This window comes from Thalassophryne amazonica, chromosome 11 (assembly GCF_902500255.1).
Source record: "Thalassophryne amazonica chromosome 11, fThaAma1.1, whole genome shotgun sequence".
Taxonomy (NCBI): domain Eukaryota; kingdom Metazoa; phylum Chordata; class Actinopteri; order Batrachoidiformes; family Batrachoididae; genus Thalassophryne; species Thalassophryne amazonica.
In genome coordinates this window covers 91,390,055-91,462,143 of record NC_047113.1, presented here as the reverse complement: position 1 = coordinate 91,462,143, position 72,089 = coordinate 91,390,055, and the positions used below count along the sequence as shown (strand labels likewise).

The following is a 72,089-nucleotide window of genomic DNA, read 5'->3' as shown; positions in this document are numbered from 1 at the left end:
TGTAAACAGGGGATAAAGCGTGTCTCAGACCCCCTCTCCCTTATTTAGCAGGAGTAGGGGAAAAACTACAGAGGATCTTCAGACAGCACAAAATCCCAGTTTACTTTAAACCGGTTAACACCTTGAGACAGAAATTAGTTCACCCTAAGGACAGGATCCCTAGTTACAAACAGAGCAATGTAGTGTATTCTATCAGATGTCAGGAAAAGTAAGGAACACTACATAGGTGAGACTAAGCAACCTTTACACAAAAGGCTATACCAGCACCGCAGAGAGGGCGCCAGTTGACCTCAATCTGCAGGTCATCTCCACCTTAAAGACACTAACCACACGTTTGAGGACAAGGAAGTTAAAATATTAGCCAGAGAAAAGAAATGGTTTGAGAGAGGGGTCAAGGAGGCATTCTTTGTGAAATGTTTGAAACCCAGCCTTAACCGGGGGGTGGGTCTGAGACACACTTTATCCCCTGTTTACAATGGGGTACTCAGGTCAAAGCAGTTTCAGTCTTTTGTTCATGGTAATGAGTCATTCATTTCATCAGGAGAGTCATCAAGGGAGCCATCAGGAGAGGCGTCCATTCCATCATTAGGAGGGACAGCGGCCCTGTCATTAGGAGGGTGCTAATGAGAGCACAATAGGTGCTAATTAGAGCTATTGTTTAGTCACTAGCCTATAGCAGTCTGCCTCTCGGTAGGAGGGGTCTGGTTAGGTTTAAAACTCCAGCTTTTGTGACTTCTTGATTATTCTTCTCGACAAGAGTCAAGACAGAAGTCAGACCACCAGAGCAAGAATTTTAGCTGAGGAAGCTTCTGCGATTTGAAGCAAAACGTCCTCGCGTCAAGCAACCCAGTCCAGTTGGGTTACGTGATGGACTCGTGGAGGAGATGGCAGGTCATGTGCCTTTACATGCTTTCTGTGGAGGATGTTGAAGATGTGTGTATATATTTGGCTTGGTGGTGACCGGCTTTCTGCTGTGTGGAGCGGGCATGGCGCTGGTTTACCGGAAAATCAAGAAAGTGGAAGCAGCTTTGATTGGGCCTTCCAGGCTGCCCTACATGATTGATTCGATTGGGAAGGCAGTGGCTGCGCAGTCGGGGGTGTTAACCGCACGCTGGAAAACATCTCGGTAGTAGGATTGCAGCTCTGGAAACCCGCTTTGACCGTCTGTGAAGACCACATTCTGCATTGAGAGCCACTCTGTTCTCAGAACTGTGGAATCTTTCAGGCATCTGCTAATCTAGATATTCATTTGGCCTCCCCAACACAGCTGCACTTCAAGGCCGCTGTGATAAAAAACCTCAAGAAGCAACACTTAAGCCTCGCTCCCTGGTCATCCCCCCTCCCCTCAGCTTCTCCAGCTCTGACATTGACTGTGGCAGTGGACTGCTCAGGGCTGAGCCCCTCCCCCTCCAGGATTGTCGGACAAGGCCGTTGACAGCGCCAAATAGGCTGCCTCCGGAGTGTTCTGATAAACTGGACCTTCAAATCTCGGTTGTCGTCCTGTGTCCTTGTTTTGTCTGTATGATTATTGTTTTTCTGTGCTGATGGGGATTTTTTTTTCTCCTTTTCCCTCGTGTTTTGCTTTTCAATATGTTTATGTACCGGGCCGGCCTATGTGTGTTGTGTGTTATGTGTGTGTCGTTTGTTATTGGTCGGTCTTGGTTTGCTCAGCCCTGCTGTTGACCAAGGCAGGGATGTACATCTGGAGCTGGTCCCCAGGCCTAATGGCGGCTTCTGCTCCTACTGGCAATTAGGATGGGTTAAATGCAGTAGACACATTTCATTGTGCAGGGAACATGTTCTTCTGTGCATATGACAATAAAATTCCTTTGAATCCTTGAAGATTCAAGCTTTTCTACTATGGAAACCACCTGGACAACTGAGAGCCTACACAGAAATAAGACTCCACTGAATTTTGGTGGTGATCCGATACGGTTTCTGGATCAAGATTTCACTTTATAGGTTTTGAAGGATTTTGTCAAAACTACACGGATTATCACCACATTTGCAACACATACAGATATTATGGCATGGAAGACTCCACTGAATTTTGGAGGTGATCTGGTGTCACTGACTGAAAGGCCCCCTCTAAAAATTTGTTTGCTCTGACTTCCCTGCTTTTGCATCATTTCAGAGCGTCGGCAGCAATTCACTGATTATCACCTTGTTTCTACTTAAAACTGCACTCCAGTCATCATCTTTCTCAGCAATAGATATCTGAAGCATTTGTACAACAATTGTTTCTAAATAAATTCAACATTATTTCATAATGAAAGACAGGAGAATGATCATAACACCACAGGAGTGCGTCTGAGACTATCTAAATCTGACTCTCTATACCCAAAGCAATATAAGATAATATGATTATTAACAATCAGATGACAAAGTAAAACCTCTTAAATCATTCTAAAGTCAGTTTTAAGCAGAAACAAGGCTGTTTAAGCAGAAACGAGGTGATAATCGGTGAAATATTGCTGACGCTCCGAAATGAAAATCAGAGCGCCACAGAAGCACATTTGAGGCCGACGTGCTCTGATCAGTCACCTGTCTTTTTTTTTATGCTGAAATTATGTGGAAATGATTGTTTTACAAAAGCTTCATTTATCTGTCGCTGAGATAGATGATGACTGGAGTGCAGTTTGAAGCAGAAACGAGGTGATAATCTGAATTACTGCTGACGCTCCGAAATGACGCTGCTGACACTCCAAAATGACACATGCACAGTGAAGGCAGGATGGACCGATTTAAGGGGGGACCGTTCAGTCGGCGACACCAGATCCAGATTGGCGGACATCAGAAATCGTGGGTTGCTCTTGTTTATTTATTTATAGGTCTCTCTGTCTGTTAGCAGGATTATGTCAAAACCACTGCACAGATTTTGGCAATATTGGCCATCACCACAGATACGTTTTGGCCAAAGACCATTAAATTTGGAGGTGATCCAGAACCGTTTGTAGATAAAATTTTCACTTTATATAAGTTTTGAAGGATTACGTCATTACCACTTCATGGATTCTCACCAAATTTGCACCACAGATAGATATTTGGGCATGAAAGACTCCGCTCACTTTTGGAGGTGATCCTAATCCAGGTTCTGGACCAGATTTCACTTTATATAGGCTTTGAAGGATTATTTAAAAACTGCTCATGGTTTGTCACCAAATTTTCACACAGATAGATTTTAGGCCATGGAAGATCATCAAATTTTGGAGGCCATCTGGATTCTGGATCAAGATTTCACTTTTATATCGGCTTTTAAGGATTACGTAAAAAGAAACCTACTTCACAGATTCTTACCAAATTTGCACCACAAACAGATATTAGGGCATGGAAGACTCCACTGAATTTTGGAAGTGATCTGGATCCAGATTGGTGGACATCAGAAATCTCTGACTGTGCTTGTTCTCTTTAAATTCTAACGTCGTCCTTTCAATGTCTTATTTTTAACAGACTGTCTCGGTAATAAAACTATAAATCATTATTCATATTCTCAAAATGCCAGTCACCAATGTTTCTCTGTATATGGGTAAATAAATGTCTAAATATTACACCAATGGTTTTATTGTTTCAGTTCAAAGGTTTGATCAGTCATATCAGGAACTTATGACTTTCAAATCAGAGACTGATTAATATTAATATTGTTTAACCTGATGCCCAGCTCATCTGAAAATTAAGCAGGTGGTGCCCTTTTTCAAGGTTTAATTAAATCCCATATTGTCTTAACTATTATTAATATCTCAATTTGTTACAATATATATTAGTGCCTGTGTGGCCCAATAATTTAATTTTATTCATATTTATTACATATTCTGGTGCTTCCATGTGAGGCATATTCAAATTAAATGTGAATAAAATATTTAAATTCTTACATTATTTTGGTGCCCCGTGTGGTGCAATATTACTAATATTTAACTCTGTTACATTATTTTGGTGCTTCCATGTGAGATACATTTGATATTATGTAATAATTAAAATTTGTTACAAGGCAGGCATGAAACATTGAAGGATGCATCACCATGGTGGCCAGTTCACCAAAATTTATTTAATCACCTCTAGAAATGCTATGTGCCACAATAGGTGGTCATTCTGTATTGTCACATGGTGTGCTGTCTTCAACAGCTGCTGCTGGAGTGAGTGCAACATCATTCAACTTGGTGGGAGAATCAGTGGGTCTACGTTCATAGTCTTCACATGGTGCATTGGTTTCAAGGTCTGCTTCTGGTGTGGTGCATCATCACGTCAAGTGACCTGCTGACTCAGGGGTTGGTTGATCTGTATCTTCTTCTGTTATGAATACATCCTGTATTTGTGGTTGCGCGTTCAAGATCTTCCATTGCACTCCAAAGCTCCGCACAGGCTGTCTAGTTAATGTTGTCTGTTACAGTTTGCCCAGATGGAATCGAACCCAGAATGCAGGGAACAGAGATGACCCACAGGATTTATTACACAAATGAAGGACAAAATGCCACAAAATTAGAATACTGGTAGGTGGTCTGAGGAGAGGAGACACGGCCACACTGTCCAGGGCGAAGCGAAGTGCAGATTGATCCGTGATCGGGGCCAGGTGGTTGTCCACAGAGCCGACGGAAACTAGAAGGGAGATGACAGGTAAGTGATGAGCAGGTGGCACGTCAGCACAATAAGAGCAACAGAGCGCTCACAGCAATCAAATTAGCTAACAGAGAGCTACAGAAATGTTTTGACACCCAAGGTGAAAGGCAGACCAAACCTGCATAGGAACGCACAAAAAACTCTATACAAACTGATAGAGAGGCCGGGTTACCATGTCGAGGAAACTGAGCTTCTGGGTCAGGTGGATGTGTTGAACCGGGTTAAATATTCTGCACAGTGATGAGTGGCAGGTGTGACAATCCCCAGTCAGCTCCCTGTCCAACCACCTGGAGAGAGAGAGAGAGAGCAAAAACCACGCAGGACCCAAGGAGACGCACCACAGTTCTCTTTAAAATACTGAGAAAGGCAAGTGACAACATTCAGGTGTTACCAACGTGGATGATGTAATGTAGGTGTGCAGGAAAACTGTGACACACCTGTCAAAAAGATGAACATTTAAAATATTTGACTCCACCTATCAGAGACAGCAGCTGTCTCATCCTGGATAATGAGAGCAGCTCCACTTTAAGTATATTCCCATTACTTGTCTGTTCTCCCAAGAGCCTAGTTAAGAGTGCTTCGGTCACCATTAGCTGATGAGATCCAATATGAGTTGGAGTCAGAGAAAACCATATTGGCCACTACTTTTCAATCTAAAACTATTGGGAAATGATATGCTGAAATGGATTATTATGTGCCTGAAAGCGAAACTTGCAATCAGGATGAAATATGAGAGGATGGAGAACTAATGGTGCTCTTCTTATTTCAGTGGTATTTGGAAATCATGCTGGAAAGGAGGCGCTGAACACAGAAATGTCATCAATAGACCACTTACAAGGATCCTGTGTGTTTTCTTGGAGTTATGTGCATGCAGCCAGAAGACTAAAATGTGCACAGAGAAGATGGGAAGCTGCTGGTTAAACCATTTCAAAACTGTGGCTGTTCAACGGAACAATGGTGGGATATGAACCCACACTGCTGCAGAAACTGGAGTCTCATCCATCAGGAGAGAAATTATGACATCACGTGTTGTTCCATCATTCATCCTTCCAGCAGGGCTACAGGTGCAAAGCATTTCAAGACTTCTTCTTCAAAAGGTTATTCCTCATTAGAGTGTGTCAATTAATCCTCTGGGGCCGACGCCATCGTACATGATGGCTGAGACCAAGTTTTACTAAATTATAAATAACTTTTTAATGATATGAGATAGAAACTTACTTTTTTGCTGAAAAGTTAACTCCGTGGACTTTCGAGCCAGCCGTCCACCATCTTTGTACTCTTCATAGAAGCTGTGTGATGACGTGCACAATGTGAGTGTCCAATTGGAATTGGTTCACTGTCACATGGTTTTCCAAAATTCAATCGTAGGGCAGATTTGCCTCACGTGATAAAAAAGATTGTTTTAGCAGTGATGTGTTACAAGTTAGCCTGTTTGAATAGCCCCCTGGCTGAGGGCTCCAATGTGCCCTGTGCCATTACGCACGAGCGATCAGTGAAAGTCATTAGAGGGATCAGACAGAGGGGTCTCTCATACAATCTCACGTGCTCAAACACAGAGTGTGAGTTTCAGAGATGCTCTACCAGTCATTGCCTGTGAATGTTATGGAATAAGCCTGTGGCAAGCTCTCTCGCCGGCATAAAGCACCGTTTACACATCAATGGAGCGAGGGGGGAGAGGCTGCTCCTCAGAGTGTAAGGCGCCAAAGTGGGACAAAGTGTGAAAGCTGCTTTCAGAGCAGGACAGAACACTCCAAAACACAGTAAAAGTAGAAGTTTGTGATGTGACCTTTGTGTAATAGCAGACAGAAATTGCTTTGAGATGGAGAAACAAAACGCATAGACCATTTTGTATATATGTTCAAAATGTGCATTGTGTTTATTGTTAAAACCTTTTTGTTGTACAGTTTTACACAAGACCCCAAATTACCTTTATAAAGTGTCAAAACAGTTGTTTATTATAGTTTGCTGTGTGTTTTGAATAAATGTGTGTGGAAAATTATTTTCCCGCTTTACTTTTTCCTTTCTTATTTCTGATTGTAAACATTTATTACACTTATAAAACACCACTATAGCATATATATTCTGAAAGTGCAGGTGGTCCTGAAAAAACAGACATAAAAGTTGATTGTGGGATGCAGGGAGAGCTGTTAACAGAAGTAATAAAACATTTATGCCAGGCGAGTGAACTGTCCAAAAAATGTCCTCAGACCCAGAAGGTAAAAAAAAAATTGAAATGTAAAAGGCCTCAGCAATAAAATAGTGGATTTTGGGGTGCTGAGCTCAAATATGACATTTATTTTGAAATACAAATAAGTCGAACTTCCGACATGTTCAACTGAAAATTGGAAAAATTGGATTTTTAACGTGATTTTGTAGAAAAAGGCAAAATCAAAATTTAGCAAATTGAAAAAGCCTTATTGATGAAATAGTGTATTTTAAAGCCATAAATTAGAATATGGCACTGATTTTTAAGTATAGCTAGTGCTAGACAATAGCATTTTGCTTTGAAAAATCATAAAAAAATGTCCCTGGGCACCTCTCCCCGGGGCTCGGGTCATATGTGGCCCTCCGTGCCCCTGCTTCTCCCTCTGGGTTTGTGGGGCCCGCCTGTCTCCCTATGGCTCCTCAGCTGCCCCTGCCGCTCCAGGGTCTCATCTCGCGCCTTCCATGGTTTGGGGACCGCCAGCGGGTGGCCCATCCATCTCCAGTTCCCTGGCTCCCTGTTTCCCCTGTTGGTTTGTTCCTCCCCTGGGCTTCCGGTGCTCCTACAGGGCTGCCCACCTCTCTTCCATCTCGGGATTCCCTGACGCCTCCGGCGGGTCTGGGGTTGGGCTGCAAGGCCCGGTGTATATGGCTCGCACCGTGTCTCTCCTTACGCTGGCTGCTTGGGGTTGGGCCTCACATGTCACACCTTTTAATGGACTTCACCAGCTTAGTACATGCACACACATCATATTGGGTTTTAAGTAGCACATTATAGGGTTCAAATAGTTTTGCAGTCAAGTGTGGGGATGGGTTTGCAGGGCAGTCTGTGGCACAGCCGTCCACTGCAGCCTCCCACTGCAGCCTCCCACTGCGATCTCCGTAAGCCACTCCTGCCCTGCCATTTAATGCACACACTTTTTCTACACATTTAGTAAGCACATTCACTAATTTAGATTCAGGGTCACTAGGCAGTGGTGGGTTTGCAGGGCAGGCTGTGGAGCAGCGGTGTGCCGCGGCCTCCCACGGCAGTCTGCCAACTGCCATCTCCTGCCCTGCTTTTAATGCAACACGTTATCTTTGCTCACTTAGGGGGTCGCACACAGCAAGGGAGATTAACTATAACAACTATGGGGGGGTAGGTAGGGTGAGTGTGGCATGTGGGGTTGGCCCTGGGTGGCTGTGGATGTCTGGGGCTCTGGGGTGGAGGGGTCTGCCTCCCAGGTTCTGCTGTGGTCTCGGGGCCCTGCTCTGGGGCTGTGACACCCGGGGTCCCGCAGCCCATTGGGGGTTGTGGGTGGTGGAGGTGGTGTGCGGGTGTTGGCACTGGGGGGTGGATGGCAGCTGGGGGTTTGGGGGCTGTGGTCTCCGTGGGGTGTGGTGTTGCCCACTCTTGCTTGGGCGGTCTCGTGATCTTGGGCTTTGGTGTTTGGGGTGGGGTCTGGGGTGGGGGCTGGATTGGGACTGGGAGGGAGTTTGGAGGGGTCTTGCTGGCTGCGCCGGGGGGATCTTGGGTGTTGGGGGACCTCGTGTGGTTCCTGGCCCGGGGTATTGGGCCTCACCCTCGTACGGCTCGGTGGTCCCTGCCCGTGCTTTGGATTCGGTTGCGGTGGCTCCTTTGCCCCCTGTCCTTGCTGCTGCTCGCTCCTGCCTTTGGGGGCCATTGGCTCTGGCCCCCCCCCCATTGGTGGGCCCATGCCGGCGCCCTGCGTACTTCCCTTGGGTATGGGGCTGCTCCTGTGCCTCCGTGAGGGGGAGCAGTGTTGGGGGTGCGTTCCGGCACCGGGCCACTGTTGGTTCATCATGCTGCCCCAGGGCCTTGCCTCCTGGACCCATTTCCGTCATTGCTTGCGGTCGGCCGTATGGCTTTTGACGTGCCGGAGTGGTCCATGTCATATGGTAAGGTTCTGTACTCTTGTCTTGGCCCCACACCAGCCACAGTAGTGATCAGATATAATCCTACTGGAATGAATCTGAATAAGGAAAGTTGTTTTTTCTCACTAAATGGATGCTGCACTCACTGCAGTTTATTGTCTGGAATAGTCCCAGATTGCATTTCAGAGCTTCTAGAATTGAAACATTTTCGTGCAGGTGGTGTTGGGGTAATTTGGGGTTTTGGGTCTTGGGCCACAGTAGAATGAATCAGTTTTTAAATTAAGCTTTCAATTCATCTAGTGGCATCTACTTTTTTTTTTTTTTTAAGGTTACTTTATACTTTTATACTTTAAGTAGGTTTTGGAGCACATACTTTTTCACTTTTACTTGAGTAAAGAGGTCAAGTTGATACTTCAACTTTTACCAGAGTGTTTTTAAACTGCAGTATCTATACTTCTACTTAAGTAACAAATGTGTACTTTTGACAACACTGGTCCTGCACTACCCTAACATACTTCTCAGCCACTCCAGACTTCCTCATACAATACCACAGCTCTTCTCTTGGCACCCTATCATAAGCTTTTTCTAAGTCCACAAACACACAATGTAACTCTTTCTGGCCTTCTCTGTACTTCTCCAACAGTATTCTCAGAGCAAACATTGCATCTGTAGTGCTGTTTCTCGGCCTGAAACCATATTGCTGCTCACAGATCTTCACCTGTTTTCTAAGCCTAGCTTCTACTACTCTTTCCCATAACTTCATGCTGTGGCTGAACAACTTTATGCCTCTGTAGTTACTGCAGCTCTGCACAGCACCCTTCTTCTTGAAAATAGGAACCAGCACACTTTGTCTCCACTTCTCAGGCATCCTCTCATTTTCCAAGATTTTATTAAACATTCTGGTTAGAAACTCTACTGCCATCTCTCTTAGACATTTCCATGTCTCCACTGGAATGTCATCTGGACCAACTGCTTTTCCACTCTCCATCCTCTTCATAGCAGCCCTCACTTCTTCCTTACTAATCTCTTGTACTTCCTGATTTACTGTCACCACATCATCCAGCCTTTTCTCTCACTCTTTCTTCTTCATTCATCAGCTCTTTAAAATATTCCCTCCACCTTCTCAGCACACACTCCTTATTTGTCAGCCCATTACCATGTGCATCTTTTACCACGCTAACCTGTTGCACATTTCCAGCTCTGTCCCTTTGTCTGGCCAATCGGTACAAGTCCTTTTCTCCTTCCTTACTATTCAACTTCTTGCACAGCTCACGATATGCCTTTTCCTTCACTTTTGCCACTTCTCTTTTCACCTTATGCCACATCTCATTGTACTCTTGTCTACTTTTTTCATCTCTCCGAGTATCCCAAAACTTTTTTGCCAACCTCTTTCTCCTTATGCTTTCCTGGACCTCTTCATTCCACCACCAAGTCTCCTTGTCTTCTTCCACTGTCCAGATGTCATACCCAATACTGTCCTAGCTGTCTCCCTCACCACATTTGCAGTACTTTTCCAGTTGTCCAAAATTGCTTCCCCTCCAACCAGTGCTTCTCTCAAGTGCTCACGAAATTTCGCGGATGTTGTTAACTCGGGCCTCGACCGATCCGGTATGGAAATTTGATTCTTAGTCTGCATAGTTGGGTTGACTAACTAACTGACACTGCTAATTCTTGTAAGATATACACACACGCACACACAAAACAAATCCACTGCGCTGTCTGTTAGCAGGAAGAGAAAAAGAAAACCTGAACTCATTTCTGACGTGACTTTTTTTTTTCGCTGCACTGAGGAGGTACACAGCTTGACCAAGCCAGTTGCGTGTGCGCGCATGTGACAGCGACATGATGAGTTAACTGACACTGCCACACACACACACAAAATCCACTCCGCTGTAAGCCCTCTGGATGCATGAAGAGCTGCTAACATGAAACGCTGATGTGATTTTTGGCTGGACTGAGGAACTACACAAAGTCTTTTTTAATGGAAGTCCGAAGTCAGTGCACAGCATCACTGGACTACATGTCACAGTGGAACACCAAAATGTAAGTCCCTTTTCTGTTGTTTATAAATGAATAAAATATCAAATGACAAGGATCTATTTTATCTGTTATATAAAACAAATAATGAATGCTTTTACATTCTTTCAATGGTACGAATATTTCATGAGGTGAAAGCTGGAACATACCATTCATTATTTGTATACAAGTGCATGGATTGATATGACATATTGCACAGCTGTTGATTATCCTCACAGGATAAACCTTTTATTCATTTTTTTCAACCATTGACTGCATATATTATTTTAACTGTCTGGGATCCAAGGGCATTTTCTTGATTTTACCATTTCCCATTGTACCATTGTGTTAATTGCATATACAACCCCAGTTTCAATGAAGTTGGGACACAACACTCAATAAGCATTTGGACACTAATTGTTGAAGCTTTGTAGGTGGAATTCTTTCCCTCTTCTTGCTTGCTTGATGTACGACTTCAATTGTTCAGTCCGGGGTCTCCGTTGTTGTATTTTGTGCTTCATAATGAACCACACATTTTCAATGGGCGACAGGTCTGGACTGCAGGCAGGCCAGTCTAGTACCCGCACTCTTTTACTACGAAGCCACGCTGTTGTAACACATGCAGAATGTGGCTTGGCATTGTCTTGCTGAAATAAGCAGGGACGTCCCTGAAAAGATGTTGCTTGGATGGCAGCATGTGTTGCTCCAAAACCTGGATATACCTTTCAGCATTGATGGTGCCATCACAGATGTGTAAGTTGCCCATGCCGTGGGCACTAACACACTCCCATACCATCACAGATGCTGGCTTTTGAACTTAGCGCTGGTAACAATCTGGATGGTCTTTTACCTCTTTTGTCCAGAGGACACAATGCCCATGATTTCCAAAAACAATTTGAAATGTGTTCTCATCAGACCACAACACACTTTTCCACTTTGCATCTGTCCATTTCAAATGAGCTCAGGCCCAGAGAAGGTGGTGGTGTTTCTGGATGTTGTTGATGTATGGCTTTCACTTTGCATGGTAGAGTTTTAACTCCCACTTGTAGATGTAGTGACGAACTGTGTTAACTGTTAACTGGTTTTCTGAAGTGTTCCTGAGCCCACGCAGTAAGATCCTTTACACAATGATCTCGATTTTAATTTTAATGCAGTGCTGCCTGAGGGATCGAAGGTCACGGGCATTCAGTGTTTGTTTTTGGCCCTGCCGTTTACATGTAGAAAGTTCTCCAGATTCTCTGAATTTTCTGATTATATTATGGAATGTAGATGATGGAATCCCTAAATTCATTGCAATTGAACATTGAGAAACATTGTTCTTAAACTGTTTGACTATTTTTTTCATGCAGTTGTTCACAAAGTGGTGATCCTTGCCCCATCTTTGCTTGTGAATGGCTCAGATTTTTGGGGATGCTCCTTTTATACCCAATCATGAGCATCCTCAGTTTCCAAATGCTTATTGAGTGTTATTAGAAGGAACATATCTTCTTTGTGGTGTATTCAATTGAATATAGGTTGAAGAGGATTTGCAAATCATTGTATTCTGTTTTTATTTACATTTTACACAACATCCCAACTTCATTGGAATTGGGGTTGTACTTAATAATAATGTTCAAGTGTTGCATGTCATAATGTTCACAACAGTCTGTTTTGTGAATGTGAGACATATACAGTAATATCGCTCTAACGCTGCAAAAAACAATTCTGTTAATAGAAATGTTTCCAGTGCCCCACCCCCACCCCCAGATAAGCATTTTCTCACAAAAATGGGATTGTTGGAAGATGCATTGGTTCTTTGTGAATGTAATATTTAGAAGAAGAAGAAGAGCCTTTATTGTCATTGTACATACGTATATACAATGAAATTTGAACTCTGCATTTAGCACATCCTTATTACAGTTAGGCACAATCCAACCACTAGGAGCAGTAGGCTGCCACAGTCTCCAGATGTGGAGATGCTGCTTTGATCAGGCGCAGAGAAAGGAGCAGACCCGAAATAAGCATGTTTTTTGTTTGTGGGAGGAAACCAAAGTGCCTGGAGGAAACCTATGCAGACAGAGAGAGAACATGCACACTCCACACAGAAAGGGCAGGAAGGGATTCCACGACCTTCTTGCTATGAGTGCTAACCACTAAGCCACCATGCTACTGAAACTAAGCATGTCCCTGAAAATAAAGTTAGGAGGTGGTATGGTTTTCTTTGATCAGAAACTTAAAAAAAAAAAAGTTGTACAATACAAATATCCACTGTGGACATGTAAAGGTGATGCTGGGAACCGTTAACAGTGTGAAAACAAGAAATCATCAGAGTGATGTGCACATCAGCGACACACATGAACAATTAACATACCCACATGTTTGCAGTTATATTGGTGGATATAAAGCGTGCAAAGTGATGCAAAATGACACTAACAATGGCCGTGTTAGCGTTGTTAGAGGACCTTGCAAATAGTGCAATCTGACATGAGTGTTTATTCAGAGAACGCAAGGATTTTCTTGCAAGTGACGATAATTGGCTCACAAGCTGATGTCAATTACCAAGGCCACTGATACTGGGGTTGCGCACACAACTGCACCCAGCCCAGAGCACAATATGGCGAGGAGCCAGGAGCTGTCTGTGCCCACACATGTGCTGACCATGCTTCCTGGTAACAGGGGCATTTCAGTGTGAGCTGACCGATCAGTCAAAAGTCTGCCTGTTAACCTTGCTCCGAGCCATGCCAGCTGTGTGGAACGCAATCATCTGAATGTCATCCAGGTACATCACATTTAAACATTAAAGCGCCATTTGCAGAGAGAGACAGTTTCTCAATGTGTTTCACCCTGTTTGTAGTTCTGAGTTTTTCCCCCAGATGGCGCATTCAGAGCCGAATCATACCTGCTGCGCATCATCGCAATGCGCCTGCCATGCATGAGTGGCTGATGAGGAGCAGGCTATATAAATCCAGGCTTTCAACAACAACGTGTAGATAAACTTGAACAATTCACTAGAAAACATGATGTTATAATATCTGGACTAGAAACAAGGCATCGGACATATGCAAGGGTGGTGGATTCTGGTGGAACCAGTGGGGAGGATGCACCACCTGAAGAACGACAATCATTGGAACAGCAAGTTACAAACTTTTTATATCAAAATGGTGTAGACATCCATCAAGACACAATATCAGACTGCTATACTGTTCCAACTAAAGATAGAAAAATAAACTGTCTAACATTGTTATACGATTTACAAGCAGAAATATAAAAATGAAGTATTAAGACAGGAAAAGAATTTGAAAGGAACAAGTGTCTATATAAATGAGCATTTAACAAAAAAAATGCAGATATTGCTAGGGAAGCAAGACTATTAAAAAAAAACAGAAGCACATTGTTGCTACATGGGTCTGGAATTGTAGAGTGTGGATTAGAGTAAAAGAAGGAACAAACGGTATACAAATCAAAACATGGAGGACCTTACGAAATACAGACCTGAATAGACAATCAAATATGACGTCTGTTGGTAATTGGACCAACAACAAAAAAATCTGATCAAACATGGAAATAGATGATAAAATATATGACATAGACACTAATATTGATGAAAGTATATTTGACTTAAAAACGATTGGTTGTGAGTATTATACGGTAGAACAGCTAAATAGTGAAAAATTGCAGAAGATACCCTGTCACTCTTACATAAACAGTCGAAGCTTGTATTGTAAAATGTCACAAATAAAAGATTATTTAAATCAGTTTAAAAATAGATTTAGTATTGTTGCAATCACTGAATCTTGGCTTAATGATGATCTCATGGCTGATGTTCAAATAGAGGGATATGAGCTGTATTTTGTGAACAGAAGAGATAAAAGGGGCGGTGGTGTTGCTCTGTACATAAAGGCAGATCTGATATGTACAATTGTAGAAGAAATGACAACTGTGGATGACATCATAGAAATTGTAACAGTGGAACTTGTACATGAAACATCTAAAAATATTTTAATCAGTTGTGTATACAGAGCACCAGACACTTGTGTTGTGAAATTTACAGATAGAATAATAGAGTTATTCCATCAAATTAAAACAAAACGCTTTTTATATGTGGAGACTTTAACATTAACATAGAGAGCTCCAGTTGCCAAAGAATAAGTGATTTTGTGAATTCAATGTATAGTTTGGGGTTATTCCACTTGATAACAAAACCAACCAGAATCACATCGCAAAGTGCAACGGTAATCGACAATATATTTACAAATAGAACAGATGAAATGATCAGGAATGGGATCTTGATGACAGATGTTAGTGATCATTTAGCAGTCTTTTTAATATTTAAATTAAAAATAGGTACAAGAAAAAAACTGTTATAAACTTTAAAAGAGACAAGTCAGTAAAAGCCTTAGAGGCATTAAAATATGATCTTAAAATCAAAATTGGGAAGAAGTTTATGTCAGTGATGTTAATGTAGCATATAACTCATTTATGAAAATATTAATGAAATCATATAATAAAAACTGTAAATTAATAGAAATTAGTAAGAAAAGAGTAAATAAACCATGGCTGACAAAGGGAATAAAAAATGCTTGTGCAAAGAAAAACTATTTATACAGGTGCTTTTTAAAAATGCAAACAAAGGAAACAGAACACAGATACAAAAAATATAAAAATAAACTATTGACAATAATTAGGAAACAAAAAAGATTATTATAGTGAACAATTAAATAAGAGTAAAGATAATATGAGGGCAACATGGGGAATTATAAAAAGTGTGATTGAAAGTGATGGAGCGAAAGCAACTTTTCCAAATTACTTTGTCAAAGAAAATAAAGAGATATATGACATAAAAGAAGTGGCAAATGGGTTTAATGATTATTTTTCAAATGTAGGATCAAGTCTGGTGGGAAATAAACCAATAGTAGAAGATACATACATACACTTGTAAATACGGTCAATAGTATTTTCCTGGACAATGTGGAAAAAGATGAAATAAGAAATATTGTAAAAAACTGTGTAAGCAAAAGATCAACTGACCATGAAGATTTAGACATGATGACTGTAAAAAGTATAATAGAAACTGTTATTGAACCATTTACTTATATTTGCAATCTGTCTCTGTCAACAGGGATTTATCCAGATGAAATGAAAATTGCCAAGGTAGTCCCATTATATGAAAATGGAGACAAACATAAATTCTCTAATTAATTTAAGGCCAGTATCATTGCTTCCACAGTTTTCTAAAATTATGGAAAAAGTTTTTGTGACAAGGTTGGATAAATTCACTGAGAAACATCATATTTTAAATAATGCTCAGTATGGATTCAGAACAAAACATTCGACAGCTATGGCAATTATGGAATTAATAGAGAAAATATCAACAACAATAGAAAATAAGGATTATTTTGTAAGTATTTTTATTGACTTGAAAAAAGCTTTTGATGTTATTGACCACTCAAGATTGCTTCACAAGTTACAACAATATGGAATAAGAGGTATTGCACATCAGTGGGTAAAAAGCTACTTAGAAAACAGAAAACAGTTTGTTCAGATAAATAATATCAAATCAGAATTGTGTAATATTGCTTATGGAGTACCACAAGGATCAGTACTTGGACCCAAACTGTTTATTTTGTATATCAATGATTTTGTGAATGTATCTAATGTGCTTGGTAGCATTTTATTTGCTGATGATACAATGCTGTTTTACTCTGGATCAGATATACAGGAAGTAGCACATGTGATAAAAACAGAATTGGAAAAGGTTAAGCATTGGTTTGATATAAACAGACTGTCACTAAATATTAATAAGACAAATTTCATATTGTTTAATGACAGAGCAAAAAAATAACGTGTCATTACAAATAGATGGAATGGATATACAAAGGGTAAAAGAAATGAAATTTTTAGGAGTCATAATTGATGAAGATCTTACATGGAAGTCACACATAAATTACATAAAAGGAAAAATAGCGAAAGCCATTGCTGTTTTGCATAAAGTAAAATATTCATTAAATAGTTATGGTTTATTAACATTGTACAATTCATTGATTTTCCCATATTTAACTTATTGTGTAGAAATCTGGGGATCAACATATACAACTTATATACAACCTTGTTAATTCTGCAGAAAAGGGCTTTAAGGGTGATTAGCAACAGGGTTTTAGAGAATCCATTCTATCCATTGTCATTAAGTACAGGGTACTTAAATTTCGTGTATGTTGGTCGATTTGAAAATATACAAACAATGTACCAAGCTAATAAAAATGCTTTTACCAACAACACATTCAAAATATGTTTGAGAAAAGAGTAAAGTAGTTATAAACTGAAAGGAATAGAAGTCTTTAGAAAACCAAGATACAGAACCAGAGTAAAAGAACGGAGTATGCAGTAAATGGTGAAAATTAGGAACACTCTCAGCAAAGAAACTTAAAGAATTAAGGTCGCATAAATTATTTAAAAAAGTATTAAACTAGATGTATTAAGTAAGTATGAAACTATAAAATAAGTTAGTGGGCTGTAAGGAAGTAAAAAAAAATGTAACTTGTTAATAATGTATAAAATGTTTTAAGTTTTAAAAATGTAAACCCTGTCAGAGATGTAATCTAGTTAATAATGGTCATAATTATGAAAAAGTCAGTGGTATGTGACAAGTTAAAGAAATACAATCTGTTAAATAATGTTGAAAAATGACGCTGGATATTGAAAGATTGTATGTAAAAAGGGGCAGAAAATATAAGACTTGTTCTTCTCTCTGCTCCTTTTCATTCTGGTAATGGAGATGCTTTATTTCTGCTTTTCTGGGTTTTTTTTTTTTTTCTTTTAAATGAATGAAATAAATAAATAAATGAAATGAAATGGAAATGAAATGAAATGTTTTTGCCGGATTCTTGTGTGGTTTTCCATGAAGCCAGTGGTTTTCTCTGTCCGTGCCATGAAGCCAGATTCTCTGCATGAGATTCCATCACCTTGACCTCGTCTTTCCTGTCGCTCCCACACACTTTTACAATGAAGCTTCCCACAGCTATATTCAAGGAAACCTTGCCAGCTCTGTAATTCCAGTACTAGAGCGTATGGTCTTTCCTGGTGTTCCAGATGTGTGCGGTGTACCAAGAACTATCTCCAAGAAACTGTTTTCCAAGAACTGTATGAACTCTGATGTTGAACCAACTGAGAACTTTTCAAGTCGTTTCTAAAGTCAAGTCCTGCTTAATTGGAACTGCGTCACAAGACGTGCAGCACTTGACCTCTGAAAATAACTCATGAACTGTGAACGATTCCTGAACAGCAAACCTTAATTCCTAAACTGTGAACAATATTCCCAGAACTGTGAACATTCCTGTATTGAGCCTTCAGTGAACTGTCTGGTGTTTCAGTGTAAGAGTGCAGTCACTCACCTCTCCTGTCCTCTCCTCTCATAGTTCCCGTCCTTGGCTCTGTGCGCCCACCTGGCCCCAGGATTCCAGGTTTGTGCTCAGACTCCCAAATCTGTCCATGTGTGCACTGCAGCATCCAGAAGTTCCACCACTTACAAGCGGGTCCTGTTTGGCTCATCTAACCAGCACAGTATTGTTCTTAGTTTATTGTAAATTGATCTCTTTTCATTCATAACCCATTCTATTCCTTACTTCCTACATGTAAGTCCCATTGGCAAGTACTGGTCCCGTCCGTCCGAACCTCTAACACATGGGATGGCCAAGTTCGGTCCTCGAGAGCCACATTCCTGACACTCTTAGTTGTCTCCTGCTCCAACATACCAGAATCCAATGAAAGGCTCATTAAACATCTGCTAACGAGTCTTTCATTGGATTCAGGTGTGTTGGAGCAGGGAACTAAGAGTGTCAGGAATGTGGCTCTCGAGGAACCGAACTTGGCCACCCCTGCTCTAATATAACACACTCACGCATCTTCAACCGCTACTCCAAATAAGAGTTGGGGGGGGCTGCAGCCTATCCCAGCAGTGCATTCAAATATGTTTTGTTATTATTATTAAAGTCTTTTTTTATGTTGAGAGCTGCAGAGCTTCTTAACAGCCCCCAGATTGGCTTCCTGTGTACAGTATTTGTCAAGAAATGCATGTGTAAAGTTATGAATGTCACACTGTCACCAGCAGAAGCGCGCCTCACCTTTTTAACTTCAGTGTGTGTGCTGTTCTGAGCCGACAGTGTGTAGCCCTCACGCACACACGCTACGTTGCTCACATGAACATTTTCCAATTTCATCATTAATGTGTTTAACAGCGTATCGAGTGAATAACACTGTGTGTCTCCATGTAATTTTCAGTCATCTGTAGTATATTTCTTTTCTGTGTTCACGTTGTCTGATGTGACGTTGTGGGGAATCGATGCTCAAAGGGCCTATATTTAAATTGGGGCGTGGCCAGGGAGAGTTTTGTGTGTGTGCATGTTAAGTGGGGTGTACAAATGGAACGTGTGGGATCCATGCCAATGACTTTGATACATCTGGATATTTTTTGTTCTTACGCCACTGTCTGGGTTTTATACTGATCTCTACATAACACTGGATCACTCATTGGCCAATAATGTGAGCTGATTGATGCATGGATGGGTGACTGCCTGTGGGAGTGGCTCAGAACTGCATGCAGTCCTTATTAGGTAAAAGAAGGATGCGAGTGATTGAAGACTGCACTGCATGCAGGACAAGAAGTGGACCAATCAAGAAGGAATACAGCATCTTAGCATAGTGATGCAATGTCTAGAACAGAAAAAAAAAAAAAAAAAAAAAAAAAAAATATATATATATATAATATATATATATATATATATATATATATATATATATATATATATATATATATATATATATATATATATGGGTTCAGGAAGCGACAGACGGAGTTCAGCTCAGAGCGCCTGACAATACCACAGACTCTGTCTGATTGCTAGGGCAAACTAAGCATGAATCCAGAGACTCTCTGTTACTATTTACTTTGGCTCATTCTCTGTAATAAAGGTGAGGTCAACTGAGAAATAGACTGAATCCTGGTCATCCTTCTTCCATCAACGATCACACAGGGAAACTGAAAGGTATCTTCTGATTCATTGATTTACAAATGCAAGTGGTGCTTCCAAGGTGACATTTTTACAGGACTCAACAGGGGTTTCCCGAACATTTGGAGGAGTAAAGGGTGAGGCTTCAAATCTAAGAACACTGCACAAACTGGGAAGCATGGTAATGGTAGTTTTGCTGCCAGTGGTATTGGTGCATTGCACAGACTGGATGGAATAATGAAGAAGCAGGACTACCTCCAAACTGTTCAATTTCACCTCAAATCAACAGCTAGACAGTTGAAACTTAGCCACGATAGGGTGTTCCAACAGGACAATGATCCCAAACACACATCAAAATTGGTGTAGGTTGGATAAAGCAGGATAAAATTAGGCTTCTGGAACTTCCTTCCCAAAGCCCTGACCTCAACCCTATTGAAAATGTGTGGACTCCACTTAAAAGCTGGGTCCATGCCAGTACAATCAACCAATTTAATGGAACGTCCCCAATTCTGTCAAGAAGAGTAGTGAAATATCCAGCTAGAATTATTCCAGAAGCTTTTTGATAGCTACCAAAAGCATCTGGTCAGCTTCATAAGGTGCATTTAACCAATTATTAGTGGGGGTTGTATGTATATATTTGAGCCAATATGTATTATGCTGATCCTCTGTGGATTAGAGAAGCTCCAGAATACATTTAAACTTGTGCTCTCAATTCTTCTTTTTTGAAGTCATTAATGATGCATTCCATCCATCCATCCATCCATTTTCTTCCGCTTTATCCGGAGTCGGGTCGCGGGGGCAGCAGCTCAAGCAAAGCCGCCCAGACCTCCCGATCCACACACACCTCCTCCAGCTCCTCCAAAATAACAGTTTAAAGAAATCATTGAAAGCCCAAAATTACCATGACATTCATTCCTGTAATTAGTGTATGTAAACATCCTACCATAACTATGTGTACAGATATGTGCAGGACTAATATTTTGGAGAACAACGATTATTAGCTAACAACACTGAACAATGGATGTTGATAATTATATTCTGGACTCACACATGAATCCAGCAGAGGGTGGTAAAGTCTGTGTGGGTGAGTGCGTGATTTATTTCGTTAAGTTCAAGTACATAATATATTTGTAAATATGTTAAAAATACATGGATGCTGGGGTTTAGTTCTGTGATGTTTCTCTGTGTCTTTTTGTATCGTTTTGGTTGCCATTTTGTGTGTCTTGTGTTTGTCGAGTCCCCTCAGTGTCGTGTGTGAGTGTCTATGTCCTGGCTGCCTCCCAAGTATGCATGTATGGGGGTGTGTGATGGGATGAGTGCGTGTGGTTGCCCCTCACTGTCACTCATGTGGATGAGTGTGTGTGTGTGTGTGTGTGTGTGTGTGTGTGTGTGTGTGTGTGTGTGTGTGTGTGTGTGTGTGTGGTGTGTGTGTGTGTGTGTGTGTGCGCACACCTGTCAGTCTACTGCCTGTTTCCAAGTCAGCTGTGATGCCTGTCTCCCATGAGGTGCAGGTGTGTGTGTGTGTGTGTGTGTGTGTGTGTGTGTGTGTGTGTGTGTGTGTGTGTGTGTGTGTGTGTGTGTGTGTGTGTGTGTGTGTGTGTGTGTGTGTGTGTGATTCAGGCCCGTGTCTGTGGTTTCTCTTATGTGTATGTGTGTGCATGTGCTTCAGTTCTCTTGTTGCATGTGTGTGTGGGGGGGGGGATTTTTGTATCAGTCTTCTGTGTTTCTGGCCATTATTTTTTCCCACCCTCAGGTCTTTGATTATTCATGCTGTTCTATTGTTTAAGTTGCTCTTAGGAATATTCTTGGGTCCCTCGTGATTACTTTGCCCCAGTGTGAGTTCCATATTTACTCCTGTGTGTTTCATCCTAACATGAGGTTGTTCTGTTGGAGTCCAGTCTGGTTTGATTACCTTGGTGTTGATCACCAAGTCTTCACCACCAAGTTCATCACCAAGTTCCAGTCTTCCCCAGTCTTGGTTTTTGCATTTTATTTCCTGATGGGTTTGTCCTGGTTTTGCTGCCCTCTTGTGTTCATTTTAGTTCTTCACATGTCTTTGTCTGTCATTTCACCTGTCACTGATTGATCTCGTTATTTAGTCATTCGCATTCGGTTCTTCACTGCCGATCAGTTGTGATCTGTTTGTCTCCAAGTAATCATGCCCTGTCGTTGGGCACCTGTGTTGTCTTCATTGTAAATGTCCTTCTCACTGTCGTTTTTTGACAGTGGGCTTTGGCTTTTTACATCGGTTGTTTTTCACTTTGACTGCTGCAGCATTTTGGATTTTTCTCACTTTGGTTTTCTTGTGTCACTTCGATTACAGACTCTGGTAGCTGGTTTGGGGTTTTGTTTGTCACTTTCGATTTTTGTGTCACATACCAAAGACTATAATTGCTGTATGTATTCTGTCACCTGGAATTGTTCACTCTTCTCTGCACTGTCACCTTAGAAGAAAACATCAGACTTTTTGCACCCAACTTCTCGTGTCGGCCACATACATCCCGGGGTCCAATCCTCATGTTCAAGTGGTTCTTACCGTAACAATGGATGACACAAGAAAGTGAAAACCCTTATTTCCATTGTAGTCCATTTAAAAATTTTATGACAAAATAGAAGTAATAATAAAAAAATAATAATAGTACTGATGATAATGCCAATAATAATAACAACAATAACAATAATAATAATAACAGTGTGTATATGATACAACCTAAACAATTTCTAAATACATTAAGACAGTCAGTTAACATAAAAACTTTATGTAATTAACAGGAAACAAGAGCAATAAAGAGATTTCTGATGTCCACCAATCCAGATCCGGATCACCGGATTAGAGAAATCTTGATCCACAATCTGGATCCAGATCTGGCTCACCTCCAAAATTCAGTGGCGTCTTCCATGCCCTAATATTTATCTGTGGTGCAAATCTGGTGAGAATCTGTGAAGTAGTTTTGATGTAATCTTTTAAAGCCTATATAAAGTGATAGCTTGATCCAAATCCGCATCCAGATCCAGATCACCGCCAATGTTTAATTGAGTCTTCCATGGTCTAATATGTATCTGTGGTGAACATTTTGTCAAAATCCTGGCAGTAGTGTTGATGTAATCCTGCTAAAAGTCAGACAGACAATAAATAAACATTGATGATTTTATTACATCCTAGGTGGATGTAATAAAGGGGCTGAGTTCTTCTTCTAAAAACTGTTGGTGTATAAGTTTCTAAAAACTTTCTGGACTCACATGCCATTCCAACTCATTATAGAAACTTTGCATAATTTATTACCACCCTTGCAAAATGTCAGCTACCTATTTTATAAACACTAACCAATCCAGAGACAGTGGATCCCCACATGCAATGCACTAATGTCCTTTAAATGGCTTCTTACCTGCACTGGTAGCAGCACAGGGATCAGAGGAGTAGATGAGTGAATTAGTCCATCCCAGCCTCTTGTTACTCACCAAATTAAGATACAGTGAGGTCAAACCATTTCATCTGATGAACTTTTTTGTTCCACACTGATTGGAAAGTGAAACTTTGTTTTGCCTGTGTATATACACTGCCACCTTCTGGATGGGTCGTTGAGGCATCAGCCTTCACAAGCATCAGTTAACAAGTTACGGTTGATTCGTGCATGTTGGAGAAATTGTCAGCTGTTGTTAAAACTCACAAGTAGTCTGTCTGCTTTCTGAACATTGGACACGCTGTTTGCTTCTTGCTGTACTCCAGCCAGCTAACAAGCTATCAGATGTAGGGGAACATGATGCCCACTGTGGACGAATACTACACAAAATACACAACAGAACAGGAAAGTAAAATTGGAATGAATAAAGTGAAACAATTGTGTGGCTAGGGACACTGCTGAAACTTTTCTTTCTCTAAATTAGTCACACTAACTTGAAACATTGTTCTCGAATATTTTGAAACATCTTTCAAACATTGTTTGTGAGTCTGTATTAACACCATATTAACATATCACAGTGTGGGCATATATGAAATATTGCAAAAGAAAGGGAAATTAAAGCCAAAATTAAATAATAATTACAACACACATTATGCCTCAAAACGTTTCATTGGTACTATAAATTACTGATGCTAACTTGAAGTACTGCTCTAGAATATTTTGAAATGTGTTTCCAACATTGTTCTGGCGTCCGTATCAAAAGGAAGACATCACACAAGTAGTAAGTAGTAAATCCTATATAGGTCCTGAGGTCTTTCGGTGCCAGTACAGGTTCCTTAGTGTCTTGCAGGTGAAAGTCTACAAGTCCCCTCGGATGGGATGCCAGTGCAATGCAGGTCACTTCCCCAGTCAAAGCTGGGACCCAGCTGAGTTTACACCTGGGTGACTGAGACACAGACAGGTGGTGTGATCAGGACCGGGTGACTCATGTAGAAAGACTTGTGTAGATTTCCTACTTAAACATGGCGTACTCCAAAACCCAGAAACTGCAGTCCTGCTGCACGCGTCGCTCCACATCACAGCTGACCATCTGCGCAACGCGAAGCTGGGGACACATATTGTCACATGTGCTCCACTCATCCACGTGCAAGGCGCAGTACTGCACATGTCTGCAAACAATGACGACATGGGGAGAAATAAAAACAAACTGGATCCCCTCAACCACGTCTCAGCGCGCACGCTAAAGACCATGCAGTCAAAGCTGAACTTGACCACTGTGTCATCTCTACTCAAAGCTGGAGAACACATTTCATGTGATGCAGAACGTCACAAGACACCACCGCGAGGTGCGTGCATCAGCGAGCTCTTCTCACATTGTACTCAATAAAAACACATATCATCTTTGGAACGCGGTCACCAGCGCTTCAGTGTGCACTGGACAGACAGCGCCGGCTCATGTATTTATGATAGGAGCTAGAGGATGACATTTTTCGAGAATTCCCGTGGGTCACGTGATTCCTGCAGGATTCCTGCGGGATTCCTGCGGGATTCCCGCGGGATGGGAGTCAAAATTTTATTAATCCCATGATTGGGAATGAACGGGCAGGAGCGGGAATGCCAAAAATAGATGATGATTTTCATCTATTTAAAACAACCAAAACGCATTCACACCGGGCGCGCCTCCTTCACCCGGAAATTCACCCCATGTGTCATCAAATAGGAGGAGCTTCCATTCCGCTCGCCGGCTCCAGTTGTCAGTCAAGTTAACATGACAGACCTTGATCACACAGAGCAAGTTTTGTGGAAAGCTCCCAATACAGAGAGTATCATTATTTGCTGCAGGAGCTGTGTCTGGATGACGGCCACTTTCAGCGGTCCTTCCACCTCTGCAGGACCCAGTTTGAGGACCTCCTGTCCCGTTCATGCGCGCACATGTAAACAATAAAAAAGAAAAAAGAAAGAAAATCTGCTGCCTGCTGTGGTACTGCAGCTTGCTCTTCCCCCCAAAACTCTGTCATAATTGTGTTTAGAAACCAGTCACCATTTGTTTTATTATACATCTGTGTAGTTAATTAATAAAATATTCTCCACAGACGATTCGCTCACATGCGCACGTAATATAAAAATAGAAAGAAACTCCGCTCCCGCTGCTGGGGCTGCTGCTCGCTCCAAAAACTCTGTCATATTTGTAAAATAAAGGACAAAAGAGACATAAATGTCACAGTGGTCTTTTTCAGTTGGGGTTTATTCTTTATGGTCCCTCAATTATTTGAGTTTTTTTTATTTGTGTGTTGTGTCTATTTGAACAGGTTTTTTTGTATGTACTTGCTTGTAGTGTTTTATTGGGTTGTTATTAGTGGTAGGTGTTTATTTGGATTGCAGTTGGGAGAAACTGGACTAATTGAATGGCTCCTCCCTCACTGAACTTTATTGGCTGATTTCAAAGTTGGAGGCTGGTAAAAGAGGGGTGGAGGGTGCAGGAGGGGGGACCTGGTCAAAGGGAACCAGGAAGTGGCTGTACGGGAGGAAGGTGTGAAGACAGAGATGTGAGGAGACGGCGCAACTCAGGAAATCTCACGCTATGATGAGCTAAGTGAAAAGGGATGTCGTTTTGCAGCGCGCAGATTTGGTTGTGTGGTCTAACGTTGTTTGAGTTAGGCCGCTAAAAGTTGTCTCTTTTTGTAGCGTGCGTCTCCGTCGGCTTCCTGGATATCGGGCCGGAGCATTTTTTTCCCCCTGATTCATCGGCGGTGCAGGCAAGGACAACCACACTTGGAGGCGGGGCCCCAGAGAGCGATCCAGACTCGAGGTGGAGAGAGGATTTGACGCTCCATAAGCTAAGTAAAAAAGGGACGTCGCCCTGCTAAAGCCAATTGTGTGTGTGGGGGGGTTTAACATTGGGCCAGGACACTGAACACCCCCTTCTCTTTTTTCTTCTCCCTCTCCCTCTGTGTGCTGGAAGTCGAACCCGTGGCGACGGAAGAAGGCTTCCTCCTTTCCTCCCCTCTACAAAAAAGGACAATGCAACTGGTGTTTTAAGTGCATTGGACACTTTTGGGACTCTGTTAGTTGTTGTTTGGTTTTATCATTAGTCCTTTTTTTTCCTCTTTCTTTTCTCCAAGTACAGATTATCTATCTAGTTTTATTGCTGTGAGTTATTTTCTTTTATTGGGATTCTTTATAACTGAGTTTTATATCTATTTGTACTTTTTTGATTCTATTAAAATTTGTTTAGTATTTGATATTGTTGACATCATTTCCAAACATTTGGTATCTATGAACTTGACATAAGTCCAGCTCACAGGCTGCTACCAGATACAGGACATGTTCACATCTTCAGTCAAACTCCAGACATCTCCACGTCACTACATATTCAGTCCCTGATTGAGCATCACTGCGCGAGACATACGGGAGTGGGATGAGAGTGGGACTGATTTTGAGCGGGATGGGAGTGGGAGTCATCTTTACAGGAGTGGGACGGGATGGGATTTATTTTTTTACTCCAGTCCAGGATTGGGACAGGAGTGGATTTTCACTCCCGTGTCATGCTCTAATAGGAGCGCATCAGGTCATTCATGCAAAAAATAAAAGGAGGAAAAACTCCATAATGTCAGTTCATCACTTCCTGGTGTATGTCTAGGAGGAGGATGATTTTTGTATTGTGTGCACAGGAATTAAATATTATAGAAAATGTGGTGTTTTGTTTTTTCTTTTTATAGTGAGAACAGATTCATGGCCAGTAAGATGATTCAGAACAGTACATTCATTGTTCATATAATGTACTGAATCTGTGCTGTCACATTAATTTTGTGCTTAAACATTTTCGTTCATTTATGTGCAGCATCTCATTGCTCCACTGCTGTGTCAGCATGACTTTCCACATGCTCGCACTGTGTTTGTGTGCTCATGTGTGAAACTGTTGCCACTGGCTCATTCACGCCTGTACAACTGTGTCGGTCCCTCAGCAGGTGGAAGTTTTCACGGATCGCCCATTCGTTTTTTTTCTGCTCTTTTTTTGGACGGTTTCTGCTTCTTTCACCCAACTTTGTGTTATGTGTGAAGGGGCCCTAAAATTGACCTTTTTAAATACATATGAACTATTTCACAAATAACTACAAACTGGAGATAAAAGTAAGATTAAAAGAAGCATTCACTGAGGCTATGTCCCACACTGAATGTGAGAATTCTGAATGATCCTCCACTGGTTGAAACATCTTCACAAACTGGAGGCTGACACTTCACTCAAAATTAGTGTGCGAGTATACCAAATAGTTGTGCAGGTCAGTCAAGCAAGCTCACAGTACTATGGAAGCAGTGGGATGAACTGTTTTTGAGTTGAAAAACCACTTAATAAATCAGAGTCCAGGAACTGGTGTAAAAGGACGGGAGCAAGATGGTACAGTAATTGCTCCTGTGTGTCCCTGAGATTATGGTTACAATATGACAAATTGTTTTGGAGGTAAGAGAAAAAAAAAAAACTGAAATGAAAATATTCAACAATCAAATAATGCTCACGCCTAACACTTTTATTTCAAGAGGTGTCATTTTTGCGGAACAGAAAATATGCCATGACCCCATATTGCCTGAATTATGACTTTATAGTTTACTTTTAGAACATTATTGTACAAATACCTTCAAGTGATTATGTTATACGGAAATGTTTATTCAGCAATACTCAAACTCATATTTATGAAGCTATGCTGCTCTGACCAGCTGTGTGCACAAATAATTAGATTATAAGGCAACCCAAATATATTGTTTCAAAGGATTAAACATCATATTGAATTTGCGGTTGTGACCCCAAGAAAAAAGGAAGGAGCTGATTGAAAAATGAGCCTTTATGATAATGTACCAATTTTTGATAATAGTTTACAAATAATGAATGTTTATGAGTTCAATGGTACAAATATGGAACATTCCCGCTTTCACCAAATTAAATATTCATTCCAATGAAAGAATGGAAAAAATGTTGACATGAAAAGAACAAGAGGTATTGATATGGGAATCGATAAAGAATCAGATCAATAAGCACAATCGATAATGGCACCGATATTCATATGATCTTATCAATACCCATCCCTAATCGTATTGCACCAAATCGAATTGTGAGGAATTGAATCACCATCAAATACATATCAAATGGGGAACAGGGGTGAATTGTATCGTATTGCTGGTAGCGTATCAAGGTGTGTATCAAATTGTTGTCAGAGATGAGATTCACATGCCAAATACACATGGAATGTGCACGAATCAGTCGAGGTGGGATCTGCCCACATCATAAGTAGTCCAACTGCATTCTGACACAGCTGTTGGAATATCTGTCCCTCTCGACGTGTCTCAAATTTTGTTTTGTTTTTTTTCCCCATTGTGGCTGATTCGGCTTGATTTCTGCTCATTCATGCTAAGTGTAACGGGGCCCTCAAAAGTGCCCTGTTGATGTAGAGATCTGTTTCCATTCTCCCAGAGGGAAGTTCAGCTTACAGAACTTCTTTGGAAATGAATCAAAGAAATGGATGAAGCAGATGGATGAAACAGATAATTGTATTGTCATCGTCATGACCTCATTAGTGTAATGAAACTGGTTTCAGACTCAGCTTCACAGAAATCAAAAATACATTAAAGTTCTCCTTTTTCAAAGAAGTAGAGAAGCTTGAATGTTCGACTGGACTGGGTTGCTTGACGCGAGGACGTTTTGCTTCAAATTGCAGAAGCTTCCGCAGCTAAAATTCTTGCTCTGGTGGTCTGACTTCTGTCTTGACTTTTGTAGAGAAGAATAATCAAGAAGTCACAAAAGCTGGAGTTTTAAACCTAACCAGACCCCTCCTACCGAGAGGCAGACTGCTATAGGCTAGTGACTAAACAATAGCTCTAATTAGCACCTACTGTGCTCTCATTAGCACCCTCCTAATGATGGGACGGACCCTCTCCTAATGGCTCCCTTGACGACTCTGCTGATGAATGACTCATTACCATGAACAAAAGACTGAAACTGCTTTGACCTGAGTACCTCATTGTAAACAGGGGATAAAGCGTGTCTCAGACCCCCTCTCCCTTATTTAGCAGGAGTAGGGGAAAAACTACAGAGGATCTTCAGACAGCACAAAATCCCAGTTTACTTTAAACCGGTTAACACCTTGAGACAGAAATTAGTTCACCCTAAGGACAGGATCCCTAGTTACAAACAGAGCAATGTAGTGTATTCTATCAGATGTCAGGAAAACAGTAAGGAACACTACATAGGTGAGACTAAGCAACCTTTACACAAAAGGCTATACCAGCACCGCAGAGAGGGCGCCAGTTGACCTCAATCTGCAGGTCATCTCCACCTTAAAGACACTAACCACACGTTTGAGGACAAGGAAGTTAAAATATTAGCCAGAGAAAAGAAATGGTTTGAGAGAGGGGTCAAGGAGGCATTCTTTGTGAAATGTTTGAAACCCAGCCTTAACCGGGGGGTGGGTCTGAGACACACTTTATCCCCTGTTTACAATGGGGTACTCAGGTCAAAGCAGTTTCAGTCTTTTGTTCATGGTAATGAGTCATTCATTTCATCAGGAGAGTCATCAAGGGAGCCATCAGGAGAGGCGTCCATTCCATCATTAGGAGGGACAGCGGCCCTGTCATTAGGAGGGTGCTAATGAGAGCACAATAGGTGCTAATTAGAGCTATTGTTTAGTCACTAGCCTATAGCAGTCTGCCTCTCGGTAGGAGGGGTCTGGTTAGGTTTAAAACTCCAGCTTTTGTGACTTCTTGATTATTCTTCTCGACAAGAGTCAAGACAGAAGTCAGACCACCAGAGCAAGAATTTTAGCTGAGGAAGCTTCTGCGATTTGAAGCAAAACGTCCTCGCGTCAAGCAACCCAGTCCAGTTGGGTTACGTGATGGACTCGTGGAGGAGATGGCAGGTCATGTGCCTTTACATGCTTTCTGTGGAGGATGTTGAAGATGTGTGTGTATATATTTGGCTTGGTGGTGACCGGCTTTCTGCTGTGTGGAGCGGGCATGGCGCTGGTTTACCGGAAAATCAAGAAAGTGGAAGCAGCTTTGATTGGGCCTTCCAGGCTGCCCTACATGATTGATTCGATTGGGAAGGCAGTGGCTGCGCAGTCGGCGGGTGTTAACCGCACGCTGGAAAACATCTCGGGTAGGATTGCAGCTCTGGAAACCCGCTTTGACCGTCTGTGAAGACCACATTCTGCATTGAGAGCCACTCTGTTCTCAGAACTGTGGAATCTTTCAGGCATCTGCTAATCTAGATATTCATTTGGCCTCCCCAACACAGCTGCACTTCAAGGCCGCTGTGATAAAAAACCTCAAGAAGATCAACACTTAAGCCTCGCTCCCTGGTCATCCCCCCTCCCCTCAGCTTCTCCAGCTCTGACATTGACTGTGGCAGTGGACTGCTCAGGGCTGAGCCCCTCCCCCTCCAGGATTGTCGGACAAGGCCGTTGACAGCGCCAAATAGGCTGCCTCCGGAGTGTTCTGATAAACTGGACCTTCAAATCTCGGTTGTCGTCCTGTGTCCTTGTTTTGTCTGTATGATTATTGTTTTTCTGTGCTGATGGGGATTTTTTTTTCTCCTTTTCCCTCGTGTTTTGCTTTTCAATATGTTTATGTACCGGGCCGGCCTATGTGTGTTGTGTGTTATGTGTGTGTCGTTTGTTATTGGTCGGTCTTGGTTTGCTCAGCCCTGCTGTTGACCAAGGCAGGGATGTACATCTGGAGCTGGTCCCCAGGCGCCTAATGGCGGCTTCTGCTCCTACTGGCAATTAGGATGGGTTAAATGCAGTAGACACATTTCATTGTGCAGGGAACATGTTCTTCTGTGCATATGACAATAAAATTCCTTTGAATCCTTGAAGATTCAAGCTTTTCTACTATGGAAACCACCTGGACAACTGAGAGCCTACACAGAAATAAGACTCCACTGAATTTTGGTGGTGATCCGATACGGTTTCTGGATCAAGATTTCACTTTATATAGGTTTTGAAGGATTTTGTCAAAACTACACGGATTATCACCACATTTGCAACACATACAGATATTATGGCATGGAAGACTCCACTGAATTTTGGAGGTGATCTGGTGTCACTGACTGAAAGGCCCCCTCTAAAAATTTGTTTGCTCTGACTTCCCTGCTTTTGCATCATTTCAGAGCGTCGGCAGCAATTCACTGATTATCACCTTGTTTCTACTTAAAACTGCACTCCAGTCATCATCTTTCTCAGCAATAGATATCTGAAGCATTTGTACAACAATTGTTTCTAAATAAATTCAACATTATTTCATAATGAAAGACAGGAGAATGATCATAACACCACAGGAGTGCGTCTGAGACTATCTAAATCTGACTCTCTATACCCAAAGCAATATAAGAGAATAATATGATTATTAACAATCAGATGACAAAGTAAAACCTCTTAAATCATTCTAAAGTCAGTTTTAAGCAGAAACAAGGCTGTTTAAGCAGAAACGAGGTGATAATCGGTGAAATATTGCTGACGCTCCGAAATGAAAATCAGAGCGCCACAGAAGCACATTTGAGGCCGACGTGCTCTGATCAGTCACCTGTCTTTTTTTTTATGCTGAAATTATGTGGAAATGATTGTTTTACAAAAGCTTCATTTATCTGTCGCTGAGATAGATGATGACTGGAGTGCAGTTTGAAGCAGAAACGAGGTGATAATCTGAATTACTGCTGACGCTCCGAAATGACGCTGCTGACACTCCAAAATGACACATGCACAGTGAAGGCAGGATGGACCGATTTTAAGGGGGGACCGTTCAGTCGGCGACACCAGATCCAGATTGGCGGACATCAGAAATCGTGGGTTGCTCTTGTTTATTTATTTATAGGTCTCTCTGTCTGTTAGCAGGATTATGTCAAAACCACTGCACAGATTTTGGCAATATTGGCCATCACCACAGATACGTTTTGGCCAAAGACCATTAAATTTTGGAGGTGATCCAGAACCGGTTTGTAGATAAAATTTTCACTTTATATAAGTTTTGAAGGATTACGTCATTACCACTTCATGGATTCTCACCAAATTTGCACCACAGATAGATATTTGGGCATGAAAGACTCCGCTCACTTTTGGAGGTGATCCTAATCCAGGTTCTGGACCAGATTTCACTTTATATAGGCTTTGAAGGATTATTTAAAAACTGCTTCATGGTTTGTCACCAAATTTTCACCACAGATAGATTTTAGGCCATGGAAGACATCATTAAATTTTGGAGGCCATCTGGATTCTGGATCAAGATTTCACTTTTATATCGGCTTTTAAGGATTACGTAAAAAGAAACCTACTTCACAGATTCTTACCAAATTTGCACCACAAACAGATATTAGGGCATGGAAGACTCCACTGAATTTTGGAAGTGATCTGGATCCAGATTGGTGGACATCAGAAATCTCTGACTGTGCTTGTTCTCTTTAAATTCTAACACGTCGTCCTTTCAATGTCTTATTTTTAACAGACTGTCTCGGTAATAAAACTATAAATCATTATTCATATTCTCAAAATGCCAGTCACCAATGTTTCTCTGTATATGGGTAAATAAATGTCTAAATATTACACCAATGGTTTTATTGTTTTCAGTTCAAAGGTTTGATCAGTCATATCAGGAACTTATGACTTTCAAATCAGAGACTGATTAATATTAATATTGTTTAACCTGATGCCCAGCTCATCTGAAAATTAAGCAGGTGGTGCCCCTTTTTCAAGGTTTAATTAAATCCCATATTGTCTTAACTTCTATTTATTAATATCTCAATTTGTTACAATATATATTAGTGCCTGTGTGGCCCAATAATTTAAATTTTATTCATATTTTATTACATATTCTGGTGCTTCCATGTGAGGCATATTCAAATTAAATGTGAATAAAATATTTAAATTCTTACATTATTTTGGTGCCCCGTGTGGTGCAATATTACTAATATTTAACTCTGTTACATTATTTTGGTGCTTCCATGTGAGATACATTTGATATTATGTAATAATTAAAATTTGTTACATCAGGCAGGCATGAAACATTGAAGGATGCATCACCATGGTGGCCAGTTCACCAAAATTTATTTAATCACCTCTAGAAATGCTATGTGCCACAATAGGTGGTCATTCTGTATTGTCACATGGTGTGCTGTCTTCAACAGCTGCTGCTGGAGTGAGTGCAACATCATTCAACTTGGTGGGAGAATCAGTGGGTCTACGTTCATAGTCTTCACATGGTGCATTGGTTTCAAGGTCTGCTTCTGGTGTGAGTGCATCATCACGTGACTTGCCTGCTGACTCAGGGGTTGGTTGATCTGTATCTTCTTCTGTTATGAATACATCCTGTATTTGTGGTTGCCGTTCAAGATCTTCCATTGCACTCCAAAGCTCCGCACAGGCTGTCTAGTTAATGTTGTCTGTTACAGTTTGCCCAGATGGAATCGAACCCAGAATGCAGGGAACAGAGATGACCCACAGGATTTATTACACAAATGAAGGACAAAATGCCACAAAATTAGAATACTGGTAGGTGGTCTGAGGAGAGGAGACACGGCCACACTGTCCAGGGCGAAGCGAAGTGCAGATTGATCCGTGATCGGGGCCAGGTGGTTGTCCACAGAGCCGACGGAAACTAGAAGGGAGATGACAGGTAAGTGATGAGCAGGTGGCACGTCAGCACAATAAGAGCAACAGAGCGCTCACAGCAATCAAATTAGCTAACAGAGAGCTACAGAAATGTTTTGACACCCAAGGTGAAAGGCAGACCAAACCTGCATAGGAACGCACAAAAAACTCTATACAAACTGATAGAGAGGCCGGGTTACCATGTCGAGGAAACTGAGCTTCTGGGTCAGGTGGATGTGTTGAACCGGGTTAAATATTCTGCACAGTGATGAGTGGCAGGTGTGACAATCCCCAGTCAGCTCCCTGTCCAACCACCTGGAGAGAGAGAGAGAGAGAGCAAAAACCACGCAGGACCCAAGGAGACGCACCACAGTTCTCTTTAAAATACTGAGAAAGGCAAGTGACAACATTCAGGTGTTACCAACGTGGATGATGTAATGTAGGTGTGCAGGAAAACTGTGACACACCTGTCAAAAAGATGAACATTTAAAATATTTGACTCCACCTATCAGAGACAGCAGCTGTCTCATCCTGGATAATGAGAGCAGCTCCACTTTAAGTATATTCCCATTACTTGTCTGTTCTCCCAAGAGCCTAGTTAAGAGTGCTTCGGTCACCATTAGCTGATGAGATCCAATATGAGTTGGAGTCAGAGAAAACCATATTGGCCACTACTTTTCAATCTAAAACTATTGGGAAATGATATGCTGAAATGGATTATTATGTGCCTGAAAGCGAAACTTGCAATCAGGATGAAATATGAGAGGATGGAGAACTAATGGTGCTCTTCTTATTTCAGTGGTATTTGGAAATCATGCTGGAAAGGAGGCGCTGAACACAGAAATGTCATCAATAGACCACTTTACAAGGATCCTGTGTGTTTTCTTGGAGTTATGTGCATGCAGCCAGAAGACTAAAATGTGCACAGAGAAGATGGGAAGCTGCTGGTTAAACCATTTCAAAACTGTGGCTGTTCAACGGAACAATGGTGGGATATGAACCCACACTGCTGCAGAAACTGGAGTCTCACTCCATCAGGAGAGAAATTATGACATCACGTGTTGTTCCATCATTCATCCTTCCAGCAGGGCTACAGGTGCAAAGCATTTCAAGACTTCTTCTTCAAAAGGTTATTCCTCATTAGAGTGTGTCAATTAATCCTCTGGGGCCGACGCCATCGTACATGATGGCTGAGACCAAGTTTTACTAAATTATAAATAACTTTTTAATGATATGAGATAGAAACTTACTTTTTTGCTGAAAAGTTAACTCCGTGGACTTTCGAGCCAGCCGTCCACCATCTTTGTACTCTTCATAGAAGCTGTGTGATGACGTGCACAATGTGAGTGTCCAATTGGAATTGGTTCACTGTCACATGGTTTTCCAAAATTCAATCGTAGGGCAGATTTGCCTCACGTGATAAACCAAAGATTGTTTTTAGCAGTGATGTGTTACAAGTTAGCCTGTTTGAATAGCCCCCTGGCTGAGGGCTCCAATGTGCCCTGTGCCATTACGCACAGCGATCAGTGAAAGTCATTAGAGGGATCAGACAGAGGGGTCTCTCATACAATCTCACGTGCTCAAACACAGAGTGTGTGAGTTTCAGAGATGCTCTACCAGTCATTGCCTGTGAATGTTATGGAATAAGCCTGTGGCAAGCTCTCTCGCTCCGGCATAAAGCACCGTTTACACATCAATGGAGCGAGGGGGGAGAGGCTGCTCCTCAGAGTGTAAGGAGCCAAAGTGGGACAAAGTGTGAAAGCTGCTTTCAGAGCAGGACAGAACACTCCAAAACACAGTAAAAGTAGAAGTTTGTGATGTGACCTTTGTGTAATAGCAGACAGAAATTGCTTTGAGATGGAGACAAACAAAACGCATAGACCATTTTGTATATATTGTTCAAAATGTGCATTTGTGTTTATTGTTAAAACCTTTTTGTTGTACAGTCTTTTACACAAGACCCCAAATTACCTTTATAAAGTGTCAAAACAGTTGTTTATTATAGTTTGCTGTGTGTTTTGAATAAATGTGTGTGGAAAATTATTTTCCCGCTTTACTTTTTCCTTTCTTATTTCTGATTGTAAACATTTATTACACTTATAAAACACCACTATAGCATATATATTCTGAAAGTGCAGGTGGTCCTGAAAAAACAGACATAAAAGTTGATTGTGGGATGCAGGGAGAGCTGTTAACAGAAGTAATAAAACATTTATGCCAGGCGAGTGAACTGTCCAAAAAATGTCCTCAGACCCCAGAAGGTAAAAAAAAAATTGAAATGTAAAAGGCCTCAGCAATAAAATAGTGGATTTTGGGGTGCTGAGCTCAAATATGACATTTATTTTGAAATACAAATAAGTCGAACTTCCGACATGTTCAACTGAAAATTGGAAAAATTGTGATTTTTAACGTGATTTTGTAGAAAAAGGCAAAATCAAAATTTAGCAAATTGAAAAAGCCTTATTGATGAAATAGTGTATTTTAAAGCCATAAATTAGAATATGGCACTGATTTTTAAGTATAGCTAGTGCTAGACAATAGCATTTTGCTTTGAAAAATCATAAAAAAATGTCCCTGGGCACCTCTCCCCGGGGCTCGGGTCATATGTGGCCCTCCGTGCCCCTGCTTCTCCCTCTGGGTTTGTGGGGCCCGCCTGTCTCCCTATGGCTCCTCAGCTGCCCCTGCCGCTCCAGGGTCTCATCTCGCGCCTTCCATGGTTTGGGGACCGCCAGCGGGGTGGCCCATCCATCTCCAGTTCCCTGGCTCCCTGTTTCCCCTGTTGGTTTGTTCCTCCCCTGGGCTTCCGGTGCTCCTACAGGGCTGCCCACCTCTCTTCCATCTCGGGATTCCCTGACGCCTCCGGCGGGTCTGGGGTTGGGCTGCAAGGCCCGGTGTATATGGCTCGCACCGTGTCTCTCCTTACGCTGGCTGCTTGGGGTTGGGCCTCACATGTCACACCCTTTTAATGGACTTCACCAGCTTAGTACATGCACACACATCATATTGTGTTTTAAGTAGCACATTATAGGGTTCAAATAGTTTTGCAGTCAAGTGTTGGGGATGGGTTTGCAGGGCAGTCTGTGGCACAGCCGTCCACTGCAGCCTCCCACTGCAGCCTCCCACTGCGATCTCCGTAAGCCACTCCTGCCCTGCCATTTTAATGCACACACTTTATTTCTACACATTTAGTAAGCACATTCACTAATTTAGATTCAGGGTCACTAGGCAGTGGTGGGTTTGCAGGGCAGGCTGTGGAGCAGCGGTGTGCCGCGGCCTCCCACGGCAGTCTGCCAACTGCCATCTCCTGCCCTGCTTTTAATGCAACACGTTATCTTTGCTCACTTAGGGGGTCGCACACAGCAAGGGAGATTAACTATAACAACTATGGTGGGGTTGGTAGGTAGGGTGAGTGTGGCATGTGGGGTTGGCCCTGGGTGGCTGTGGATGTCTGGGGCTCTGGGGTGGAGGGGTCTGCCTCCCAGGTTCTGCTGTGGTCTCGGGGCCCTGCTCTGGGGCTGTGACACCCGGGGTCCCGCAGCCCATTGGGGGTTGTGGGTGGTGGAGGTGGGGTGCGGGTGTTGGCACTGGGGGGTGGATGGCAGCTGGGGGTTTGGGGGCTGTGGTCTCCGTGGGGTGTGGTGTTGCCCACTCTTGCTTGGGCGGTCTCGTGATCTTGGGCTTTGGTGTTTGGGGTGGGGTCTGGGGTGGGGGCTGGATTGGGGACTGGGAGGGAGTTTGGAGGGGTCTTGCTGGCTGCGCCGGGGGGATCTTGGGTGTTGGGGGACCTCGTGTGGTTCCTGGCCCGGGGTATTGGGCCTCACCCTCGTACGGCTCGGTGGTCCCTGCCCGTGCTTTGGATTCGGTTGCGGTGGCTCCTTTGCCCCCTGTCCTTGCTGCTGCTCGCTCCTGCCTTTGGGGGCCATTGGCTCTGGCCCCCCCCCCATTGGTGGGCCCATGCCGGCGCCCTGCGTACTTCCCTTGGGTATGGGGCTGCTCCTGTGCCTCCGTGAGGGGGAGCAGTGTTGGGGGTGCGTTCCGGCACCACCGGGCCACTGTTGGTTCATCATGCTGCCCCAGGGCCTTGCCTCCTGGACCCATTTCCGTCATTGCTTGCGGTCGGCCGTATGGCTTTTGACGTGCCGGAGTGGTCCATGTCATATGGTAAGGTTCTGTACTCTTGTCTTGGCCCAACACACCAGCCACAGTAGTGATCAGATATTTAGCTGTGATCTGGGTCTCTGTGTGCAGATGGTTGCGTGTATGTGGCCATCACCACAATTCGGTTTTGGGTGCTCTCAAGGGGATCAAGACTCTGGTGTCCTAGATTAGGGTATGGATGCTCACTAATTAGACAACAGAGTGTTGCTGTCACTGCTTGTTCATGTGTGGTTGGTTGTCCTGGTATGTTGTATGGTTGGGGCCCCGTTTCCTTGGTGTCTCACTTCACAGTTCACCACTTGTCTTTTGTTCTTGTCTGTCTTTGTGTTGTTTTGGTGGTCGGCCCTTCCTGATAGAAGTTGTCAATTGGCTTTGAGTAAGATGGTGTAGGCTGATCGTGAGGGGCGGATGGGGGTCACACACGCACACCACATTCACTCATAAATTACATACCTTCTGTGTGGCATTTACATTACTATATATGCAGACAGGGGGAAAAAAAAGGTTTTTTTAAAGTGTGATTTTGTGTTAAATGAAAGCTACGATACTAAGTGATGCCCACTTCCAAAAATGGACCCAATCTTTTTTAAAAAAAGAGAAACTGGACAAACAATATCTTCAAATAGTAACATTTCAGAAATCTTAAATGTAAAGAATAATGCAAAATTTTCATAAGTAAGACATACAAGTTATATTAAACATCAATATGACCAAGTCTATTTTTAATTACCACAATGGTAATAATCACAAACAACCTTCACAAACAAACTGACCGATCCAGATCGGTCAGTTTTTTATGCATCATTCGTCATTGGTAAAAAAAAAAATCTCGAATAATCCCGAATAGTGCAGAACGCGTCCCCACGGTGAATACAGCTTTTGATTTGATCCCACAATGCACCACGCAGGTGTACACAGGAAAATTCAAACCGGATCAAATAAACATAGCGTCAGTCCAGTCCAGTCGATGGAAAACAGTTATGCATGGAAAATTGGGCCTTTATTTCAGCAAGAAACCGTGAGTGGTTTATAAATAGTTTTCAGACAATAGTGTGTTTGAAAGGCATTCTATGATGACTGAAATTACATTTTCGGTGGTTTTCTGACCATACATGTCAACCTGTATGGATTGTCTGTAAATTATACGGATTCTTCTGAGTTTCAGAGTCATACAGACGTACAAATAAAGTCGGGTATTCAGGGTTTGGTCTGCAGCGGGTCTGTAATCAAAGAATAATGCAAAATTTTCATAAGTAAGGCATACAAGTTATATTAAACATCAATACGACCAAGTCTATTTTTAATTACCACAATGCTAATAATCACAAACAACCTTGAGTAAGTGTTGTACAACAAGATATAATATTTGCTGGAACAAAACAAATTATGACTAGAAATACCAACATTTCAAAAATTCAACAGCAGAACAACACAATTAATATGATAACATATTCAAAACATCTTAGCATTGTGCTTAAAATTTTGCAGACTCCTGAAAGACTCACTTTGTTATGACTAAACAAGTGCAAGCATGTCAGCTTTACTCCTGTTCAGTGGCATGAAGTCTCTGCTGATGACCTGGCCTTTGATATAGGCCATCCTCCTCTCATCAGAATAGACATCAGCTCTGTGGTCATCTTGATGCACCTCTCCACAAACTGGGTATGAGATGGCCATGCTGGCACTTCCATGGGCTGGTGCACAAACTTCTTGATGGCAACAGATGGCATCTGACAGGTCAGAGGAGGGTCCCTGGTGTCTGTCCACCTTTATGAACTCCCACAGAATAGATGCAGCTGAGATGATGACTGGGGTCTTCCTTGGCCTTGCACTGTTGTCCCCAAGATGGCTCCACTGGTCACCTCTACCTCTGATCTCCAGGATCTTGTTGACTGCTGGTCTCCTCTCAGACAGGTCAGAGCTGCAGAGCATGGTCTGGAGCACAGCCTCACTGTGGGCATACCAGGCTGACCTCCTCACAGTGGGCATGACAAGGTCCATCACCTCCTCCCTCTGACTTCTGAGCTGGCGTAGCTGGTACAGCAGATGGTTGGGTCCTTCAGTCCAGCTGGAGTTGAGCTTGGTGTTAAACCAGCTGGGTATGTAGACTCCTATAATAAACTCCACTATCTTCTCCAGTGTCTTCATCTTAACACCTTTGAGTCCAAGCTTGGACTCAAAGATTTAACTTGCTCCAGCATAGAAACTGTGGATATACACATCTTATAACTGTGTATATGCACGTGACTTTGCATCCTCATAACATCATATATGGCAACATCACACCACATTTTTATGAAAATGGCTATTTCTATGAATTTTCAAAGTAAAATGCTGGTAGCCAAACATGATTTGATTTAATTTTGAAGGCCATATTCACATTCAGCAGGCAAAAATGCACAATTTTATTGCTAAGGGCCCCTTCACAAATAACACAATTCAAGCAGACTAGCGCTTATATGTATGTACAGACATGATCACACGTGGGGATGGACAGCCACGTCAGAGTGCACACAGCACAGGGAGGCGCCTCCCAGCTTCTGTCAAAAACACAGAGACCACTGCCAGGACAGGTATATTAATAAGTACTACACTACCTACATACACAATTACATAACAAATAACTGAAAAAAATGATCATATAACACAGACACAGTGACACGTTGGTGTGTGCACTGAACTGACAAGGGCCGTTGCTGCCGACAGCAGCAGCTGATGAGATCTGGACGTCAAGGCTGAGGAACACGTATAGTGTTTTGACGGACATGACCTAACAACTGTCCACTGTGACGTGCCTGCTTGCTGTCCTCACATGGACATACATAAAAGCATATATTGTTGTTGCGACTGGCTGCAGCGAGCAAGCGCATGGCACACATTGACATGCTGCCCCAGGTGAAATGGACCATCAGATCAGAACACGCAGCGGGCGATCTGAATGTCATGTCACCCATGTGAGCACTGCTCCACATGACGCAGTGTCTGTCCTGCGGCACCCCGTCCACAGGACACACATACTGGGCCGGAAATACGCGCGAGCCGGCTGGACACACCGGGCCAGCAGATATGGACATGATAAGAGTGCCCTGCTTCATTCATGTCATTTCATGACTGTATGTCTGTGACCATGGGTTATCTACAGAGGAACAGATGGTTCATACTTGCATTGGCCCCTCGATAAGAGTCATTCAATAAAATGCAGTGATTTTTATGGTGTGTGGTTTTATTTTTTTAAATACGTTTATCTCCTTGATTTGAAGCATTTTATGCACCTTTTATAAGACAGCAATGTAGTGCAGTGGTAAAGTTTCTGTCTGGCAATCAGAGCTTTTGTAAATTGCAGGTTCAAATTCTGTGTGTGGGGGGGTTTTTTTTTTTTTTCCCCACAGCAGCTGTGTGATGTGGTTTCACATGCTCCAGCTGCTCGCATTGTGTTCCCGCTGCAACAGTTTCATGCACACTCGTGCGCAAGCACGAAACCATTGCAGCGGGATGATTCACGTCTGCCCGACCGTGGGTCTCTCCCAACATCGGCTCGATGTTTTCGTGCGGGCTGTTTTGCTGTGATTCACCCTGATTCCTACTTAGGCCCTAAGGCCTTTTCAAATTCAGAAATTTTGGAAATTCGACCATAATTTGACACGCCCTGTTCCTCATCATCTACGACCAAAACTCCAACAACTGTATCACACACTTTGTTGCTTTTGCTGTGGTCCTTATAAAAATTGGTGATAAATTAGTACAAACCTCTGTTTTTCTCTACTTCCAATGAAAACCTCTCACTGTCCGTGGTGTTAAATATTGTAAAATCATCTGGTCTGTTGCCACCAGGTGTGACATAAAGTTGAGTTCATGAACTGAAATAAAATCCTTTGTTTACTTGAGATGCTTTATTTTTAATATTGCCCAGACTCATTATGCCATTCATGGGTTGACCTGTCTGCCTCCATCAGTGCAATGCAGCTCACACCTTTCTGTCTAAAACAGACCTGGTGGTTATTTTCCTTGCAGAAAGGAGAACCACTTCTCGAACACAGCTGATGGAATTGCAAGAATTATGTAGAATGGCCATGATTGACTCCAGCATCCATGGTGCAGCAGCAGTTGGTGTTTGTTATGTTTTTTTTTTTTTTATGCAGACTCGCCACAGCAGATCCATTACAGCGCTGCATTGGGATTTGTCAAATTAAACAAGATGTCTTTGTTGATGCCACTCCAGTTCTCAGAGTTGCATCAAGAAGGCAAGCTGTGACTTGGCATATAACCTGCGCCAAATTGTAATGTGGATCTGTACTGGATCTGCTATGGCAACCGTAAACAAACAGGGGCATCCGAAAGACAAACATCAATCACTGTCACAGCTGTGGGGGTGCTGCAGCACCCCTGCTGAAAAAATATATATATATATATATCACAGCACCCCATGACAGATGACAAAATATAATAACATAAATTTATAAATGTATCAAAACATTTAAAATTGGTTCCATGTTGTACACAATTAGCTTTAAACAATACAAATAAAATGATACACAAACAGTAAACTAAAATGCAATGACAATTTACATATAAAATCTAGGTTACCATATACAACCCCTGGCAAAAATTATGGAATCACCGGCCTCAGAGGATGTTCATTCAGTTGTTTAATTTTGTAGAAAAAAAGCAGATCACAGACATGACACAAAACTAAAGTCATTTCAAATGGCAACTTTCTTTAGACCAAGCAGAGGAAAAAAATATGGAATCACTCAATTCTGAGGAAAAAATTATGGAATCACCCTGTAAATTTTCATCCCCCAAATTAACACCTGCATCAAATCAGATCTCCTCATTGACATTGACCCTATGTGTCTTTTTTCAAGGAATGTTTTTGCAGTTTTTGCTCTATGGCAAGATGCATTATCATCTGGAAAAATGATTTCATCATCCCCAAACATCCTTTCAATTGTCCAAAATATCAACATAAACTTGTGCATTTATTGATGATGTAATGACAGCCATCTCCCCAGTGCCTTTACCTGACATGCAGCTCCATATCATCAATGACTGTGGAAATTTACATGTTCTCTTCAGGCAGTCATCTTTATAAATCTCATTGGAAAGGCACCAAACAAAGGTTCCAGCATCATCACCTTGCCCAATGCAGATTTGAGATTCATCACTGAATATGACTTTCATCCAGTCATCCACAGTCCACAATTGCTTTTCCTTAGCCCATTGTAACCTTGTTTTTTTCTGTTTAGGTGTTAATGATGGCTTTCGTTTAGCTTTTCTGTATGTAAATCCCATTTCCTTTAGGCGGTTTCTTACAGTTCAGTCACAGACGTTGACTCCAGTTTCCTCCCATTCGTTCCTCATTTGTTTTGTTGTACATTTTTTGATTTTTGAGACATATTGCTTTAAGTTTTCTGTCTTGACGCTTTGATTTCTTCCTTGGTCTACCAGTATGTTTGCCTTTAACAACGTTCCCATGTTGTTTGTATTTGGTCCAGAGTTTAGACACAGCTGACTGTGAACAACCAACATCTTTTGCAACATTGCGTGATGATTTACTCTCTTTTAAGAGTTTGATAATCCTCTCCTTTGTTTCAATTGACATCTCTCGTGTTGGAGCCATGATTCATGTCAGTCCACTTGGTGCAACAGCTCTCCAAGGTGTGTTCACTCCTTTTTAGATGCAGACTAACGAGCAGATCTGATATGATGCAGGTGTTAGTTTTGGGAATGAAAATTTACAGGGTGATTCCATAATTTTTTCCTCAGAATTGAGTGATTCCAGATTTTTTTCCTCTGCTTGGTCTAAAAAAGTAACCGTTACTGACTGCCACAATCTTTTTTTCTTGATTTCTTATAGTGTTTCTTAAAGCCAGAAAGTTGCCATTTGAAATGACTTTAGTTTTGTGTCGTGTCTGTGATCTGCTTTTTTTCTACAAAATTAAACAACTGAATGAACATCCTCCGAGGCCGGTGATTCCATAATTTTTGCCAGGGGTTGTATACAGTGGGTCCGGAAAGTACTCACAGCGCTTCACTTTTCCCGCATTTTGTTGTTACAGCCTTTTTCCAAAATGGATTAAATTCATTTTTTTCCTCAAACTTCTACTCACGACACCCCATAATGACAAGTTATTAAAAATAAAAAAACTAAAGAACTCAAGATAGCCTCGCGGATGGCTGCCTCGGTACTGCGTTCTCTCATACGTTGTGCTTTTTGTGGTTTTTTGCACTCTGCTCTTATTTGGTCTCTTACACCAGGGAAGAGCTCATAAACATTGGACTGTCATGTGTTGGAACATTTACACCTGTTTTCACTGAAGCAGGGAGTTTTACAGATGTTTTGGTTGGAGGAGCAACAGCTCTGTATGGAGTATACAGATCTGTATGCTCATCATTCTGGGGGATTTAACAGAGCAAATCTCAGCCACAAACTCCATATAGACAGCACATCATGTGACCCACCAGGGATGCGACCATTCTTGACCACTGCTACACTATAATAAAGGACACCTATCGCTCTGTCCCCCCTGCAGCACTGGGACTCTCTGATCGCTGTCTGATCTACCTCATTGCTACCTACAGGCAGAAATTATAATCTGCAAAGCCTGTAGTCAAGACGGTAAAGAAGTTGACGGATGAGTCATGGCATGAGCTACAGTGCAGTCTGTTTTGACTTCACAGACTGCAGCAACTTTGAAGAGGAACAAAGAGGAGCTACTCTGAGAGGCTGAAAAACCAGTTCTGAGGCAAAGATCCTGCGACAGTGTGGAGAGGTCTTCAGCATGCCACCAACTACAGCAGACCATCCCCAACCATGTGGAGGACCCCTGACTGGCTGAGGAGCTGAACCTGTTTTACACCAGGTTTGAAAGATACCCTCTCACACCCCTCATCCACATAACAACAACAATGCCCCCCCCCAGAGATAGTGTGCTTTGATAGAAAGAGTGGCGACATGACGAGTCGAAAAAATTGGTCACGTGACTCCTGGTGCCATCTTGGGTTCAAAATAGCGTTTGCTGTTAATCTGTCTGCATGTAAATCTAGCTATTTTTATTTATTTGCTGAAAATGACGGGTTGCTGTGCATTTGAATGTTTTTGTATTGTTTTGTATGTAATAAACACCGTATATAACAGATTTTGTACAACAGATTTTTTGCGTACATCGGATAAAATGTCCCATCTTATCACAATGTACTGTATTTCAATTAGACCCCTCACATGTTGGACCAGAGTCATTTCCATGATTAAAAGTCCAACCGTTTATTTATTTTTTCACAACATGTCCCAGGCCCGGATCCAGATCGGTCAGTTTTTTTATGCATCATTCGTCATTGGTGAAAAAAAAAATCTCGAATAATCCCGAATAGTGCAGAACGCGTTCCCATGGTGAACACAGCTTTTGATTTGATCCCACAATGCACCACACAGGTGTACACAGGAAAATTCAAACCGGATCAAACAAACATAGCGTCAGTCCAGTCCAGTCGATGGAAAACAGTTGTGCATGGAAAATTGGGCCCTTATTTCAGCAAGAAACCGTGAGTGGTTTATAAATAGTTTTCAGACAATAGTGTGTTTGAAAGGCATTCTATGATGACTGAAATTACATTTTCAGTGGTTTTCTGACCATACATGTCAACCTATACGGATTGTCTGTAAATTATACGGATTCTTCTGAGTTTCAGAGTCATACAGACGTACAAATAAAGTCGGATATTCAGGGTTTGGTCTGCAGCGGGTCTGTAATCAACCATTTCTGCAGCGTGACTCCACCTTGAAGCATGAACCATTGAAGCAATGCTTCGATCCACTAGCTCGTTGGTTCTTTGATTCGCTGTTCTTCAGAAACAGCAAGCCCACTTCTTAACCCCTCTCAAAGCCATTAAAATATCATGAGTCACTTTTGTGTGGATTAAAGTCACTAACTGGGACTAAAACGTTTTTTTCCTCCCAAAATGAAACGTGCTGTATTTCTTTACAAATTACATCCTGACATGCAGCACAGCAGCTGCAAGAGCTCAGCTCAGATATATGGAAAGACATTCATGCCAATAATGTCTGAAAGGAAATGCTTTTGACAAAAACTACAAATTTTGTTTATTCCTATTTATGTCCAGAGATCAAGGATCCACCATGTCATTTTTTGTTATAGTGTTGTTTTTTAGGACATCATATTTATACAAATAAGAAGTGTTCACTATGGTCCATGAAGTATAATACATATATTAAAAGAAGTGTGACAGTGTATGATGCACATGAATAAAAGAATGAAGATTATTGAATAATAAGAAGCGTATGATTTTTATTTTATCATTGGGCAAAAATGCATCTGTCAGATTTTCACTCTGGATCCAGCCCTGATGTCCAGACTTGGAGCCACAGCCTGAAATGCACCTGTTAAATCAGACACAGGAAAAGGCTGTGATTTGACACTTTGCTGCTTTCACTGCTTCATCTGCCATTATATTATAATAATATTTATAGCGCGCATGCAGATTACATTTTGATAATGGATCAAATACATTTGTCAGAAAAAAAAATTTCAGAGGAAATTTTGACCCGATCATTAAATGAGGTGCAGGTCCCAATGCAAGATTACTGTAGATGTTTGGCGCCTCCTGACTGTAACTAATCCGTTACATACATATAACTAATTTTGTCTAGTTTATACATATAACAGATTATGTACAACAGATTTTTTGCTCACACCGGATAAAATGTCCCGTCCGATTGCAATGTATTTCCATTAAAAACCCCGAGCAGTCTGGACGTGCACAGTAACAGAGGTACAAATTAAAGTTCAGCGCTCTGACGCTTGCCGATTTGAGCAAAGTGGGACCGGAGTCATTTCCCTGATTAAAAGTCTGACCATTTATTTTTTTCAAACCGTGTTCAGACTGGGACCTGAAGCCTGACATGCACTGGTTAAATCAGACACAAAAGGCTGTGATTTGATACTTTTCTGCTTTTATTTCTTCATCTGCCATCATATTATAACAGTTGTTACAGTGCGCGTGCTGATTACAAATGGATCAGAAAAGTGTGCAACTTTACAGCACGAAGTCAGTAAAAGAGGAAAATGTACACCTTACCTTTGTTTTTGAGGTGATGACTGTAGAAAGAAAAGGTTGTTGGGGGTCAAATTAATCCAGAATAAAGCATAATCCAGAGACGGAGAACTTTAAAACTGTCACGCATGTCATTGCATGACAGGGAGTTACAGAGCTGCAGCTGCATAAATCAGGCTTTAAATGAATTAAATTAATCATGATAAATTGTAAATTTATGTAAATTTGATAGCTTAACTATTTTTATATTTATTTTGATAGCACATGTACCTGGATGTGTTGCTGTATGTGGTTAAATGATTTTTTTTAAAAAATTGAAAACATTAAAGGTTCATTCAGTAGTTCAGCACAGTTGGAACCAAAATGGCGCCATGTCTGAGTTGACGCCACTCTCGCTAATCAAGGCACTCTACCCAGAACACCTCTTTCCCCCCTCCCCTCTGCAACCCCACCAACACTAATGTATGTTAGCAGTTTCACAGACAAAAGATCAAGAAGGCTCCAGGACCTGATGGTATCGCTTCCTCATGTCTAAGAGCCTGCGCTGAGTAACTTGCCCCCAATTTCACCTGGATTTTCAATAGATCTCTGGAGCTGTGCAAGGTCCCTTCCTGCTTCAAATGCTCCACTATTATCCCAGTCCCAAAGAAACCCTCAATAGGACTAAATGACTACAGGCCTGGCATCTGTAGTCATGAAGTCTTTTGAATAGCTGGTGTTGAACCACCTGAAGGACATCACAGGACCACTCTGGTCCCCCTGCAGTTTGCCGATCAGGCAAACAGATCAGTTGAGGATGCAGTCAACATGGGCCTACATTACATCCTGTAGCATCTGGACGCTGCAGAGACGTACATCCTGTTTGTGGATTTCAGGTCAGCCTTCAACATCATCATCCCCAACATTCCCGAGAACTGAAGTGGACCTCCCACATAGACCCCAACATAAATAAGGCACAACAGAGGATGTACTTCCTCAGACAGCTCAGAAAGTTCAACCTGCCCCAGGAACTGCTCATCATCTTTTACACATCTATCATCCAGTCTGTCATGTGCATCTCCATGTCTGTTTGGTTTCCCTCTGCCTCCAAACATGACAGGCACCAACTTCAACAAACTGTCAGGTTCTGCAGAAAAAATCATCAGAGTGAGCCTGCCCTCCATCCAGGACTTATACTGGTCCAGGACCAGGCCACAAGCTGGTAACATCTCTGCAGACCCCTCACATCCTGGGCACACACTGTTTAAACTCCTCCCCTCTGGTTGATGTTACAGAGCTCTGTACGTCAAAACAACCAGGCACAGGAACAGTTTCTTTCCACAGGCCATCACACTGATAAACAATTTAACCTGCCACAAAACTCATTCATATACCTCATGTATAACTTCAATCTGTTTGTCTGTTTCTCCTTTGCACACATTTTTTGCACATTTTCTTTGCACATTTTTATTTGCACAATTTTATTGTGAATTATTTAGTGTTTAATGTATAATTATACAGAAAAGGACAGCAAGAATCACAACTTCAGCTTCTGCCTTCTTTACCTCCATCCCTTCCTCTGCCTTAGCCCAGACGCATATGGATGAGAGGCTCGTGGTTCATGTATACTTGAAACCCAAATAAATTCTAAGAACTTTAAAAAACAGCAGCTGATTGTCTTAAAAATTATAAGATGATTTACTTAAAAGTCAAAGAGTTTCAGTACTCAGCATTTGGAATACCTGCCAAACATACCTTTTGATTACAGTTAAAATAATGTGTTTAATAAGTCAAGTCAAATATTTTCAGTTACTGTGACTTTAAGTTTTAAATCACTTCTCCTATGGGATTAAGTTAATAGAACTTTATGTTAAATCAACTCAGTATTTATTCGTATTAAATGGAAGCAGTTCTCATGTGTAGATTTGGGACACTTTATATAGAGAATGGGTATGTGTGGCCTTCAACCAGAAACCTGCTTTGGGGCACAAACTGCTTGTCCGCCATGCTTCACTATTATGTTCATCTGTAGTCTTTTTTTTAATTAAATCTAAGTCAAATGCTTTGACCTACAAGCTAACTTAAAACAACATAAGCATATGTCGTCTTCACCTCAGGCCACCTTCTGTTTGGGAGTGTGAAAAATCCAACCCATTAATCATGTTTGTCAAATAAACTTAAAGAATCTCTACTGCTCAAACCACTTGACAAGTTCAATAAAATTTGAATACAAAGCTCCTGAACTCTACACTCTAAAAAATGAACCGCTATCTCAATGAGAAAAAGTGATCTAACAATTTGCATTGATTGTAGAGAAGCTTGAATCTTCGACTGGACTGGGTTGCTTGACGCGAGGATGTTTCGCTTCAAATGTCCCCTGTTTTGTCCCCTGTTTACAATGGGGTACTCAGGTCAAAGCAGTTTCAGTCTTTTGTTCATGGTAATGAGTCATTCACGTCATCAGGAGAGTCGTCAACGGAGCCATTAGGAGAGACTTCCGTCCCATCATTAGGAGGGACAGCTGCCCTGTCATTAGGAGGGTGCTAACTAGAGCACAATAGGTGCTAATTAGAGCTATTGTTTAGTCACTAGCCTATAGCAGTCGGCCTCTCGGTAGGATGGGTCTGGTTAGGTTTAAAAAAAAACTCCAGCTTTTGTTGGCTTCTGTATTTTCTTCTCTACAAGAGTCAAGACAGAAGTCAGACTACCAGAGCAAGAATTTTAGCTGAGGAAGCTTCAGCGATTTGAAGCGAAACGTCCTCGCGTCAAGCAACCCAGTCCAGTCGAAGATTCAAGCTTCTCTACTATGGAAACCACCTGGACAACTGAGAGCCTACACAGAAAAATTTGCATTGATGTTTTTAAGTTATTTCAACTTTACTAAAGTTATTTCACCTTAACTAGAGAAGTCTTGTGGCATTAACTCAGTTGAAAGTTGAAATAACTAAATTGAAATAACTTTTAAAAATCTATTCAAATTGTTAGTTTTCTTGTTGAGACAGCAGTTCCTTTTTGAGAGTGCAGTTTTCTGAAATTCTTTCTTTATATGTTGTTTTTCTTGATAATTCATTTTTTTATACTCATCTATTCCAGTCAAGGGTCACAGGGGGCTGGAGCCTATCCCAGCAGTCATGGGGCAAGAGGTGAGATATACCCTTTCACAGCGTCTTTCTTGATAATATTGTCTATAATTTGTGATTGCATGCAAGAGTCTCCTCAGCACATAGAGCTGTTGGATGCTTTCCTGTTAGGCTTGTCCATCTCCACACACACTATACTGCTTTTACTGATTTCAGACAAAGCAATTTTTAGAATGACTCGAGTGAAATTATACTTTTAGGTGGTGTTTACTTGATCCATAAAAGATGTTCAGATTAATAAAAAATTATCAGTTTTATAAACTCAAAAGGAATAGATTTTCAAAATTAAGTTCACATAATATGTTTAATTATTTTAACTGTTTGAAATGAGAGTGTAATTATGGAACAAGACCTTGTTCTATTCCTTTCTGCCACTGAGCCAATGATTTTTACAGGAGGCCATCAAATATGGCCATCGGGTATTGCAAAAGCTGTCTGTCCGTCAATGGTGAGCACAGTTCAGCTAATCCGATAACAGATAATTATCAAAGCTAATGTTTTTGCTAGTGGATTAGCTTTTTAGATAACTTTTAAAACCATCATCGGACCAATTATCTTCCGATCTGTTATCTGTTCCGATAACTTTCAGACTGATAACTTTTTTCTTTTTTTTTTGCTGGTAAAGTGAGCAAAGTTTAACGGTCAAAAATGTTTCTAAACCCTAAAATCAAAGATTGTAGTCCTTTTGTTGTGTGTTTGTAGCAGACTGGCTACCTGTTGCTTGCTGATGGCATCATCATTAAGTACAAAACGTGATTGACCGGTGGACACAGGGAGCATTGTGGGTAGTGTAGTTCAGGTTCACTTTGGGCATTACAGTGAGTCGTCCGCTTGATACAAAAACAAAACGGACTAATTTTATCATTATTTTATTTCTTTGTGGCTGACAGTATAATTTAAATGCCAAGACTCAGTGGGGGAGAGGAGCTCTCACGGTGCAGCTGTGTGCAGAGGGACTTTTCATCACCGTTTAGACACTGTTTTGGATTTAAAAAAGGACGCTTTATGTGGATTATTTTTACCTGAAACTAACAGGTAAGAATTTAGATGTCTTTTACTCTGCCAATCAATGCATTAATGGGCATATTTCAGTTGTTTAAGCCACAGGGTTCAAAGCATGTGAAAAAAGCTGTTGCGGTTCGGGCTGGAGTGAACGGCGAACCCAAAAGCTGGAAGCAGAGATGAAACAGAATAAATCAGAACACTGGTTTATTTACACGGGAGAATTATTTACATGGGAGTATAATGTGCAGACGGCAGGGTAGCAGAGTGGAGACCGGGCCGCTCAACGGTGGAACCAGGGAACCGCAGTCCTGATGGCGTCAACCCAGGTGATGTGGATCCGGAGCCAGGTGGCTGCGTGCAAGCTGTTGACGTGGTCTGGAGAAGATACACAGGTGAGTCAGTACTGAACCGGGTCAATTCCAAAAGTAGATAAATCACAGTCAATTAGTAACAGTATGTCTTAGCTTAGTCCAGAAAGCTGAAATGAGCTGAAGCTGTAGAAACAAGCTGAAGCTAGAAAAAAGCAACGACAAAATACTGAGCTAGAAAACTCAGACAGGCTGCAGGAAAAAATACAGAACGCAGTCTAAGAGCATGGGAGCTCAGAATTAACACTGCGTAGGAACACAACAAGAGGCCAGTTACCGTGAAAGTTACGCTGAGTTTCTGGCAAGATGGAGTGAAGAGCCAGGGTTCATATGCAGGTTATAATGAGATGAAGATCAGGTGTGTCGATCAGTTTGAGGCGCGCCACCTGTGCAGAAGAGAAACAGCAGCAGCAACAGGCAGCCCACAACAAAAGCAATAGCTTTTTAGTTCGTAAATGACGGTGTATCTAATACCGAGATAAACTGTGACTTCTAATACTGTGTTTACTGCTTTTGAAAGATGATGACAGTGTTTGGGGTGTTATTACCTCCGCCAAGGAGGTTATGTTTTTGGTCAAGTTTGTTTGTTTGTTTGTTTGTCTGTCTGTCAGCAGGATAACTCAAAAGGTTTTGAATGGATTTTGATGACATTTTGTGGAGTGGTTGGAAACGACAGGAGGAACAAGTGATTAAATTTTAGTGGTGATCCGGATCACGATCCGGATCCAGGAATTTTTTAAAGGATTCTTCATCATTGCGGGATAGGGGGAATTTTGACATTCTAGTTTCTAACTCCACAAAAACAAGGCAGAAAGGCTGGAAAGAAATTAGGGTGTAACATAGTCAAATGTTCCATCAAACAACAAAGTTTGGTCATGATCGGATCCGGATTCCGGATCTGGTGATCCAGAATATGCAAAAATATAGGGAAAATAGAAAATGTGTCAGTGTGACGTGACAAATGAAGCTAGAGATGCACAACTAACACCAAATTGTAGCTGAATCTGTACTGATTCAGTAAGGTGTCATCAGATTTGATGTAGCTTCAAATGTTATGGAGCTAGTTCCAGAAGAAAACCGCCATTACCGAAAAATCGTTTTTATACAATAACTTTTGAACTAATAAAGACATAAAAGTGATTCCAAGTTCTAGTGGTATGTTTTCATGGTCAAGGATGTCAAATATAAAGGAAAGAAAAGTGTATGTATCATAGTTTTGGTTGTAACACTGAATTGTTGAATAGATCACTGTGCCAAGGAGGGAATCTCTTTAGGGTCAGTGACCCTATGGCCTTGTTAGTAAACAATGTCAAATACAACACACTGCAAAGAGGAAATCCCTCATGACAAACTATACAGGGCTGGGGAGCACAATGAATTTATTAGATGAAGGACTATCATTTGGCATTATTATATTTTAGTGGCAATGAATATCACTATCCAGATTACTTCACTTAGCAAAAGCAAAGTGATGAGTCAGCAGTATACTCAGCAGTGGTTAAGTTCTGGTTCAGTGCACATCACTGAACAAAGTACACAAGGTGCAAAACCCACTCCCAGGTGTTGATGAATCACGCCTAGGATCCAGAAAACCCAGAGGCTGACATCAGCACCTTACTGTCGCATATATTCTGCTTCGGTGCACTTCACTGAATATATAGAAGGTGCACTTCATTATGTAGCAAAACATGCAACACTTAAAAAATAGTTCTATTTCAGAATTTACTGTTATTTATTTAGAGAAGTGTTTCATAAATGTTAAAAAAATTCATATATTTGCAGTTTAGTTGAATAATAAATTGAATTTTGTCTCTTATTTGTTTTTGTCTATAAGCACATGCAATATCAATATCAGTGCTCAGATGACAGTAGCTTCTGGGAAAGGTGCAAGTTGCAATAAACTGTGATGCCAAGCGCTAAGGATACATGCTATCCAGTCACAGCAGTTAAAACATTTTTTACTACTGAACAAACGTCATTGTTAGAATTTTTTCGTTCAATGATTCCATGGCGTGTAGATGTTATGGCGTCAGTGACCCCATGGCCTTGGCGGAGGTTTCTAGTTTTTACATTCATTCATTTTCATGCGTTCTTATGTGTTTGTGATCCTTGAATTTACCCGGTAGCGAAAAGTGAAAGTAAAACTGGTTTATCAGAACTAACGAATTTAATTGTAACGATCAACCTATGAGGTTGGACACGTAAGAAATTATTAATAGTGACTCACCAGTATTTCACAGTTCCTCTGACTGCGCCTCTTCGTCGTGGCGCCGCTCCGCTGTCCGGATTGGCTGATTACTTGGGTGGTATGAAAAAAATTACCTGTCCGCGAAAAGGGTGTATTGCTATTTATTCTTTAGTATTTTATCCAATCATATTGGCATATCATTTATAGGTATATGATAATAAAAGTTATCGGATATTGGTTATCTGTAATAACGTTCAATTTTTTAGCAGTTTATCAGTTTAGCATCATAAAAGATAACTTTTTAGTTATCAGATTAATGGTTATTGAAGCTAATTTTTTGGTTAGCTGTGCCCACCATTGCCATCCGTCCGTCCGTCCATCAGTCTGTCTGTGCTCAGCATAAGTCCAGCACTATTACTGCCAGACTTGAAATTCACAGGGAAACATACTTGGGACACAGACCTTAGACAAGTTCAAAGATGACTAAACTTGATGTATTTTAAGAGGTAGTTTAAGAGGTTAAAAAGTCACATTCTGTTTCAAACTGATTAATTTTGAGTGACGTTGGTGACAGCCAATCAGAGTAGAGCTGCACTGTGATGTCAGTCACTGGTCTCTTCAAAACTGCTTCATTTTGTTTGTTTATATACATGTTTCTCATATATTATGTAAAAGCTAGAGAGAAATAAACACTTCTAAAACGGAAAATGCTGTTGTTGGAACCTAATAACACCTGTGAACTTATTTACAAGACATTTTGCTGAGATTAGCATGGTGACGTTACTTTCTGGTGTAGCTATTTGCTAACAGCTTAGTTTCTGGTATATTATGTAAAAACTAGTGAGAAATAAACACTTCTAAAACTAAAAACTCTGTTTTTGTAACCTGATAACACTTCTGGAGTCATTTACAAGACATTTTTCAGACATCAGATTGCACACTAACTTTCACTAACTCAAAACCAAATTTGTCTCATTAATAACTGCAAATGCACAGAGGGTGATCTACAAATATTCCTTGATTTGCACAACATGCACAAATGATGATTTGATTTGAACATGTACAAACTGTACATAAGATAATAGGATCTTAATAGGATAATAATAACAGCTGCAAATTATAAAGAACACAATGCTCCTACGGCTGAGGGTATCTTAGCAATGCGTTATATTTAATTCTTTTAAAATTTCCAGCAGGAGATTAACATCACTTTGAGCAGATGGAATCAGTTAATCAGTGAAATCACCTGGTGGAGTGGGTGATTGCAAAGAAACCCTGCAACCTCTTTGCCCTTTTTGAAATCAGTTTGAGACCTCTGTTATACAGTATCACCTCCAGCATCGTTCAGACACTTGGCATCCAAAACCTACACGAAAACCTTCATCACCAATCTTATGTTGCTGTGCAACTGATGAGCATGCAGAGAAAGTTACAGCAACATATAAATTAATCAGTAGGCACCTATATTTTCTGATCTAACATATTTTTAAAGAATTAAACCACCGCTGTCATTATGAATGAAGATCTGATCAGATCCATCTGTTTTATTGTGATTGATGCTCTGTGGAAACATACTGTTTCTCTGTCACCATGTACAGATTTTATGAAACGATAACATTGTGTTTGTGAGAACACAAATGGAAAATGTGAACCTTCTCTCCTGTTTTGTCCCTTCTTCCTACTTTCTGTCTGTCCCTGAGTACACAAGATATTAATTCTCCATTATTCTCATGTCCCTCTCTCCCTCAGTTCATTCCCTGGATACACAGATTATTAATTAGGCAGAGATCCCGATCATGACAGAGGAGACAGCACAGGGCCCCAGCACGCAGCTCACTCCCAGAGCCCATTCTGCACCATGTGGCTCACTTCAGGGTAATGCACACACCGAATCTCATTTCCTCACAATGCTGTAATTTCTTCATAATTGAACTGAGCCCCTGAGTGTGTGCGTGTGTGTGTGTTGGGGGGGATCTGACATAAAATATATAAATAGTTTAACATATCATAATTAATCCATGATCCTTACAGACCCTCCCCCCCAGCACAGTTCAGCATACATGTGGACGTGGACATCTTGGTGCGGAGTGTCAGTGAATTCAAATTGTCAAGAGATGCACATTCACGTGATAAAAACAGCCAGTCTCTGCCTCTTCGTGTGCTGCTGGAGACAGCCTCCTGCAGGCCTGTTACAGGACTTGAGCCTTAAGTGTCCGTTGCCTCTTCCATGTGCTATTGTGACCCCACTGATCTGAGCATCACACTTGAACCACAGGTGGAACAAAGGTGACTGAAAGTCCCGGTAATGACCCTGGACTGAACACTCTCTAACACGCCCAACTCTTTGAACAGAGGGAGCATTCCGATTAATAACGTAAATCCAACTGCAGTTAAGTTGAAGTGTAATTGTAGTCTGCAGATTAGTGAAGAGGAGAGATTCACTGCTTTGCTCAAACCCCAGTTTCACAGATTAAGTCCACCTGCAGTGACTTAATCGTTTGATTGCAGTGCAGAGGATTTTAGAAGGATTCAGCTCCTCACACTCTCTCTGTGGTCCGGGCAGTGTTGCCACGGTTACTTGAAAAAGTAATCCAATTACTGATTACTGATTACTCCTTGAAAAAGTAACTTAGTTACTTTACTGATTACTCAGTTGTAAAAGTAACCAAGTTAGATTACTAATTACTTTTTTAGTTGCTTTCCCAGCTTAATTACTTTTTTAGTTGCTTTCCCCAGCTTAATTACTTTTTTAGTTGCTTTCCCCAGCTTAATTACTTTTTTAGTTGCTTTCCCCAGCTGCCGACAACAACCCTCTGCCACCTCAAAATGACAATGTTTTGCCAAAACTCACTTTATAGTCACCCTTTCTTGACTTCAATGAAAATAAATACTTGTTTTATAAAAAGTAAAATAAAGACCTTTTTCTTGACCTCATATTTAACTGTTGACAGCACTGTAACAGTAAAACTTGTAATTTCTAACCTACATTGTTTATAAATGTAACTATTAAATTCTTTCTAACATTTAAATTCTCTCTAAACATTTTACTTGTCGAAATTATTATTATAAGAAGTATTAGTAGTTGTAGTAAAAAAGGGCATCAAAACTGGAGCTTTAATCTAGGGGTGTTGTGGGGGGGAGCACATCCCTGCCCCATGCCCCCATTCCATCTGGATTCGCCCCTGCTTTGGCGTTTGAGCACAAAGAATGGATAACATTTATTTATGCAGAAAACATGACCAGATTTACAGGTAAGAAAGTTTTATTGTGTTTTCACATCATGTGGTCCCCAGAAAGAGAGTTTAGGTGCATTTGAGTGGAAAATAGTGTTAGTTGTTGACACGTCGCGAAGGATCAGCTTTTTTTAGCGAGCAGATACGGAGCGGCTCAGTTCTGAATTCTAAATAAAGTAGGAAAGAAAGCATACAAATGTCTTTGTAAAGCTCAGTGCAGGTGTGCTGTTGTCACCGCACTTTAAGAGGTGAGGACGAGTCCTAGCTGCTGCAGAAAACTGCGGCTGAAAAGCTCACAGCTCACTTAAAGTGGGCAGTTCAGTTGAACCCAGACCCCCTGCCCACGGACCAACTTTAATGCTGCTATCGACCCACAATGCAAAAATAATAGTAACGCACAGTGACTTGGAGAAGTAACTTTAATCTGATTACTGATTTGGAAAGATTAACGCGTTAGATTACTCGTTACTAAGTAGAGTAACTGGCATCACTGGGTCTGGGACCATGATCCTGTGATTAGGTGCCTGGGTGTTGAGAACCCCAATAGCTGGAGAAGTCTAAGGAGATGTCCACGCTCAGTGTTGGGGAAAAGTAACTTTGGAAAGTTACTTCATTAGTTAGTCTATACAGTTATATTTTACAGTTACTTCTTACATTTACTTCATTGGCAGCTACGGACACCTTGTCGGCAGCTGCTGAATGTAATTAATAAAGTTACTCATAATCTAATTTGGTTATTTTTAAGATTTAGTACTCAGAAAAGTAACTATTAGCTACTTTGCTGATTAGTTACTTTTCTGATTGCTCAATTTTACGAGTAACCAAGTTAGATTACTTGTTATCTTATTAGTTACATTACTTATTAGTTGCAAGTTTTCTGCAGATTCTAATAAAGTAATTGCATAAAGCTGCTAATGAAGTAACTGCATAAAGCACCTGTATAAAGCAACTAAAAAAGTAACTAAAAAAGTAACTTGTCAAAGTTACTTTCCACAACACTGTCCACGCTTCACCTGGCTGTGGCAGATACATAGTTACTTTATTTAAGGCATGTGTGGTTACTATACAGAACCCAAGGTGGTTCTGCAATGTCATTGATACGGTGAAGCATGGCACCAGTGGATCTCCTAGAGATATCTTTTTTTTACACTTCTTTAAAATTATATCCAATAAACAGCTTTTAAGTGCAAATTCAACACATTTTTTGTCTCCTCTATCACCTCAAACATCAGTGGAAATGGAGCCTTCACGTGAGTTTCCTCATTGATTTACAATTTATACCAGGCGTCAAATTTGCAGAGAGTCAGACACGAGGGCAGGGGGATGGAGCATTGGGGATTGACTTATCAGCAATTTTGCTGTCAGCAGAAAGATGCGCCTATGTTGTCACTAAGTTTTTCTCTTCAACTGTATATATACTGGACAAAGACTGTGTGATGTCACCCAATGATTTTCTATAGAGACCCGGAACCGCCAAAATGAGCCCTTTTCTGGGTGTCGCCATGTTGAGGCCCCACGCGCACTGATTCATGTGCATAAAACAATGCATAAATGCATAAAGGGGTGGAGTGTCGCTGGCTCCGTGTGTGATGAAAAAAGCCTGAATGCACCTCTCTCTTCCCGTCCAAAGCACCAGCTAACAGGCTAACCTCAGTAAGGGGAGTTAATTAAATCATATATTTAGGGACTGTGTGTTGATTCTCCAAACGGTTTACTTAACCCACCTGCTAAAGTGAAAGCCGGCATTCTTTTGGCCCTCGTTGCTCACCCCTGTATTAGACAGACCCAGTTTGTCCAACGGAGTGTCTGCGAGTTTGTCTAAGATGTGTGGGTAATATGAAAATATAACGTGATGTTAGTGCACCACTGGACACTTAAGTTTTACAGGCTAATGTTAGCCTAGCCTTTAGCAACAGGCTGTGTTAGCTTAATGCTGGCTGAATGTTAATCACTCAGCTCACTGAATTCTTTATATTTGTAAACTGTTAGGTCTATTTTTTATCATTTTTTTATGTGGTCATTACATGCCATAGTTTTTAAATTGTTACTGTTCTGATTATAAGAATGGTCTCAATTTTTAAATAAGTTACAGATTTATTTTTTTTCTTTATTTTATTTATTTGTCAAACTGTTTTCCTGAGTAATCAGATCACAATGAAAAAGCACAGCACCGTTTTATATCATTGCAACTTTAGCCTGTATCTTTATATTTTAAGAAAATATAGTTCTTCACTTGACCCACATGAGGAAGTTAAAAAAAAATCACAATGTTAAAATTCAGATTTGTTTTTTTTTTTTGTTTGTTTTGTTTTGTTTTTTCAGTGTTCAGAAATTCAGAACTTTTAATGTTTCTCTTTTCTTTAAACCACCTGACTCCTTGTTTTCTGTTGCACAGCACTGTTAAACTTGGTTTGCTGGTTTTGTATGTTTGTTATCTTTAGTCTATGTCTATATTTTTAATGTTGTTCTTTTTTCTTCTTTTCATTTTTGTATCATTTTAAAAGGAGGAATGTTTTGAGGCCTGATCCTGAAAAGATCTTAAATCACTGCTTGTCACAAACCAGGAAAGTTGCTGGAACGATTGACTACCACAAGTTCAGAGTGAACCCTTTGAATACAGATGCACTTCAAAACTTCCAGTGATGGAGCTGAACACTAAAACCTACAGTCCAGACAGAAAAAGGCAACATCTCTGCTCTTCAACATATGAGGAAAGTGTCTCCAAAAACTCCACAAAGAGGCTGAAGCTGTAGAGGAGACCTTCATGTGGTTAACTGTCCTGCCAGTCCAGCTCACCTGTCGTCTCTGCAAACTCACCTGCTGCTGCTCTTCAAAACAAAACGAAGGCTATTTAAAGAGGAACTATTTTACTCTTTCAAAAAGCCATTTCCTTTTAGATTTTGACATAAAATGAATCAAACATTAAACATGAAGTCAAAGTTCAGTCATTAAGACACTTGTGCTTGCACAGGTAGAATTTGTGTAGAATTTCAAAGCATTCACAATCACTAAAATAGTGAAATTCATATTTTTGTGTTGTACTCTATATTGATTGCAACATTAAAAACAATGACATAGTTAATGAGGATGGCAGTTAAATTGTTGTGTGTTGGGGGGTTTGGCTGGACATTTTGGTGTTGTTTTCTTTTCTTTGCTCTCCAGGTGGTATGCAAACTGGTTTTTTGTCTGTGGAGAAGGTGCTGGCAGAAGAGTCCTTCACCCTCATCAGCATGATTTGCAGCACCTGTGGATGATGCTCACGTGCAACCTTAAGGACTTTCAGCTGAAGCAGATAATGAGATGGCGTTCTGCATTTAAGCCATGAGTGATTCGAGCAGAACTGCCGGGAACTCGACCTTGTGACGTTCGTTTGTGAGACGCTGAGGACCGCGCCTGGGTTTGACACATCGTGCCTGTGAAGGAGGACGGGTGAGGGACACATGCTGTCAGCACACATCAGAGGTGATTGATTGTCTGAATAAGTGTTAATAGTAATTTGGTATTTTGTTACGCAGTATATTTGAACATTGATGAGAATTGTGCAGCTCGCTTCTCACGGCCGTGGCGTACGGACTGATGATCCTCCACCTGTTGTGAGAAGCTGCTCATTTACATAAAGCTTAAATTCAGACCTGAATGTGTTGCTGATAGTGTGTGCCTTTGAAGGATATTAGTTGTAGCTGTTGACTTACCTCACCTCTTCTATCCTTCACAGAGTCAGTTTGTCGTGTCCACCTGGGGGGTGTTTGGCAGTGAATGTGAGTCCAGAAGCGCCGGGCTTCGATCCCTTTGGGTGCTGGAGAGCGCGCCGTCCTTCACTCCGCCAGACAAACGCACTTTTATGTTGTACACCGAGTATTGCACAAGAGGGGAAAATAAAATTGTTTTGTTTTTGGAACCGCTTTCTGGTTATTTAGCGCTGGGTTCAGTCAGACGCAGGTCCGCTCCTCAACCCGTGTCGGCACATAACATAAATGTTGAAATTACTAAATTAAAAAAAAAAATTTTATCGTGGGGTTTATATCACATGAGTGCTGACAAATAACAATAACAAATATATTTTTAACAGACACACTGCGGTCATTGTTACATTACGTCCTGCTGTGTTTATAATCTATATTTTATTTATTTACTGTTTTTTCCTGATTGAAATGCAGATATGAATGACTGAATCTACGAGACTTAAAAATGTACACATTACTTTTCATGCTATTCAATTTGTCCAAAAAGAAATTTACAAGGTTCATTATTATGTTAATCTAGAAATCATCTCATCTGAAGCAACAACAATGGAAGAGTTATGGTATTAATTTAACATCAAACATTTCTGTTTTTTTTTTTACTTCAAATGATAAGTATTAATTACAGAGGAACATCAGTTTTATAGTGTAAGATATTTTTTACTTCAAAATGGAAAGTAAACTAAGAAATTAATCTTGAGGTTAAAAAAAAAATTACGTATATTAGTAAGGATGTTTCTTTAGAAAACTGTCGTGTATAAATTATCAGAACTCTTTGATGTTCCTCTGACCTAATTTCTTTAAGCACTTACAAAATTATGTAACTGGAGATTTTAAATCCAAACTCTAACTATATAAGAGGTGAACATCATGAGCCCTGTATAGGTTTTCAGTGGCCATGTTTTTGTCACAATAATCATAATCCTCGTGTTTTTCTGTTGGTTGTAAGCATCCATAAAATGATGCATTGGATATTGTGGTAATTATATGTATTTTATAGTATACTGGATGTAGGGCTTGTGTGGTTATTTGCTTGAAACAGTGACTGTCAGCAGCTTAGTTTGTTCATGTTAAAAAAATAAATGCAAATGAGAAATTAATAATTCAGGTTTGTCTGTGGCATCTGAATTGTTTCTGTGGCTGAAAGTGTTTTGCAATATGTGCAGTGCTTTGCAGGGAGTCTTGCTTAAGGGCACGCTGGCTGTGCTAAAAGGGTCAGGAAGGGTGCAGTGATTTTTTTTTTTTTTTTTTTTTTTTATTGTGGCATTTTATCTGGGAACCTAATTAATTTTCAAAGAACTAATTAGGATCCAGCCACTGAGTGAGCCTCCATGCTCCATAGTTATTTTTGCTTTGCCTCTCATTTGCTCACAGAACTCCAATGTTCTGCTCCAAGAACCGCTCAGGGTTTTGGCTTTGACACTCCTGCCCCCCTGTGGTGGCCGTGTGCATAAGGAGAACAAAGCCTGTGGCTCATCCACACCTCAGGATCCTGCAATAATTTATCAGGAACATCTGATACATTCTCTCTCTCTCTCTCTGTTGTTGGTTGACAATCTGTTCTCTCTTTTCTCCCTCACTACTGCAAAGTGATGCCCTTGTGAATGTTGCTCAGTGAACACATACACGGTGCTCAGGAGGCCCTGAGTGGATCAGAGTGGATTCAAATGTGGGGAGTAATGTTTAATGGCCTCCGTAATGATAATTAGCAGCCGTTCTCAAAGATACATCATGATAGAGGAGAGAGAGGCTGAGGAAGAACAGATTGTATGAGGGATGAATAACATGGAGAAGACAACAGAAAAAAGAGAAAGGAAAAAAAACTGAATGAAAAAATAAAATGAATGAGAGAAATGGGGGAGAACAAAGGCTAAACAGGGGAGCTAACAGGAAATAAGAAAGGAATCACAAGATCCACCTCTGTGTCAAAATATTAACACCACAATCCAGCCTTTGACCGGCAAACCTAAAATACTGTAGGCCTTTGTGTTTAAGGCGTTTTCTAATGTATGATTGAAACATTGTTTTTGGTCCTTAGAGTCCATTCCTCCATTCGTGTGTGAACAAAATTATACCAGTTTTGATGTGAATTCAGCCAAAGCTGGTGGGATGATTGAAGGTCAGCCAAGGATAAAGTGTTGATTTTCAGAAAAATTGGTTAACAGTCAAAGTCACAGATCAAGGTCAATATTTTGGACCAGTGCTTCCAGGAATTGGAATTGTGTTTTTCCCACATAAGCACATAACATCTGTACATTTCTACCAAGTGTTTTTTTTTTTCCCTTTGGTTTTTCTTTTGTACAAAGAGGAGGTGGGGCCACGTATGTGACTCATCATACAGAGAAAGCAGGTTGCATGCAACCAAAATAGAGGAAGTAACCCAATCACATGGCCCTTACCACACTGGGATGATGGTCATCATATTTAAGCCAGAGACTCTCATGAATAATACACCAACCAAACAACCCTCGGGTTAAACAGTTGTCACACTGTGACAGATTGAGGAAACATATGAGCAGCAAAAACAAAAAATAGTTATCCATTTTTGTCCTGTCCAAATCCTTTTCTCATTTGTTAAATGCGTTCCTTGTCAGCTGATGCCCAGCGAGTACATCGGAAAGTTTTGTGGATGCTCAAATCTTTGAGTGAACATCAGATGGAGAGCTTCTCCGGTGGTCCCAAATTTGTTTACCATTTTGTCCTGTACTTCTTCATTGGCTTGCCAGTGGGACATCCAATGGGACATCCAGTGGATGCTAGTTTTATCTGTGCCTTATCTGTCTAGTCTTCTGTTCACACCCAGAAGTACTGCACACATGCATTAGATGGTTGTCCACTCATTCCATCAGAGAGTGACAGATTAGGCAAATTTTTTGCCATCGGACATCTTATTTAAGGGTGATTCTTAGACTACGGGCACTTATTACGTCCTTTGATCATATTGTTTGAAAAACAGAAAAAAGGGGAAATTTCACACTTTTATAGTTATCTTTACAATGAAAGTGTGTTAAGAAATTTGTTCTAGTAGTCTATGATGACTTTTTCACCTTTTTTCAGCATCATTATATGCAAATATTGCCGGTTTGTGCTTGTCCCACACCCAGACTTTTGATCTTCAATGATAAAAATGAATGGTAAAGAAACATTTTTTCTAATGTTTTAAAATATCTCTGAATAAAATATCAGTAAAATAATCAAAACATAATTGGGGTATTCAATGTCATACAACTGTTGTGATTTTTTTAAACAAAATGTAGTTGTCCCACACTATTGCTGTAATTTCCACCACAACACTGTAATGTCCCTTTAAACAGTTTGTATGAAAGATTGTTTGGGTAGTTTCTATGGAGATAAACAGTGACATCAGAGCACATGTATATAGCGCCAAATCACAACAAACAGTTGCCCCAAGGTGCTTTATATTGTAAGGCAATGGTGTGGTGGAAATTACATTTACAAGGCCAATAGTGTCCGTAGTTAAAGAATCACCCTTAAATCTGTTAACTCAATCCGCCACAATGTGTCCAGAACTTTACCACTTTTATTCAACCACACACATAGCAGTCAACACCTGCCAAACATCATTCATTGAAGCACTGCATACACCCATGGCGCATGTCTGCACATCAACATTGCAGATGACAATTTATACACAAACAACAAAGTCACCAGAACCAAAAGAAAACATTAATAGCAATAAATAACATTTTTATTCAGATAAGGTCTGCACACCCCCTCACACTAAGGCCTTGTCCACACAGAAATGGACCTTTCCCTGTTTGAGCTTTGTCTTTGTCATTTTCAAAAGATGTTCTGTAAATATGGCACCATTTCAAGAAATGTCTGCATCCACATGAAGCCACTGAAAACAGCTGAAATTGCATGATTGCCAGCACCTCAAGAAGATCTGATCTAATGTGTACAGAAGATCTGCAACAATTCCACAAAAACAGAGAAGACTTGGCACATGTGCATAACCAGTGTAAAGACCAAATCAATGTACCAGCAGAAGCAAAGTGGCAAATGGAGTAAATATTGTATGAAGTATTTTCATGTAACCTGTTGCATCTCCATACAGTTGTATGCAAAAGTTTGGGCACCCCTGATAATTTTCATGATTTTCCTTTATAAATCATTGATTGTCTGGATCAGCAATTTCAGTTAAATATATCATATAGCAGGCGAACACAGTGATATCTGAGAAGTGAAATGAAGTTTCTAGTATTTACAGAAAGTGTGCAATAAATATTTAAACAAAATTAGGCAGGTGCATAAATTTGGGCACCCTTGTCATTTGATTGATTTGAATACATGTATCACTAATTATTGGAACACAAAATTGGTTTGGTAAGCTCATTGACCCTTGACCTCCTTACACAGCTGAATCCAATCATGAGAAAGGGTATTTAAGGTGGCCATTTACAAATGTTTCTCCTCTTTGCATCTCTTCTAATGAGTGGCAACATGGGATGGTATGCTGAAGCACATTTGTCCTTTAGCATACCCTTTAGCATGCCGAAGTGGCAGGCCAAGAAAAATCTCAGATAAGCTGAAGCGAAGGATGGTGAGAGCAGTCATAATCAACCCACAGACCTGCTCTAAAGACCTACAACAATGTAGGTCTCTTTTTTTTTGCCTTCTTGCTCTCGGTCGGGACGGTCGCATTTTTCTCTCCTCCTCCCTCCCCAACTTTTCTGCTACTGTAGCGTGTTTTGTCTGTGATGCTGCCAGCCCTGCTCCCCTGGGAAACGTCAAAATGGATCTGATCAAGTGGTTTCTGAACGCAACTGATACTATTTTTTCCACAAGGCACTCAGGAGCGGAGGACCCGACCTGTCCTGCGGGGACACGTGGCGGGTTACGTGATGGACAGCTGGCGGAGGTGGCAAGTCATGTGCCTGTACACATTTTCTGTGGAGGACGTTGAAGATGTATACTTATTTGGAGCTGTGGTGACTGGGTTTCTGCTGTGTGGAGAGGCCACAGCACTGGTTTACCGGAAAATTAAGAAGGTGGAGGCGGCATTAATTGGCCCGTCCAGGCTGCCCCACATGATTGATTTGATTGGAAGGGCAGTGTCAGCTCAGTCGGCGGGTGTCAACCGCACGTTCGAATCCATCTCGGGGAGAATGGCTGCACTGGAAAACCGCTTTGATCGTCTGTAAGACCACATCTCTCCTCTATTCAGATGTATTGGGAGCCACTCTGAAGTTTCAGACTGTGGAATCTGCCAGGCGTCTGTTAATCTGGATATCTATTTGGTTTCCAAACACCAGCTGTCCTTCAAGGCCACTGGGATAAAATCCTCCCCCCGAAGAACACTCCTGATAGCCTCACTCCTCGTCTCCCCCGCCTCCTTGTCTTCCCCTGCCTCCCTCCCTTCCCAGTCCTGAGATGTTGACTGTGGGACCTTGAGACTCTGGTGGACTGATTCAGGACTGGGATCCCCCCCCCCCCCCCAGGATGGACAGATAAGGCCTGATGGCGCCTCAAGGGCGGCCTTTCCAGGCTGGCTGTCTGGACACTGGACACATCCAAGTCTCAGCTGTTGTCTGTCGTCTGTTGTGTTTTTTTGTTTTTGTTATGACTGTTTTTCTGTGCTATGGTTTTTTTGCTCTCCAGTGGTGCTGCGGGAGTTCAACGCAGCAGCAATGGAGGTTTTTCTTTTCCCAATTCTTTCCTTGTGTGTGCTTTTACATGTGTTCATGTACCGGACCGGCTTATGTGTGTTGTTGTTTGTTAAGTGTGTCATGAGGCCGGTCAAGGTTTGCTCAGCCCTGCTCATGACGTAGGGCAGGGATATACATCTGGAGCTGGTTCCCGGTCGCCAAAAAGGCGACCTCTGCTCCTAACTGGCAATTAGGATGGGTAAAATGCAGTAAACACATTTCACTGTGCAGGGAACATGTTCCTATGTGCATATGACAATAAACTTCTTTTGAATCCTTGAATCCTGTGCATCATTCAACTATACAATGCACTTTTCTCAAGGAGATGCTGGATGAGAGATTAATGCAGAGGAAGCCTTTTCTGCGTAAACGCCACAAACAGTCGTTTGAGGTATGCCAAAGCACATTTGGACAAGCCAGCTGCATTTTGGAATGAGGTGCTGTGGACTGATGAAACTACGAGGTCTATTAGAAAAGTATCCGACCTTATTATTTTTTTAAAAAACCATGTGGATTTGAATCACGTGTGAGTGCGTCACCCAAGCTTGAACCTTCGTGCGCATGCATGAGTTTTTTCACGCCTGTCGGTTGTGTCATTCGCCTGTGAGCAGGCTTTGAATGAGGAGTGGTCCACCCCTCTCGTCGTTTTTTTCATTGTTTAGGAATGGCTCAGAGACTGCCGCTTTGCTTTATCAAAATTTTTTCAGAAACTGTGAGGGACATCAAAGTGGACACCATTCGAGAAATTCAGATGGTTTTTGGTGAAAATTTTATGGGCTTCAAAGAGATTATGGAGTGTTACTGTCGCTTTAAGGATGGCCCAGAGCGACTAGTGGTGCGCCGCGCTCCGAATGGTTGATGTCCAGCTCTTGTGATAACCAGAGAAATTGCACACGATGGTCACAGATCCATACAGCCATCCGTTTAGAAATGAAATGGTCACTCAGCCTGTCGATAGTGGCTTTGGAGCGCGGCGCACCACCAGTCACTCTGGGCCGTCCTTAAAGCGACAGTAACACTCCATAATCTCTTTGAAGCCCATAAAATTTTCACCAAAAACCATCTGAATTTCTCGAATGGTGTCCACTTTGATGTCCCTCACAGTTTCTGAAAAAATTTTGATAAAGCAAAGCGGCAGTCTCTGAGCCATTCCTAAACAATGAAAAAAACGACGAGAGGGGTGGACCACTCCTCATTCAAAGCCTGCTCACAGGCGAATGACACAACCGACAGGCGTGAAAAAACTCACGCATGTGCATGAAGGTTCAAGCTTGGGTGACGCAATCACACATGATTCAAATCCATATGGTTTTTGAAAAAAATAATAAGGTCGGATACTTTTCTAATAGACCTCGTAAAATGGAGATATTTGGACATATCAAGGATGGTATGCATGGCAGAAAAAGAACACAGCATTCATATCAGCTTGGCACTCCGGCAAGGGCGGTCGCATCTCATCCTTCCTTCTCTCCTCCTGTTGTCTCTATCTCTGTCTCCAACCTTCAAAGTCCCGACATCACTAGACTGTGAATTTTTCAAATTGCATTCAGATTAACCATGGAATTGATCAGCTGGTCTTTCAACGCTGTTGACACCATCTTTTCATCAAGGAAATCAGGTCAGGAGGACCCTGCATGCCCAGAAGGAACCTATCCTGTGGGCTACGTTCTCGACGCCTGGACGGAGTGGTGCATGGCGTGCTTGGCACCACTCTCTGTGGAAGACATTGAGGATTTATTCTTATTTGTCTTTATGGTAGTTGAGCTCCTGCTGTCAGGATTATGCATTGCCCTGATCGACTGAAAAATTGGCAAGATGGCTGCCACCAAAACCATAACCCCACGTCTGTCCATCATGATTATCGAAGTTGGCAAGGCTGTACAGTCTCAGACTGCACTGATGCTTGAACTGAAATGCTGAAAGTGGGAATGCATCTTGGAGCAGCTGACTGCCCTGCAAAGGCATTGATGTTGGAGACCAGTGAATATTCATTTACACAACTGGATCTGCACAGTGAGAGAAGCCGCATTTGGCTCTATGCTTCTCTGCCTAACCCAAACACGGCAACCTTATCAGCTACAGAAGGTCAAAATGCCCCACTTGTTTTTCCTCCAGAAGATTTTAACGGCCCTGGTGACACATACAGCTCTCTTTCTCATCTGCCATCCCCCACAGACTCTATGCACACACGGACAGGGGCTGATATGAACCACCTGCATACAAGGATGTACAGTCCCCCCCACCCCTCCTTGTGTTTCTGTCCCCACCCATGCTCCCCCACCCCGGCCTCTGCACTTGCCACTTCCTTCCCCCTCCTGGAGGCCACGTGGCACGGCTGTGGGTGCACATCTCAGCCCGAGCCAGAGTAGGCTGACACTTTGTCCCACCACCAAAAGGAAGAAAAAATTATTTATTTTAAAAGCTGAAAGTTCTTTCTGCAATTATTTTATCAGCATCATAATGGTCGAAGTGTTCACTATTCTTAGGGCCCCTTCACACATAGTGCGAATATGTACAACTCAGGGCGACTCCCATTGGAACAGCTTGTATGAGCAAACCATGAAACAAGGCGCCGACAGGCAGGTGTGCACGATGCCGCTGCGAAGTTTCGTGCACACGGGAACCCAATGCCAGCAGCGGCGTGATCATGCAGCTGCTGTGAAAATAAAAAATGAAAATTACATGCTACCCACGGGACTTGAACCTGCACTTTCCAAAAGCTCTGATTACCAGTCAGAAACTTTACCACTGAGCTACCATGGCTGTCCTGTGAAAGGTGCGGGAAACTGCCTGATATCAGGAAGGACATGGACATATTTAAAAAAAATAAATAAAACCACACACCATATAAAAACACTGCATTTTATTGAATCCCTCTTATCAAGTGGACAATACAAATATGATGATCCGACTGTTTCTCTGTAGATGACCCATGGTCACAGATGTACAGTCATGAAATGACATGAATGGAGCAGTGAGTTCGTCTCATCATGTCCACATCTGCATGTCCAGTCAGCCCTCCACACGTCCTGCCCGACACCACGTCATGTGGAACAGAGCTCACGTGGGTAAAATGACAGTCAGATCACCCACTGCGTGTTATGATCTGATGGTCCATTTCAACCTGGGGGTAGCCTGTCAATGTGTACGCCATGCACGCGCTCGCTCACTGCAGCCCATCGCCACTGCAATATATGTTTTTATTTTTGTTCACGTGAGGACAGCAAGCAGACACATGCACATCACAGTGGGCAGTTGTTAGTCCATGTCCATCAAAACACATTGCATGTTGTCCAGCCGTGACGTCCAGAACCACAGATCTCCATTGCTGCTTCTGTCGGTGGCCACACATCCTGTCAGTTTAGCGCACACCAACGTGCCACTGTGTCTGTTTGCAAAGCCACACTCTTGGGGGCACTTAGACACATTTCACATCCAGCTCGACAGTGATTGTCTGCTGACTGTTGTAGTGTTAATAATGCGAATAGCCACACATTTTCTAAGTGCCATGCAAGCAGTGTTAGATGTTCATGTGTGTCACCTGGAATTTGGCCGACACCTGCCACGAGAGGTTTCGATGGGCTTGCACAGTGCACACTCTGTCTTTCAGCCAATGTTGTGCACAAATATTTGTCGCAACAGGTGTATGAGGCATTGGAAGCAGCTATGAATTTACACGCTTTGCATTCGATTCCTGCTGCATGCGCACTTTATGCACAATTCGACCAAATTTGCATGATGTGTGAAGGGGCCCCTAGTCTCTTCAGCACTCTGCTAGTGACAAAACCCTTTAAGGATCCACCAAGACAAAAAAGTATGTTAAATTACCTTGTGAACAACAACAACATCTCGTCCATTGTGAGCGGCTGAGGTTACAGAGGTGGAACTGTGACATCATTTTTTCAGAAAAATTCTGTACAGGCTATCCACGTGAAAAATGGGAGGGTGGAGTTTTCAGATTTGTTCACTCTGATCCATTTTCAAGAGGTAGCCATGTTGGGCTCTGAAAACGCCAGTTCTGTGTGGACAAAAAGACATTACAATACAAACTTTTGCAGGTACACCTAAACCCATCTCCATGTGGCTGGGGCCTAAAGAAGCTTGAGTCCTAGATGCGAAAATCCAGGCATGTAACCAGTCCGTTATTTACAATTACTTACAATTCCTGTTTTGCTGTGAGGACACACACTACAGAGGATTTTTCCCTCTGACTGTGAACCAAAGCATCTGTACAGATTAAAAAAAATTTAAAGAAAAATGCTGCCAACAATACAATAAAAATAAGTCAACTGTGGCTCCAAAATGAGGTCAGGGATGACAGTAATGTAAATACTGACCTACTGCATGTAAATTCAAACTTAACAGTCACCTTGGGCCCCATTTATAAAACTGTGCATATCATCCATACAAAAACAAGCATGGTGTCTGGAATACAAAAACTGATTTATGAACCCATGCGCATGCACATCTGCATCTAATTTCCCCTTTATAAATCACGATCACCTTGGAAATGTGGCCATGTGCAGAATTCTCATATCCATAATTCATAATATATGGCCAGCACAAAGCATGTCTTGAATGTATGCAAATGAGGATTCCAGGTATCACCGCGGCACTTCAGCTGCCGCCGCCGCTGCCACCTGTTATTTACAACACAGGTTATTTATAAATCTGACTATGAAGAAAGGCAGTGTGCCAGCCTTCAGTCTGTTCGCTGACGTGTGTCACAGTGGAAGTCGCAAGGTGATTCAGGTCGACCTGCTGTAATCTGCATCATTAGAATTTGATGCGTTATTAAACAAGCATGTAAAGAGATAGCACCACTGCACTGGATGTTCTTACAGTGCCGCCTGTGTAAAATCACAATGATCATTTCTCTGCTTTTCTGGATGCCTAATTCTCAAAAATAGCTTTTAGAATAAACAAATTCAGTGGGTGACATGTCTTCCTAAAACCTTTGCTATTTATGGATTTTCATTTCTTTCACGTGAAAACAAAATAATTTGTGTCATTCTTCTGACCTAAGTGAAATGACATCATAATTGTGTGCTACCCATAGCAACCAGTTGGTGGGCATCTTGCTGGATGTAAACACTCTGAATGCGATGTAATCAACATGTGTATGAAAACAGCTTCTTGCTTTTCTGTGATCAGTTTCTCAACTTAGAATTGTCTCCATCTGTGTGATGATGTGCACAATGTGAGTGCCCAATCGGAATTGGTTCACCGTCACATGGTTTTCCAAAATCCAATCGTAGGACAGATTTACCTCACATGAAAAGCCAAAGATCGTTTTCAGGAGTGATGAGCACCCAGGGGGCACAGCGATCAGTGAAAGCAGATGGAGCAGACGGAGAGCTTCTGATGACAATCTCACGTGCTCAAACAAAGAGTGTGTAACTGTCAGGATTGCTTCACTAGTTTGCAGGTGAATGTTACTGGATAACTCTGTTGCTTTCTCGGCATAACGCACTGTTTACCATATCAATGGAGCGAGGGAGAGGGCCGCTCCTCAGACTGTAAGGAGCCAAAGCACATTTATTTGTAAACAACAAAGCACATTTATTTGTAAACACCATCACATGTTACATTGATTCACTTATGTTGGATTTTACATAGAATGAATTAGTCAACCAATCAGTATGAGCGGAGGCTAAGTTTACCCATAATCCCTTTGGGCATCTGTCTGTTAATGTTCAAGTCTTCAGAATTAGTGCATTATTTTTAAATGAACAGATATGTGTTATATATCACTTTGTACATTTTAAGAATTTACATTAATGTAGTTATTCTATCCAGATTAATTTGATTTATAAATCAAAACCA

The 72,089-nt window shown here is 41.5% G+C and overlaps 2 long non-coding RNA genes across 2 annotated transcripts; both read left to right on the top strand.

Moving 5' to 3' along the window:
- The first annotated feature begins 12,534 nt into the window (after window positions 1–12,534).
- Window positions 12,535–38,911, top strand: LOC117521019. Its single transcript, XR_004563853.1, has 4 exons — window positions 12,535–12,546; window positions 17,311–17,320; window positions 20,932–20,935; window positions 38,161–38,911. It is a non-coding gene; the product is annotated as an uncharacterized LOC117521019 (long non-coding RNA).
- A 5,015-nt stretch (window positions 38,912–43,926) lies between these two features.
- On the top strand, window positions 43,927–60,008 carry LOC117521018. The gene is made up of 4 exons (XR_004563852.1): window positions 43,927–44,732; window positions 50,014–50,063; window positions 55,371–55,496; window positions 59,359–60,008. It is a non-coding gene; the product is annotated as an uncharacterized LOC117521018 (long non-coding RNA).
- Window positions 60,009–72,089: the final 12,081 nt, after the last annotated feature.